General features: G+C 40.4%; 1 pseudogene; it reads left to right on the forward strand.

Moving 5' to 3' along the window:
* The first annotated feature begins 19,459 nt into the window (after positions 1-19,459).
* Positions 19,460-53,667, forward strand: LOC149302395 (sentrin-specific protease 6-like; annotated as a pseudogene).
* The last annotated feature ends 18,422 nt before the right edge of the window (positions 53,668-72,089 follow it).

The following is a 72,089-nucleotide window of genomic DNA, read 5'->3' on the forward strand; positions in this document are numbered from 1 at the left end:
TATGCACATCAGTAAACAATGCTTTGAAGCATATGGACATTATGATATGTGAAAGACATGTCTGTGATGTACCTGACAATTGAAAAAGCAAACGTAAGTCTTCAAACTCAAAAGGGGATGGATTGTAGTTTTTGTTCCTCAACACCCTTGCTAACAGGTGGGCCCAACCTGGGCCCTTAGTAAAGCCTTGCAGTGCTGCATGCAGGATCACCCCACCATATAAGTGAATGTATAAGTGAATAATATTGAGGGAGTTCCTCTTTTTTAACCAATGTCGTTTGTGATTGAACACTCACCCAAAGGCAACTTTGGAATATTGTCCAGCAGAAATTGAAAGAAGAGAACCTCAGAGATTGGTTTGATGCCTGGGAAGGACTGACATCCCTTTCTGATATGATCTGCTCACTGACCTGTATCACACAGCTGTTTGTTCCTACATACCAAAAGAGTTAGACTGATATTTCCAAAATGTTAAGTCACAGTTCAGTCACATACAGACAGTGTATAGCTGACAATGAACTGTCATATCTGGGAACCTTCAATACCGTATTTGCTCTGATTATAAGACGACACCCCAAAATTTGAATATTAATTTAGGAAAAAAAGAAAAAAAAATACTAGTAAATATTAATTCACATGTAAACTATTTTTTCATATTTAATAAATAAAAACTATGATTGAGAAAAATTTATGTCTTGTTTTTATTCCCTTTTATTTGTCAACCTGCCCCTCAGTTATGCACTTCTGCCCCCAGTTATGCACATCTGCCCCCCAGATATGCCTTATATCCCCCTATATGCCACTCTGCTCCCCCAGACTTGCCCATCGTGCTCCATACTCCCAGGTGGCAATCTCTGCTGCTGCCCAGCACTTCCGCCAGGGCTTCTATGACTGAGCACCAGAAGGTCATGTCACGCCAGCGCTCCGTCTTATGTTTGAGCGCATATGATAAACATCAATCCTCCCAATGGCTACTAAGTGAAGATTTCACATATCCTATAGTGATGTGGCCAACATATGGGGTACGACCAGGTGATACCTCAATAAGCTAAATCAATCAAGAACATGAAAGTGTTATTTTAGGTTGGGGTAGAAACCTTTGGAGTTTGGAGCAACCATGCTTTAAGTGGTCAAGTGGTCTAACACCTTAGAGTTCACATATTATACTAAGTGCATTTACTTTGTTCACTCATTTCATTCCAGCTACCAATGGTCATTGAAATCCTTTCTAGCCATTTTTTAATCCCTCATTGCAAAAAACTACTTTAAGAAACTCAGACTGAGAGGATAGGGGGCAGGGCTCTGGAGTGAGACAGAAAGGCTAAAGTATAATCCAGTGTGAAGATAGACTGGAGGTGTCCTGTAATACACAGGGCCGGCCCAAGGCAAAATGCCGCCTAGGGCGAATTTTAAAATGCCGCCCCCCCTTATCTACCCTTCCTCTCCCTCTGTCCCTGCCGCCCCCCCATTATCTACCCTTCCCCCCCCTTATCTACCCTTCCTCTCCCTCCGTCCCTGCCACCCCCCCATTATCTACCCTCCCCCCCCTTATCTACCCTTCCTCTCCCTCCGTCCCTGCCACCCCCCCCCATTATCTACCCTTCCTCTCCCCCCCCCACCCCCTTGTACTTACCTTTCAGCAGTCCTGCGGCTAGTCTCCCTGTTCGGTCTCGGTGCCGGCTTGTAATGCTGAGCGCCAAAAATGAGGTAATCTTCCGGCACTCAGCATTACAAGCCGGCACCGAGACCGAACAGGGAGACTCGCCGCAGAGGAGAGAGAGAGGGGCACCGAGCGGGTACTGACAGCTTGGTAAGCGAAAACCACTCGGCGCCCCTTTCTCTCTCTTTCGCTTTAAAAAAAAAAAAAAAAAAAAAAAAAAAAAAAGGGGCTTGGGGCGGCAAAGTGCCGCCCCTTCAAAGGTGCCGCCTGGAGCGGTTGCCCCACTCGGCTCCATTGTCGGGCTGGCCCTGGTAATACATGTTGAAATAATAGATCCCAGTAATATTACAGTGCATAAAAGTTAAGAGAACAAAGGAAAGGATTTATACATGAGATGTCAGGAGAGCCCTGAATTCACTATACACAATGAAGTACCATCCCTTGCAAGCCCCCCCCCACCACTACAGGAAGACCTGGGGTGGTCAGTGATTTTCTTGAAATCTTGCTAATCTAGCTATGCATTTTACAGGGTCAACCAAGTTCTTCTTACTGCAGAAACTCATTGGGTTGGACCTTCATCATTCAAAATTAAGTTGATGATTTAAAACCACAATTCTACTGCAAACTCATGCAAATGTATTTAATAAACTTCCATTACTGGTATCTTCCATAGCTTATAGATAAACCAACTTATAGGCAATCAAATCGATGGAAAAAAAAATAATATATGTATTTTTTCCATATGATAATGTAACTTCATCGATAAAACAACATTCCAAATCGTGGTTAAATAAACAAAGACAAATATTTACTGGGTCAAAATAAGTTTCATGAGAGGATTATATAGGACCGGGATCACTGCTTCCCAGTAACGGTTATAGTATGCGTGCAAAAAATTCCATATCTTGTTTAGAGTCACATAAGCATCATCTAGTCTGGTGACTTTCATCTAGTGATGGCATATTTATATCCTGCACTCTTAGTTACTGAAGGAAACCAGAGTTTGTACTGAACATTTCATCCTCTCTTTCAAACAAAATGGTTTCCAGACTCCAAACAGATAATATTTTGTACAAATGACACTCACGTGCGTATGACTTGTACGCTTCCATCTGCCTGTTTCACAGCACGTATGTAGATGTGCTTTGTGTAGAAGAAGACCGTCACAGGCAGCCAGTTTGTAAGTGACAGTGATACTATTACAGTGATATAATAATATGACATTATATACCCATGTCCTGTCCTGTGTGCTGTTGCGTGAGGGTAACCTGCATAGTTATAGGTTTATATACTGTATTCTAAAAGGTTACATACATAATAAAGCAGGTATCTGAAAAATGAAATCTTTAATTGCTTACTAGCGGTCGTTTCGTTTTTGCCACTATAGACAATGCAAAGTTTAACCTAACCTTGTAGGATTTTTTTTAGATTGTATACATATACACTCTGTAGGATAAACATTTACACATTGAATGATGTGCACACTATGTATCCGTGACAGAAAAAAAATGGGTGCTGCCTGTTTCCTCCTGTTATAGGATCTTAATGACTGGAAATTCTTTTGTTTATGTCTGTGCTCTGATGTTACTCACATTTTTTAGCATTAATGGGATAATCATACAATATTAAAGCAGAATTTTTTTTTTACTTTACATTTTAACCAGATGTTAATATTTTTGGGCTCTGTGTCTTTGTCTGTTTAAATGTATAGCCCTGTGTGTACTTTCATCGAATAGCCAACCTCTCCCCAATTTTTTGTTATAAATGTGACTGCAATGTTAGGGGGGTTATCTGTCTTGTATCACCATCCCATGCAAACACTTTAACACAAAACATTTAGAGTTCTATTTGCTAAGGGAGAATAACTTAATTAAGAACTTCAGCATTGGTTCTGGAACCAACACTTTAATCCACTCCAGAGTAGAGAATATTGATTTGATTTGTAATCAATGTTGGGGTTTTTCAGTCACAATCCACTGAAAAGAGAATTGGAAACATGGTGGCTAATTGAGACCTGGCCACACCGTTTTCATGGCACAAGAAGCCTTAGCAAGTATAGACAGACATATGTCCTGGTTCTGAGTCTGGGAAGCAGATCAACTTCTCCATTGCTTACCCAGTGCCTGAGCCCAGACCTAAAACACCATGTTAGCAGGAGTGATCAGTTAGAATATGATGTCTACAAGGGGAAATTAGGGTCTCGTTAACTCATTGAAGCTAGAAGTATAAAAGTACAGTAAGGATCTCTAGAAAAAGGGAAATAAGAAGAGGGGATGCGAGGGGAGATGGGTGCCTAATGGGAGTGCCCAAGCAGGTGTTTAATGTTAACTGTTCTGGTAATCTCTAGCCTGTTGAGCCAGAAAATGAGTTACCAAAGTGTCTTTCAGTTATAGTATTGTGCAATGCTATGTTCTAGTACTAATTCTGGCAAAGCCATGTAAGGATAATTACTTCAATTACAATAATTAAAACAATTACAATAATGTGCTCGTCTTTTGGCAGGAACATAAATGAAACTTAGGGTATTTTTGGACACAACTATGAAAACCCTGGGTAGGTTGATGATTTTGGAGAGGCATCAGATTAACATTTATTCACTTTGCCCTCGGGTAAAGGTGAGGATTCCGTGTTCTCCCCTATGTCAAAGAGGACATTCAGAGCTCAAATACTATCATCCTCTGTGGTGATGTGGAAAGGTAGAGGATGTGTAGTTCATCCTATTAATCCTTACTTACCAACTAAATGACTCATTTGCCTCCCCTCCCAAAAATCCAAGAGAAGGCTAAGTAATTGAACACAGCCAACGGCTCTTTAATGTTGAGTAAAATTGCAGACTATTGTGGCATTACACTCACTCAGTATTCCTGTAATTGCACATTTTCTTTTTGGCTCTAAACATATGTTTGAACAGCATTAATTCTCCAGCAGTATTGTATTAAAATACAAATAAAAGCATTAGTACTGCACTAAATTAGAGGAATACCAAACTGAGCTAGGAGCCGGAGTAATTATTTTGCTAATTGGGTCTGGATCTGGATCTTCACCTCTCTGTCTTCATTCTTCTTTTTAAAGTATCGCACAATTATCCACTTGAGCTCTGCCACCATCAGTGATTTAAGGTGTGATTAAGGTTCCATATTATCCTGAGTTTTTCCCAATTAGGAAAAAGTTTGAAGGCACCTGTTGGGTGAACTCCCTTCAACATAAAGAGTAGCATGTTCATGCCAGTCTATTCACAACGCTGGCATATTATTTGTATGTACGCCAAAGTGTTCCCATTTGGGCCAGGTTTCATAAGATAAGAAATCAATGTGTAATTGTCTAGGTGTCCTTTCAGCTATCTTGGCAAATGTACCTGCTACATGTTAACGTAAGAATAATTAGCACACAAGTATTTACATGTTTGGAAGTAAGATGAATAGACTTAAAAATGGTAGCGCGTCTGCTCAGGCACACTGTGTTCTGTGAAACAATTGCATTGTACATACTGGTCCATACAGAGCCTGACCTCAACCCCTTTGAACACCTTTGGGATGAACTTGGAACGGAGATTGCGAGTCAGGCCTTCTTCTCCAATATCAGTGCCTGTCCTCACAAATGTTCCACTGGATGAATGGGCAAAAATTCCCACAGAAACACTCCAAAATCTAGTAAAAAGCCTTCCCAGAAGAGGGGAAGCTGTTACAGCTGCAAAGGGGGGACCAACTACATATTAATGTCTACGTATTTAGAATGCAATGTCATCAAGCAAGTACCTGTTGGTGTATTGATCAGGTGTCCCAATACTTTTGTACATATAGTTTACTTTAAAACTAACATCACAAGGTAAGAAATAACCAACATATAGAAAAAGCAAGAGTGAAAAAAATAGTTCTTAAGCCAGGAAGGCAATATTGAGCAGCTGGCAGGATGTGTGTCCATGTGAAATAATATGAAGAGATGTAGCTAGGGTTGCCACCTTTTGCTGAGCCATTTCCTGGACACTCTTTGAGAGTTTGGATATGGGGGTTTGACTGTGACATCATGGGCATGGTTTTACCAGTGACAGAAGAGCACAACATGAATGAAATATAGTTCAGATATAGTTACCACATTGGCGACTTCTTCCAAAAAGCACATACATTTCATATGTTGCTGATCAGAGTGTATAGGGAATGTAAAGGGAGCTGTGCATGGGATGTATAATTAAGTAGCTCAGTTCATTATGTAAGTTTATACATCCCACACACACTGCAGGTCAGCACATGTGCTGGTCATCAACAAGGGAAATTTACATCTGTTCTGAGAAAGAAAGAAAAAAGAGCAGGGGCTGGATATGAGATCAGTTCTAGTGTAGACCATGCTATATCCTGCCATGACCCCAACATGATGTCGCAGGATACCAGTGCACGCTTTCCTGTAATTAGGTGTGGCTTTCCATGGGCCCTAAGCAAGTACATTTAAATACAGTGAAAATAATAATCATGCATAAAGTTTGCATGAAAAAAGATGGGGTATAGTGGCAACATTCCCTGATTACACTAATAACACATACAGTTTATGTTCTAGAAGGCCACATCTGTCCCTTACATATTACCTTATATTGTAATTTTTTTATGCTATTGGCTTAAGGGATTTAGAGGTACAAATTTCTATTTAAAAAAAAAATATATGTAGTGTATAAGTATATTAACAAAATAAATTTTTTGTCAAGCGCTGTTACACCAAATCTATCACCAGCAATGGTGGCTTCTGCTAATGGGAGAGTCCAGGCTGTTGATAGACTGTCCCCATACCAGACCAGAGTTGCGCCTCTAGCTTCCTCCTCTGCATCCAGTGTGACTGCTTTTGTTACCAACTTTATGCATCCCCGAATGGAGATGACGGGGAACGTGGTCGGATGACGTCACGCATGGAGGCAGGGCATCCACCAAGCAGCAAGTATAAAACCCAGCACTGAGCAGTGCTCAGTTATTGTGCCGAGTACTGCTGTTTCGGTTGTTATTACTATCTTACTGAATTCCTGTGTACCAAACCTGGCTATTCCCTTGGACTCCGCTAACCTCCTTTCTCTGTGCATTGACTCTGGCTATTGTGTGTCCTGCATCCCGGACTCTACGGTAACTTGCCTTCATCACCCCTCACATAGTCAGTCCAATCTCCTATTGGGAGATGTCCCTGCCGCAGCAAGAAAGTGAGGGTGTACAGGTACATTCTAACCTGTCACATTTTTGGGCACATACCTATACATCAACTCTGAGCCCAATCATATCCTTTTGGGGGTTCCATAAAACCAATGTCTGCGCTATGAAGCATCATAATCTGCTGATTTGGTAGTATTAACTCTGCTTGGCTCATGATAAACTTACATGTCATTTCTTGTCAACCCAACATGTGTGGTCACCTTAGGTCATTCAGTCATAGCCATACCTGGGAGCCTTTCCTTTGTGGGACGTGGCCTGGACTGCCCACTTATGTCAGTGGGTGGTCCTGTTACGTAGGTGGGCTGTTCCGCTGCCATCAGTGGGCGTTTCCGATGACGTTGGGGGCATTCCTGCTAATGACAGTGGGCATACCCATGGCATCACGGGAAACACCCTCATTTAAAGGGGAAATGACCCCTTTCCCACGACCTGGAGGATTCGGGTGTTGACACAGAGAACCGGAGAAGTGGTGCCCAGGTATGGTGATAGCCCCCTGCTTCTGACATATTATTGTGAATATGTGTTTCTGGCAAAACTGAATATTGTAAAGCATCTGTGGGAAAATAGATTTCTGAAATTAAATAGTTTTATCATGTGTACACAAAATAACATGTTCAGTGTTGGGACACATCAACTCCCACCTTCCCCCAGAACACAGATTGTTGCATTAAAGTGATTATAGGCTTATAAAAATATTTTTTAATATGTGTCCTTTGTTAAACATGATGTCAGTCTGGCCCAGTTATGTTAATACAAACTTGGGAATTATCTTCAAACTTATGCTACTTTGTAGCCTTTGGGACACATGTAATACAGATACTGCATCTTTTCAAAAAGATCAAACGGAACAAGCTTTGCAGATGGTTTTAGGTCATTATTGTCTATATTACATCAACGTGTTTAGCGCCACCATGTGGATGTAATGAAAAATTCACAAGAATAAAAACTGTCTTGACTGTATAATAGCTGGATTTGAATGAAGGGTCTCAGTACTTCCAAGGCTCAACTAGGGACAATATATTTCATTCTGCTAATGATACATGACAGGAAGTATGGGATATTTGTGTAGCCAAAAAATGGTTGCCACACACACATTTTAGAACCTACATTTGTGAGGGGGGGTTTATACCATCGCATACCAAACTGATCCCATGCATAAGGGTGTGATACCAAAGAAGTGATTACTCTGCATGAGAGAACAAACATCCCCAGATGCAGGTTTTGCCCTTCATAGACCTTATTAACCCCTTAACGTCCATTGCCGGGTCAGGCACGTCATGCAAAACGGTCACTTAACGACCTATGACGTGCCTGACACGTCATCAGACTTAAACAAGCTTAGAAAGTGATCAATGATCACTTTCTAAGCTTAAACGGTGTTGCTGTAATGCCTCGATGTCGAGGCATTCAGCAACACCGAGATCGGCATGATGGGCCATGTCTGGCCCCTCCCCGGGGCGTCAACAGCCGCCATACATTGTATGGCGGCGGACGCCCGTTTTAAAAGCGTTTAGGAGGCGATCAACGATCACCTCCTAAACTTCAATGGTGTCGCTGGAATGCCTCGATCAGGAGGCATCCAGTGACACCAAACACTTACCTCTTGATGGACTGTGACCGCTCCGGAGAGCGGTCACAGCCGCAGCTGCACGCAGTCTTCACCATCCGCAAGATGGCGGCGGCCCGGGAAAAAAAATAATAAAGTTGAAAAAGTTCGCTAGACGGTCTCCTGACCTTCTAGAGAACTCTGGCTCCACTTGCTGGTTGAATACAGGTACTGCATTCAACCATACAAGTCAATGGAGGCCAGCTTTCTAATCACTATGTGATTAGTAAAATATTTAAAAAAAAAAGAAAAAAAATTAAAAAAAAAAAAAAGAAAAAAAGAAAAAGCTTAAAAAAAACATGGTAACATTTAAAAATTATTATGCTTTAGAGGAACTATCCAGTTCCAGCAAAATGTAAAAAAAAAGTCCAAAAAGAGTAAAATAAATAAAATAAAAAAATAAAGTTTATTATTATGAGCAAGTGCTAAAATTAGCGCTGTATCTTCCCAAAAATCCTGACGTGGAAAAATTTAAATAAAAGCATTTCAAATACCCAAGGGGTGTCTAATTTAAAAAAATGAATGGTTTGATGGGGTAAATTGGAGTGGCCGGGCTCAAAGATAGGGCATAGGCACAGACTGACCAAAATGGGGGGAAAAAAAAGCGCACTTCCAAAATGTGGCATTTTAACCTCAAACACCAGACAAACCCATACATGTGGGGTATGAATGAACTCGGGAGATGTTCCTGAACACATATTAGGGTGTTGTTTGATAGTGACGTATACCTGGAGCTATAAATTTATACCCAAAGTACAATTTGTGTGAAAAAAAAAATAAAAAAAAATACTACCACAAAGTGTGGCAAAGGCTGGTGGTAGAATCTGATGCATGGAAAGGGTTAAATACTACCATTTTAAGTACCTTGGGGTGTCTAGTTTTCAAAAATATATGGTTTTATGAGGTAAATTGTAGTGGCCAGGCTCAAAGATAGGGCATAGGCACAGACTGACCAAAATAGGGGAAAAAAAGCGCACTTCCAAAATGTGGTCTTTTAACCCCAAACAGCAGTCAAACCCATGCATGGGTGGTATCACTGTACTCGAGAGATGTTATTGAACACATATTAGGGTGTTGTTTGATAGTGACGTATACCTGGAGCTATAAATGTATACCCAAAGTACAATTTGTGTAAAAAAAAATACCAAAAAAATACACAAAGTGTGGCAAAGGCTGGTGGTAGAATCTCATGCATGGAAAGGGTTAAAATACTAGCATTTGAAATACCTTGGGGTGTCTAGTTTTCAAAAATATATGATTTGATGGGGTAAATTGCATTGGCCGGCTTCAAAAATACCCGAAATGGCACATGGGGGGAAGAATTACCAGATTTGGAAAAAATGGTTTTGAAATAGCAAAACGCTACCTGTACTTAATGCTCCATAACGTGCAGAAAAAAGCAAAAAAACATAAAAACATTGGGTATTTCTAAACTCAGGACAAATAGTAGAATATATTTAGTAGGTTTTTTCATTAGCTTTTTTGGATGAGTAAAAGATTTTTGGGGTAAAAGTCAGAAAATGTGGGTTTTTTTTAACATTTTTCATCATATTTTATTATTTTTTTTATGGGAAATTAGATAATATGATTAAAACAATGGTATCTGAAGAAAGCCCTTCTTGTCCTGAAAAAAACAACATATAATTTGTGTGGGTTCACTAAATGAGTGAAGAGAAAATTACATCTAAACACGAACACCGCAAAAGTATTAAAACAGCCTCGGTCCCAATGGTACAATAGGTAAAACACAGCCTGGTCCTTAAGGGGTTAATAAGGGGTGGCTGGCTGCTTTTTTGGAATAGTTAACAAAACACTTGCAGGCTCACAATGAGTGGGAATGGTAGTCATGTATAAATAGCAGAACAGCACTCCAATATTTCTGGTGCTTGAACTGGGCTCCACCAGCACCCCAAAATATCACAAATAAAGTCGCTCAGCACTCCAGCAGTTCAGTGAGGTATATTTAATTCAGCAACACGGGCACATGCACACATGGTTAATGATTGTTGTAATTAACCTGTTTTTTTTGCTATATGAACTCACTGCATTCACATGTTTGCCATGTCTAGATAAAGACCGTAAGGTCGAAACATTGCCTGTGTTTCTGAAATAAATATACCTCATTGAACTACTGGAGTGCTGAGCGACTTTATTTGTAAAAATGGTAGTTCAGACATCACCAGACAAATCATTTGTGTGTATGGGGTTGATGGTTTTCTTATATAGAACAGATTGCCCTTGAATTTTAAATATGGGCTGAGGCTATGGCTTTCATTGGTCTTAAAATTATGGATTTTTTCCCTTATTAAATTCAAGGAAAAGAGTTAAGGTTCTGCAAAGTTAGGATAAGCCATAGGATCAGTTACTAAGCTTGCCATACCCTCTCTTGTTTACATTCAGTCTACTTTTTATTGAAATCATATGCTTACATTGTAATAATCATAAATGAATATATTTATATATATATATTGTGACCGTGTGAACCCCAGGGAGATGATTAGCATGGCATCTGAGTGCAGCTGCTATGCAGATTATACATATGGGTCCCTGGGGTGGAGCAATTGGAGAGCAGGGTGGGCCAATGCTCCATTCCCCCATTCTGTGGAAACTCCATGCCGGGTTTTCCAGGAGGCAAGAAATCTGCAGGATCCGGTCCGGGATTTCTATGAGGCTGGCGTCAGGCACAGGTGCTGGGCATTAAAAACCCCTGGAGCCTGATACTCAGGGAGACTGTTGGGGGAAGAGGAAGTTCCCTGTGCTCCCAGGGCAAGGAGAGGCCCTGAAGAAGACTATCCCTGAGCCAAGTGAGGCAATACCTGCCTGGACATTTTGTGTGCTGTCTGGGGGAGGTTTTCCAGAGCCTGGCGTAGCTGGGTCTGGTTGGGAGGTTGAGGTAGTGGGTGATTAGGCTGGTCAGTTTAGACCAGCATAGTTAAGTTAGAGAGGGCTCCAATTGGGAGCTAGGTTTTCTTTTTATGATTTGGTTTTTGGGGTTTAAGTGGTTAAAATAAAGCGCTGTTTTGTTTAAAGCTGCTGTTCCTGACTCTGATTGCCCTAGAGGACTGTGCTTAGGACCCCTAAAAGTGACATGTATGGCCCTCATGCTATAGGGGTTGTCACAATATATATATATATATTAAAAACAAAATATAAAATCAAGTTTAATCTATTATATATGTTTCTTGCTGCTAATGATCCAAAAAAAGATGACACACACACTGGAGCATTACTTTAGTATAAAAGATGGAAAAGATTCTTTTGGACAGAAAAATGGCACAGTTAGGCTAGGTTTCCACTTGGGTTTTTGTCCTGCGTTTTTTTTCTTGATGAAAAACGCCAAGAAAACTGCCACTGCATTTTCCGGCGTTTTTTTCTGGAGTTTTTTCTGGCGTTTTAGCCTTTCTGTGGAAATTGCTTTTTTTGACCTTAGGCAGTTTTTCCAGCCTTTACAAGTTAGAAGTTTCACCCAGCTAAAAGGGATTAGGATAAATGGCAAGTATCTGCCCCCTCCCGATGTCATTTACTTGGTAGAGTTCTACTTAAAATCCCCGGCGGACCCTTTTTTCACTTTTCTGTGGTTTGTAAGGCCTGCTTTATTCCGAATGTCTGCTCCTCTAGGAAGATTGTTTGCTGTTGCTTTTGGCACGCAGGATCCAGTTGATGCGTTGGGTATGTTTGTTTGTAATGGCATGTTTGTTCCAAATGGTGTAAAATTCAATATGAACTTTGTTTTGTGTGAATACTGTTTGTTTCCAGCCTATTTCTCGTAGGACACACAGATACTGGGTCCATCCTCTGCATTGTAACTGTGGAAAAAACGCCATAAAAAACGCCAAGGCAATAAAACCACATGGCTTTTTCATGGCATTTTTTCTCTCCCATAGACTTCTATTGGAGAAAAACGCCAAGATTTCCTTGCAAAAAACGCCAGAGTGTCAACATGCTGCGATTTTGAAAAACTGCCACAGAGCCCAAAAAAGCAGAAAAACGCCAAAGAGGACTGAAAAAACGCCAAACAAAAAAACGCCAAGTGGATATGGCATTCTGCGATTTCCTATTGAAGAACAGCTATTGGCGTTTTTATGGGCGTTTTTAGCTAAAAAAAACCAAGTGGAAACCTAGCCTCATACTCATATTTTTAGGATTTGACAAAAAATGCTCCCAGTCCTCATTGTCCACCAGTTATTCATGCTAATTAGTTTGTGATTTCTATCTTTTTACATTTTTTTAAAGGTAGCCTGTGGGGCACCTTTACCTTATGTGTATACCTGGCAACATCCCATTCCCTCCTCGGGGGTCGATGTTTTAGCAAGGGGTGTGGATAGCCACGCATGTAAGGGGGAGTGGCATGCAAGGGCCAAGCATGCCACCTATACAGGTTAGGGCTATTTATCTGCTTGGGCTAGAATGAACTAATAAAGCCTTATGTTTATTTAACGTGCTGAGCCAAGGAGCCTTCATACATTTGGGTCTGAGATGGGTGAGTCAACAAAATGTAAGGGTTCTCTGTGGCCACGGTTACTGGCACCGAAATCCAACACGTTCACGGCTTGGCACATTTGTTTGGTAACCTGATAATGCTGTCATATATTTTTGTTATAACTTGTTGCAATTTTGACAGAAATTTGGGCTTGCAATGACAATATAAATCCCCTCCTCCATGTGTCCCAGTTCTTACCACTAGAACAATAAACATTTAAAGATAGTTAATACAGGGTGGAATACTTTGCATATAGCTATCAACAGTCCTAAACTTGCTGGAATTGCTCTGCCAACTGGGTTTTATGCCTTGACTGTCTGCTGTCCTGGCTAGTGTCCCATTTTTTGGGACTGCTAGCAGACTTGCATGCATAGGACACAAATAAGGCATTAATGACCTAATTGTATCACACCTATGCCAACATATTGTGGGTGCACCCACATGTAATACAACTCATGATAGAGCCTCGCATCACCTGGGCCTTAGAAGCTGGAAAGTATGCTTGGGATGAAGAAGCTTTTTTTCTCAGGTGTGTTGCAGAGAAGTACACAGCAAGGAATTTTATTTTATATAAAAAAACAAAAACAGTAAGTCTGAGGTGTAACATCTGCCATCACCCAGCAGCACACACCAGGGCTGGACTGGGAATGGAATGTACCCCTGTAAATATTTGGACACCATATCTGGTCGAGCTCATGTGTCCACGTGCCACACCAGGGGTGTAACTAGAAACCACAGGGCCCTGGTGCAAAATTGCCGTGGGGCACCCCAACTTCACCAGCAGCATGTGCCACCATTGCCCCAAACATGTCTGTACCATTTTTGTCCTTAAACAGCCTGCTATGCCCATTCTGCCCCTTCACAGTCTGCCTGTGCCACCGCTGCCCCTTAAATAGCAGACCTTTAACTGGCTAGGAGCAGTTCTATCAGGTGTAGTATATGTGAAAGAGAGAGAGATTTAAAAGTCAGTATGAGTGAACTACATTGACAGTTTCTCTTTGTTAGGGTTTAATCACTAAAGGAATAGTTGATAGGAGCCTTGTGTATGAACACTTGCAAGTTTCTTCAGGAGAAAGGACTGAGCTGGCCTTGCGTAAAGTATAATTCTATGGGTTCGCAGAGTTTGAAGAAATCTCACTAATTGTACTATGCATTATACCCAACAATCCAACCTCACTGGGTTTTATTCTTCATGATGTGGAGTGGAGTCAAGCAGTTGACACCACAACTCTCCCGCAGACTCATTCATGGGTGAATAGACCCTTTTACCTCTCTTTCTTGTAATCACAAATACAGTACCTCCATGGAAAGCTATCTATAACAAATAGTATACAACAGACAGCTGAAACACTCCCTGTTTTTAGTCATAAGGATTTGGCCATAGGTTGATCTTGTTTCAGGTGGAATTTAAACAATTCTACTAAAAATATAAACTTACCACAGCAACAGCCACTGTCTTCCAGAATTTCCCAGGCATTGTGTGTATGGTTTTAGAATCGGCAAAATCTCTGTGCTTAGAGAACGTGTCCCTTAAAATGAGAAGCACAAATGGGTTTGAAAGTAGTGAAATTCTGTCTCTCAAAGGGCACTTTGACAAAATATTAGAGTGGGAGGTAATCTCCGTGACTGAGCCATGCACATTAGTACCACACAAGTGCCATGTGAATGGAGCAGATAAACATCAGTTGTATCAGTGGGAGAAAAGGCTGCATTGTAGACATTGTTGGCTGAAAAAGAAGAAATTCTAATTCTACAGTCATTTTGCAATTCATTTTATAAAGGAATGCAGTGATGTGACACAAACATGATACATTTCATCATTTTCTTGCCTCTGTGGCTAGGGAGCCTGAAGTATACTACTCAGTATAGAAAAATGTAACATTTGTTTCAAAATGTTTTGACTATGAAATAAAGAAATCTACAGTTATTGTTGATACATGCACAGCAATGAATGGAATTTCATATGAGGGGTATACAGTGGTGAGAAAAAGTAAGTAAACCCTTTACCAGCATCTATGTATAAATTTGCCTTAAACTATGATATGATCTTCATCTAAGTTACAATAAAGAACAAATGCAATCTGACATTATTGTAATGTTCTTGTTCATATTGAATATTCAACCATTCACAGTGTGGGTCGGAAAAAAGTATGTGAATCCCTAGGCTAATCACACAAAAAACACAAGCTAATTGTTGATTTGCATAAAAGTTAAAAAGTGTTACAAAGTAATGTCAAAGAGTTTACAAATTCATCAGGCAACAGTTAGACAAATTGTTTATAATTGGAGACAATTTAGTACTGTGGCTACCCTCCCTAGAAGTGGTCACCCAGCCAAGATCACCCCAAGGGCACAACAAAGAATGCTCAAAGAGGTGGAACAAGAACGTTAGAATAATAGCTAAACATCACTGAACAAGTATGGAGTCCATGGAACAACTGCTCTTAAATAAAAAAACTATTGCTGCGCCCCTGAACACTACTATGAAACTGTTTTGTGGACTGATGAGACTGAGGTTGAATTGTTTGTAAAGAACATGCAGCACTACATATGGCATAAAAAGGGCACCACATACCAACATGAACACATCATCCCAATGGTGAAGTACAGTGGAGGAAACATCATGATTTGGGACTGCTTTGCTGCCTTCACAGCTTGCCAGTGAGGGGACAATTAAATTCCAAGTTTATAAAGGTATCATACTGGATAATGTCAGGATGGCTGTCCACCAGCTAAAATAATGCAGAAAACCAGGTACTGTATTTCCCCGTGTATAAGACGCACCTTTTTAAGAAAAACGTGGGGTCTAAAAACTGGGTGCATCTTATACAGTGGTGGTAGATTTTTTAACTTATTTTTTTTGCTGCTTACCTCTGTGTTGCTCAGCAGCGTCTCTTGTTCCGTTGAGGCGACACAGGAACCCAGTGGAGTCACGTGAATGTACATCACATCACGTGACTCTGTTCCTGTTCGAGCAACGCAGAGGGAAACAGCGCCCCCCACAGAAGTCTGCGAGCAGCACCAGAGTATCGGCAGTTCAGGTAAGGGTGGGGGAATAAATGAATGAATATATGTGTGTGTGATAGCATGGATGCGTGTGTAGGGGGCACAGGGAGGCTGAAAGTGATTTGCATGTACTGGCTGCCTGAGCAGGATAAGTGCGATTGCTAACAATTGCTAGCAGCTAACATCAATCACACTCATATCATGCCCAGGCAGCCAGTACAATAACTGTAATATATATTTTTTCCACATTTCGGGCTCCAAAATTAAGGTGCGTCTTATACATGGGAGCGTCTTATTCATGGTGAAATAAGGTACCGTAATTAATTAGATTTTTCTTGCCATCGTATGTAGGCCTTGGCCACAGATGTGCCACTCAACTTCAGCTTATTGCCAGACATGCTGCATGTAGAGGTAAAACTCAAGTGCATAGATCAAATAGTTTGAACTTGGCACGACATTACAGTCTATTATCGCAAGCATGGCTGCAATACTTTATACATCAAAGTTTTGTCACCATGGTAATTACTTACACTTAAAGTGCAGAACCTTGAAATTAACAGCAGGCAACTTTCACACCACAAGTTTCAGCTAGTTCAATTGCAATATACAATAAGACATTTGCAAAAGGAACATAATCTCCAATCACCTTAACGATTTTCCATTTTCTTGTAGATCACCTCACCCCACATATAGGTAGACGACCCCCTCCTATAAGAGAATACATTACCAAGAAGTGTGGTGGAAGGTATCTCTGACCTCGGTTTTCATATTGTTATCCAGCGTGTCAATAAATCCCCAGGCTCCAGGTCTGAAAGAACGTATTAACCTTCTGTTCCATGTCCAGACTGGCCTCCAACCAGGGCCGGCCCGACAATGGAGCCGAGTGGGGCAGCCGCTCCAGGCAGCACTTTTGAAGGAGCGGTACTTCGCCGCTCCAAGCCCTTTTTTTTTTTCTTTCTTTCTAAAGCGAAAGAGAGAGAAAGGGGCGCTGAGTGGTTTTCGCTTACCAAGCTGTCAGTACCCGCTCGGCGCCCCTCTCTCTTTCCTCTGCGGCGAGTCTTCCTGTTCAGTCTCGGTGCCGGCTTGTAATGCTGAGTGCTGGAAGATTTCCGGCGCTCAGCATTACAAGCCGGCACCGAGACTGAACAGGAAGATTCGCCGCAGGACTGCTGAAAGGTAAGTACAAGGGGGGGGAGGAAGGGTAGATAATATGGGGGGGGGTAGATAATGGGGGGGGGCGGCAGGGACAGAGGGAGAGGAAGGGTAAAAAAGGGGGGGGCGGCATTTTAAAATTCGCCCCAGGCGGCATTTTGCCTTGGGCCGGCCCTGCCTCCAACAAATCCATTTTAAACCAGACTTTTGATTCTCGCTTTACTTCCCTTAAACATCTTTATATACAGTCTACGCACTACTTGAATTGGTCTAACCTCTACTTTTGGAAACCCTACAAAACAACCTCCATACCTGGATGAGCGCTCCTGTTTTTTCCACCACATCTGGAATAAATAAAATCCTATTTTAAGTAGAAAATTTATTTCTGGGCTAGTTTCCAATCTTCTAAAGTTCAGGTGGATAGAAAATGACTAATCTTCTCGCTCCTCTCTGATTTGTGTCCTCTTCTGTCTCTCTTTTCTCCTTGCTCCTTTGGGAGCAAGATGAAGTACTTGATGTTGGTGCTTATTTACCGTTTATGTTTTAAGTATCCAAAACTTTGTATACTTTGAAAAATGTTTACAATATTGTGAATCATCTGCATCAAATGGCCAAAGGGGGGACACTAGAAAAAATAATTATATGACAGTGACCCTGTTGATAGCTATTTATGTAACAGAAAAAAAGCATTTAGAAAAAATAAATGTGTATTATATTTAAAAAATGTAAAGCTTACTATACCTGTAAAAGAAAAAAAATCAACCCCTCTATGGTCCTATTTTTGTGCCACTTTTGGTTGCTTGAGCTTAGGAGTATCGTAAGATCCCTTGGAAGTCTTTCATTATCCATTTTTTCAGTCCTCTTTGGCATTTTTCTGCTTTTTGGGGCTCTGTGGCAGTTTTTCTAAATCGCAGCATGTTGACACTCTGGCGTTTTTTGCAAGGAAATCTTGGCATTTTCTCCAATAGAAGTCTATGGGAGAGAAAAAATGCCATGAAAAAGCCATGTGGGTTTTGCCTTGGCGTTTTTAATGGTGTTTTTTTCCACAGTTACAATGCAGAGGATGGACCCAATATCTGTGTGTCCTACGAAGTTCATATTGAATTTTACACCATTTGGAACAAACATGCCATTACAAACAAACATACCCGACGCATCAACTGCCTGCCAAAAGCAACAGCAAACAATTGTCACCATCATTTGGGGCCAATCTTCCTAGAGGAGCAGACATTCGGAATAAAGCATGCCTTACAAACCACAGAGACAAAAGGGTCCGCAGGGGCGTTTAAGTAGAACTCTACCAAGGAAATGACTTCAGTAGGCGGCAGATACTTGCCATTTATCCTAATCCCTTTTAGCTGGGTGACAATTCTAACGTGTAAAGGCTGGCAAAACTGCCTAAGGTAAAAAAAGGCAATTTCCACAGAAAGGCTAAAACGCCAGAAAAAACGCCAAAACGCAGGTAAATGCAGTGGCAGTTTTCTTGGCATTTTTCCTGGCGTTTTTATCAAGAAAATAACGCAGGACAATGACCCAAGTGGAAACCTAGCCAAAAAAGAAAATAAAACAATATATCAATTTAGTTTCATTTGGTGATAATAGATAGATATAGATGATTCTGCCATGACTGTGAGGTTGCAAATCTCAATATCCCACGCAGTTTTTCTTATTAGCTCACTGCACATATAAACAAGAGCAGAAAGAAATGCAAAAAAAAAGGGGAAAAAAGCAAATAAATGTCCCAATTCTTATTTGTATAAATGGCCAATATATCATGAGAAAAATGCCATTAAGCTAAACGTATCCTTCATTCTTCCCAGCAGAAGCTCCAATAATTATTGCCCGTTAATTACGTCAGGAAAACGGGCACACTAGATGGCGGCTTCATCTGCCGCCAAATTCTGTGTTTCTAAGCATCCTGAAACGAGATGCAGACGTTACAGTCCACAGGAAACCCGCCGCGTTCTTGCTCGTCCGCTATGTGTTCGGCTCTACACACGGACCGAGGTACACTGCTAGGCGAGCACTGACAGCACCGTGAGCAGGCGCAGGGCCTCCGGGGGGCAGGTGGCGCTGCAGTGCCCGGGCAGTGCGCTTGTAGTGAGAGCAGCGCTAGGTATACGAAGCAGAGAATAAACCGCTTGTTGTTTCCAGTGTGTGAATCCCAGCTCCCCCCTCCCGGCCTGTGAGCCCAGGCTCCTCCCTAGCTCCGGCCTCCTGTTTCCAATCCCGGCTCAGGCCTGTCTAATCCCACAGTCTCCCAGTAGCCGTCCCTTCTCCGGCCTGCTCTCCTGACAGGAGCCGTAGCTGGGCTTATCCCCTGCCCGAGGCCGGGGTTCCTGGCGTATGTTGGTCATGGAGTGAGTTGGAAGATGGCGGGCAGCGGAGATAGCCGCTTTCTGGAAGGTGAGACCCAGGCCGTGTCTACAATTCTCCCAGTGTTTATTCGTTCCCTGCCGTGCTTCACCAGCCATGATTACTATGCTACGTGCGGCTCGGCAAATGCAGTCTTTGTGTTCCTGCGAAAAGCTTAGTCTTTCATGAGGTGCCCCCCTCACAGAGTCTGCTTGATAGGTCGGGTGTTGCCCCCCTCACAGTCTGCTTGATGGGTCCGGTGTTGCCCCCCTGGCAGAGTCTGCTTGATGGGTCCGGTGTTGCCCCCCTGGCAGAGTCTGCTTGATGGGTCCGGTGTTGCCCCCCTGGCAGAGTCTGCTTGATGGGTCCGGTGTTGCCCCCCCCCCTCCTCACAGAGTCTGCTTGATGGGTCCGGTGTTGCCCCCCTGGCAGAGTCTGCTTGATGGGTCCGGTGTTGCCCCCCTGGCAGAGTCTGCTTGATGGGTCCGGTGTTGCCCCCCTGGCAGAGTCTGCTTGATGGGTCTGGTGTGTCCCCCTCCTCCTCCTCAGAGTCTACTTGATGAGTCCGGTGTTGCCCCCCTGGCAGAGTCTGCTTGATGGGTCCGGTGTTGCCCCCCTGGCAGAGTCTGCTTGATGGGTCTGGTGTTGCCCCCCTGGCAGAGTCTGCTTGATGGGTCCGGTGTTGCCCCCCTGGCAGAGTCTGCTTGATGGGTCCGGTGTTGCCCCTCCCCCCCTCACAGAGTCTGCTTGATGGGTCCGGTGTTGCCCCCCCCCTCACAGAGTCTGGTGTTGCCCCCCCCCTCACAGAGTCTGCTGGATCCCAATGCTTTTTTTGGAACCGCCCATTGGTTTGCAGAGCTTTTCTCTTAGTGTTATTATGTTATTTCATGACCCTTTGCTCCTCTTGAGGTAAACAATCCTCTCATGGGGGCATTGCTTAAGGGATTCCCCTGGTATGTAGGCACTCTGTGGCACAGGCCTCACCCCGAGAGCTGCTTCACGTTTCCCTCACTAGGTACAATCTTTGCCCCTCATGGGGGTTTCTCAGTGGACACGGGCTTTGCCTTTGGTACAGTTTATAGTAGGAACATGTAATGGGTTCCTCGCCGCGCACAGGCTTTGTCTGCTGAGTTTTGTACGGTCGGTTAGGGCTGGGTCAAAGGGGCCACCAAAATTACCAGCTACTCACCTGTTTCCTAGCGTCATCATGTGAGCTGCAGGGGGTTGTAGAGAACTAGTCTGACCCAACCTCTGCCCTCCTGATGACTTATAAAGGGACAACCTCGTACAAGAGTCACTGAGTTGACCCCTAAGAAAGTACGGGCAGCTGCTGTTTTTAAATGCATGTTTCGTACTGAAGCCGTGGATGTACACAAGCATGTTACTAGTCCTATGTGTGTGCCCAGTCACGTGCATTTCACCCCTCCCATGCATTTGCCCCTCTCTCTGCCTGCAGCTCCTAAACTTGCATGAGAACACATCACCCGCTCCCTGTGCTTATATCATTATTATTAAGATTTTTTATAGCGCCGTCAGATTCTGCAACAAAGGGTAGACGGGACATAGCGAGTAATATATAACAAGATTACATACAGAAACGAGGTGAGGAGGCCCTGCTCAAATAAGCTTCCAATCTCATGTGAAATACTCTCCGCCAGGGTGCTCCATTGCTTGCTTGCGCAGAAAGCAATCCAGAGCTGCAACTTCTCCTTACAGTATGTAACTCTTAACCGTTTGAAGAATGCCTGCTAGGTATGTACAAGGAAATTGATATGCAGGAATCAGTGAGGCAAGCACTGTGTAATGTCATGCATGTGTTTTATGTATATGTACTGTAGGTATATTTTAGTGCTAATAGATTTAAAATAAAGATGAGGTCCAATAAGTGCATTCATCTTTACCCATTTCTAAAGGCTTTTTGTTTGGGATATAATGTGTGGATGCAATAGGGGAGGATGTCAATGTTCCATGTGGCTTACAAAATATGTGCAAGAAGACGAATGCCGCCATATTCGTTGAAGAAAGTATCCAGTCACCAAAGGTTTTGAGGCCTCTGCGCTCTCCAGTAGAAAATCTAGAAAAGGGACCCATGAGTTCTCAAAAGCTTGAGGGGAGCATGAAGATCACACACACACGTACGTCAGAGAGAAAAAAAACAACTTTATTGTATCCTTATACATTGTTTCCCTTTAAAAGGCATAACATATTGGACTTTTAAAGGGAAACATTGTTGCAGAAGTCCTGTTTCACTGACCCAGCTCTCTCATGTTGTTGGTTTGCACCTGCACAACATCATCGCTAGTTTGTCTCTTTGTAGACTGTTGGGAGACAAACTCATAATTATTTGTGAAAGTGCATGAATGAACCTCTCTTCCCTGTTAAAGCAGTGTTCGTTGATTTCTTGATCCTCACAGGCTGGTTGGGTAATTTTAGGCAAACTGCTTACTGCAACATTGGCAGACACAAGACGTTCATTATAACAGCAGATGGGTCTAGCTGTAGTAATTTGCTTCATAATATGCACATTTCATGTTTTTCTTTTAAGATGTTTAAACCAGAACAATTACATTAACCCTAATGTGTGGGACTATGTTCCTTTGAGGTACCGTGACTCAGAACCCATGCCACGCAAGTCTTAGTGCCACTTGGCCTGTTCCATGATTGTATTTTTCATCAGCAGAGCCTTCGCTATGCAGTAGCTGGTGGCAGTAGACTTTGTAGTTTGCAGCTATAGCTAGTAGGCCACACTAAAACCTTTTTTTGTCATGGCTTGCTCATTCCATCTGGTTGTGGTTCTAGAAGATATCCAGATGGTTTGTAAATGGTATCAACTGAAAATGTATATTTTATAAAAAGTTTGAGTAAATACGTGAAATTTTGTCTGTACTTACCACAGAACAGCGAAGAGAAGGCATCCACAGTACTATTTCGGAAACCTCTTTCCAATTCATATAGAAGATAAAGTTCTGTCCCCTTAAAGGCACTCCCCTGTTCCACCTCACTTCTTTAATGCAGTTCATTTTACATGGACTCAGCAGGTTACATGACCTCAACTTTGTATGCACGTCACTTGGGTTCTTGGGGTTTGTGCCATAACAACAAGAGGCTTGTGCGGTCATGATGCCGGTTTCCTGCCCGGATTCCATGTATGTAACTACATGCAAATCAATGCATGCATTCTATTTTCACTGCCCTCCACCTGCTTACCATGTATGTGTTGTAGTGTTCGGCTTCTACTTCCATTACTGCCTTCATTAGAGACACAAGGGGAGGAAGAATTTTCCTCATTCTGCAAGTGCAGTAAAAATAGAACACACGTTTATCCTGGAACCGCTTTCAAAACCAGTAACTGCTAAATCAACCTTTTTCAGTGGCCCTGTGTTATATATATATATATGTAATATATATTAGTGTAATGTCTTCATTCCCAATTCTTAATAAACTGCTGTATATTCTCATTTCAGCTTTGGAAAGAGCTCAGGCAAAGAAAGATGCAGGCTTTAGAAACAGTTGGACTTTTGACAATTCAGAAGACAGCGAAGGTGATGTTGAGAAAGAGTAAGTAGAATGTCTGCGTGTTCTTACTCTTAATAAATAAGACCAAGAGCTCTTGATGTGATGGAGGCAAAATTACACTTTTAGGGTAGTATGCTGTGTGTTCATATGTTTAATATTTTTAGTGTAGTGATATTTTTTGGTGAGGAGTATTGCTGGAAGGTAAGTCGTATTAAAAAAAGTTTTTTTAGGGCGCCATCAACCTGAAATTGTTGGTAGATGGATAACGTGTAATAGACTTATATTATGGGACACAGTCATTATGTCATTTTTAGAAAAGATTTCCCAAGAGTGTAAAAAGAAAGAGAAATAAAAAAAAGTATGAAGATAACTCATTCTGTATATATTTATTTAGTTTAATTTGTAAATGCCTTTACTTATGCCTGAGCTACAATATGTAATATTTAGAGAATGGGATACCTTACGGGTGCTAATGGGGGAGAAAATGAAAAGGTTCTGGCAGCTGTAATAAGGAACATGGCAGCTGGAAATAAAACTGTAACAATTGCTCAGTGTGTTGGTTTTGCTAATGAGCAGTTTCACAGACACACTATTTGCAATTTACTGCGCAATTTTCATGCAATCTTGTCACGCGGGGTATTGCTTGGGCTGCATTCATGTATTCATGGAAGCGAGACGACGTACAGACGCTCGTTCTGTACATATTTCACCCTTCAAGGCCTCTGATTTTATGTTGGTGTATCCTGTGAATATGCATCATTTGTTGAAAGGGCAATAATGTCCTTTACAGAACGCTTTCCCTCAGCTCATTGAACAATTTTTCAATCAAATGCTGCTACCCCTTACTGCCGGACAGCACTTCGAGGTCTCTCCGTATACACACAGGCGTTGGGGCATGATCATGCTGTGGGTTGAGCTCTGCCTTTTTGTGCGAAAGCATGCTTACCTGCTCAAGAGACATCAGCAGCCACGGAAGGCTGGAAAGAAAGAAACCTGTGATTCATCGAACTATCCAAAATGTACCTTTGTTTAAAACCTGACAGCATTGGATCCCTGTCTCGGAGCCGTAGTTAATGGACGTACTTGGGCCAGCATTGTGTACTGACCTGGCCCCCCAAAAGCAAAATGTTTCTATTTGCAGAAGAGAGTATTTCCATTCTTCTGCTTCGGTTCTCAGGAACCCTCAGCATGGATGGATTCTGCAAAATCCCCCCCTGATGTGCATTTGCGTCCCCACCTCCTAGGCTCGCAGGAGATGTGTTCTGTGATACGAAGGTATTTCTTTGTGTATTTTGAAACATTTTGTTCACCTTTTTCCCCCCTCTCCTGTTCTAATCCACAGTGAGGCGAATCTGCTCAATGTAGAGCAAAGTGATGGGGTCGATGCTCAGATTTCTGAGCAAAAGGCAAGTGGTAAAGTCTTCTTATGTGTAAGTATGAGGTGTCTTGCTGAGCATTGCCAGTAATCATACAAAACGGTGTGCACATTTTTAACAGCATGAAAATCCCTTGTTTTGCAAGAAATACAGCGTGTTTTACTCCAGCTTCTATAAAGAGCTGAATCAATGTGGAGCATTATAGTGGTCTGGCTCCACCGGTATCAATTGCGTGCAACCCCCCCCTTTATTTCTGGCATTTTGTGTTTAGACTACCTTGTAAGTTATGCCATATAATAAAGAATGTTTGGCTGCTGGAAAAATATAAAATGCGCAGCTATTTTAGACCTTTTTTTCTTTTACTCCATTTTTCCGTATATAAGAACATTCATTAATTAAATCTTATGTTTACATATCTAAATGAATTTATGCAGCTTAAATATAAAAATAAAGCGAACAGTAGTGATGGTAGTGCAAGGTTTAGAAGATAACAGTTCAAAAAACACACGTGGAATGACCCCCTATTCTACAAAGTGACAAAGTGCAAACATATATTCTGGCACTTTCGCACCAGAAAAGTGTGGAGCGCTAAAATTATTTATTTTTTTAACTCACCCTTTATAAGTAGTCGCTGAGTGGTAACATGCAATGAAAAAAACCCAGAAACATCAACATGTTGGGAACCAGCAGTGTGTCTGTATATAGAAATAGATAGTATATATATATCCTACAGAGTGCGTACTCACAATTTAAACGGAGCCTTTAAAAAAAGCGCTCCTGAAAAACACACGACTGTGCCCTTAAGGCGACACTTCACCTAAACGTCTTTCTGTGGTTTCTTTCTCCGAGCCATAAAATTACCTGGCTCTGAGTTGTGGCTTGTGCCTAATATAGGGTAGGCAGACCCTTCTTTGAAGCAGGTAGCAGCTGCAGCACACCAAATGTTTGGAAATCCCAGGATGCAGTAAAATCACATTTATTTTGTAAACTTATGTTAAAATCAACCCAACAAAGTATACAAAGAATAAAATAGTGCGTACTTTAAAAGTCCTGGTAGTCCTCCAAATACGCGTTTCACCTTCTGGCTTTATCAATCTGAAAAAAAAATAAACAAAAAAAAAATATTTTAGCGCTCCACGCTTTTCTGGTGCGAAAGCACCAGAATATATGTTAAATATAAAAATGTAATAAGCTCACGCTCTTTGGTGTAAGTATTCAAGTGACCTTCGAAGGTAAGAAAAAAAAATAAAAAATGTTCTCACCGGCTTTTTGCATCTATGGACCATTTGGAAAGCTGCATGATGTATTTTGGAACTGTTATTCAAATGATCAGGGACACAAAGTAACAGACAGTAATTGGGCATTACAACCACACACAGCTGCTAGTAATGCTGAGGTCTAGCTCAAACTCGCCTTGTGGTATTATTATATTTTCCTTGTTTCTTTCAACCCTTCATTTTAGGAAGCCTTAGTTTATTTTGTAGGCTCTTGCCAAGTTAATGAGCTGTTTGGTGTCTTTCTTTGCAGTCCAGACAGCTTCGGCCTGGAACAGCCCGGGGTCTTGGAGATGTTAGAACGTATGAGAAAAGGGGCAGAGGGCTGCACTTAAAGCCTTTAAAAGGGAATGCAATCGGCCTCAACATGTTGGGAACCAGCAAGAAACTTGGGTACAGTATTTATATACTTATTTAAAGAGTACGTTTCTTATATGAAGTGCCTTATAGGAAGCTATACTCCTTGCCTTTAAAGTTGGCATAAATAATATTCCAGGGACTTATCTCTTGGAATATTACAATATATGAATCATGAATGGAGAAATACTTACTTGGTATGAGTACGTTTGATTTCTGACCAGGCCCGGACTGGCCATCGGGCACACCGGGCATTTTCCCGGTGGGCCGGGCGGCCCAGGGCCGGATTGACGTAGTGGCTGATGGAGCTGCAGCTCCAGGCACCTACCTTAAAATAGGCTCAGTCAGGACCGGACTGACTGGGCCTATGCGGCCGCAATAACACAGGGCATAAGGGGCACCTGCCCCTTAAGCCCGCAGCAACTGCGACCGTGTCCGCCTCTCTAGGAGGCCGGGCAACCCCCACCAGGGCCGGCCTTAGGGGTTGTTTTTTTTGTTTACTTTATTTAACATCCTTCATGTTAAATAAAGTTTGTTTAACTTTATTTAACATGAAGGATGTTAAATAAAGTAAAAAAAAAAACAAAAAACCCGATGTTTTAATTTAAGCCCTGTGCGGCTACGCACCCCTAAGGCCGGCCCTCGTGGGGGCTGCCCGGCCTCCTAGAGTGGCGGACCCGGTCGCAGTTGCTGCTTACGCCGGCAACAAGGTAAGTAGGGTAAGGGAGGGGGGAGAGGGATTAGATAGAAAGGGGGAGATAGAGGGGGTATGTATTGAGAACTGGGGAAGCGGGAACATAGTTAGAAGGGGCAGATAAGGGGATGAGGAGAGGGGGTAGTGTGAATGCGTACAAGAATGAATGAGTAAATGTGTGGATGAAGTGTGTGAGTGCGTATGAGAATTAATGAATTCATGTGTGGATGAATTGCTTGAATGATTTGTGAGACTGCATTAATGAATGTGTGTTAATGATTTGTGTGAATGAGTGAGTAAGTGTTTGTGTCTATCATGAATGTTTAAGTGATTTGGGGAAATGCAAAGATGGTACATGAAGGGTGGGCTTTAAAAATAAATAAATAAATAAAAATGGGCTGCTCAGTCTTAAATGCCCGGGCCTATTTTTTTGTCCCAGTCCGGGCCTGTTTCTGACCCCATCGTTTCTGTAAATGAGTAGACTGATGTTGTGATAATATGTAACTTAAAGCACATGCAGTGGGTGAAGACTAAAAAGCTATAGATTCTTTTATGAAGCACAATAAAGATCTTGCAATTATTATTTCTTACAATTTAAGACTATAGAGCTTCTTAACAAGTGCGAGAAGAGACCGGGGTTTGGTGCAATTCTGCCTCAAAGCTGTGCCGTGAGACTGGTCAAAGGAACGTTTTAGTCTCTTGTTTTGCAGTGCATATTTTCCATGGCCGCCACTGCATTTTACTGCGTGCAAATCGCTCCAAGAAAAACAGGAGTAGATGGCCCGTCTAGCTGTCAAATTCTATGTTTCCTTAACTGGTTCTTCTAATGAATGACTCCTTAACATACCTTCCCCAATGACCAAAAAAAAAGTGTCTGCCCTTTGCCTAGTGGTTGAATTACTGTATTTATATGTTAGGAGTCTTTTTTTTCTCTCCCGCTAACTTTTTTTTTTTATTCAGCTCCAATTTTACACAGGGTTGGCATTAGGAGATAATTGAACATTGTGACATGTAGCTTGTATTCTCTTTGCTTGTACAAAAACACAGATCTGCGTGCATCCAGGAAGACCGCACCAGATGCAGACTACTAAATCATTTATGCAATTTTATCTTTTTCCTCCCTCTTAGAGAAAATGTACAGAATATATCAGGTCAAGGAACTATGGTACAGGGAAGACTTTTTCATCACACCAACATCCAGCGATCATCTGTAAAAACTGCTGCCCAAAGGTAATATATTCTTCTTGAGAATTCCTCTAGTGCTGTGGTAGTTATCTATTATATGAATCCTAAAAAGAATTAAGCTTCTCACGGCTTTAAATACACTTACCAGGGCATCGTCCGTCCAAACTAAGGAGATCCAGAAACTCAAACTTAAAAATACTGGGGAAAAAAGAAAAATGAAAGAAGCTAAAAAGTAAATAAAACATGTTCCTACAAGTATGTATAAGGGACAAAAACAAAAATATATATAATCCAGAGCCCCTTGTCCTCGGCAGACTCAAATAGTAGTATGTTACCTCGGTCCTATGGAGTCCCAAGGATAAAGCACTCACAGGATTTTCACCTCAAATAAAGATGTAGTTTATTGCTACACCAACATTTGTCTCAAGTCTCCAAGACTGAAACGTTGATGCAGTGATAAACTACACCTTTAATTGAAGTGAAAATACTGTGAGTACTTCATCTATTGGAGATATATATAATCTGACAGACCGCACGGTATATCCTGGTTCTGTATGCTCTTCCAAAGGAAGTCCTGTAGTATCAGCATGAGATGGATTATTAGACCCTCAATAAAATGAATAAGGTAAAATGACTTGATTCCCTGTTGTGGAACAATAGTCTCTTTGGTGTTGCTGTTCTCGTTCTGTTCACATGTAGATGGAGTAAATTCAGTTTGCTTCACTGACCTCTCTGAGAAATTGTATAGAAAGTTGCATGACAGTAACGGATGATCTCCAAATGACAGTGGCACACACCAAATGCATGTTCTAAACACCGCTTGCGAAATCTGAGCATATTTATACACCTATACTGATGAAGCAGCGATTTGCAATAGCTTTTGGGTGTCTTATGCATTCTTCTTTTTCCTATTTCAAGCGGTCTGGACAGAAGGGAAAGGTAAGGCAATGGTTCTTAAAAGGCAGCATCGCTTTCTTGTGTTGTAATACGCACAAACATTTTTGTTCTACGCAGTCATTTGTTGTGTGTCTTGCATAGTGCATGTGTGGTTTTTAAATATTACTTTATTATGGAATAAAAGGTATTATATATATATATATATATATATATTATTTATTTTTTTTTCTCTCATCTTAAGGAAGGAATACCCACCTCACGTTCAAAAGGTAGAAAATGATCCTAGCAGATTGGCACCGTCTCAGACATTAGGTGAGTTACTCTATTTGGCCGTGCCTGGGAAAGGATCTATAAAACAAAAATATGTTGCAACCCTAAATGGGGACTAATTGTCTTAAATGTGCAATGTTGCCTCGAGTGGGCATTTCATTTTATAATCTGGCATATTGAGAGTTGTTAAATAGTGTTTATCCTCAACTGCAGGGGCACCCAGCTTTTGTGGAGCTATAAAATCACACAATATAATGCCAAGTTTTGGCAGGACATAGGGGTGATTGTGGTTCCTCAAAAGTTGTATTTGTGTTGATTCTCTTATATTTTTAGGACTGCAGTACTGTACTGTGTCTTTCTCCATGTCATTCTAAATCTGATTAGGGAAAATGTTATGTTTCCTGAACCTTTGTTACACAGATAGTATGCAAGATAGGAAGAACGACTCTGATTTGGAAACTGAGCCTGCAATAACAAGGAAGGTTCAATTGAAGCGCCGCACCAGTTTACTCGAGACGGATGTATCAATGCTTCACACATCGCAAATATGCCAGCGAGAGGTGCGTCTCGGTAACCTGATAATTTACTATGCAAGTGTATGTTATTTGTCTGGTCGCTTAACCCTTATATTTATTGTGTGCATGTTAGCTTAGCTTTGGAAGTAGCCTATTAGATTAGTTTCATGCCTAAGTAAGTAACTGGGTGAATACTAAAGGCTGATGGGAGTGAGCACTACCAGAAGAGGGTGCTGAAAAGATGCGAGTCCTGCACTTCCTAACCCATTTCATTTTAATGAGCTTATGCTCCATATAGTTAGCATAATTTTAATTGTATTTAGGAGGAACAAGACATTGGGAAGCCCCCTAGTGTCATGTATAGCACTACTAAGGAATCCACATTAAAGTACATACCATTGTTTAACCTGTATGGGGGGAAAAGGGACTTTAGGAGAAGCTGCATCCCCAGAGCTCTTTCTCTGTGATTTCGCAGCACTTTTTGGTTTCTTGCAGCAATTGAAACAAATGGGAGCACTTTTTGGTGTGTGAGCCAACACTAGAACTGCCAGCAGGCAGCGTGTTTAGTCAAATGCATCTGCTTCAAGCCTAGTAGCTGGCGGGGGTGGAAAAAGAGGCGAATGCATGAGGTGGTTCTATAGAATCCCTCCATGCGTTTACAAGGGGAACAAAACCATTTCGTGGGGACGCCAATCTGCCATAAGGATTAAAGTTTATTTTCCCAAAAGACAAACCAGTGTTTAATTTTGAGTTCCAGTGTTTTCAAATGTTCTCTCATGCAGAGGGGAATTCCACAGTGCCATTTTCTGAATGGTCTGAATACTCTTCCACGTTTTAAAGCGTCTCTGGTGGATTGTGTTTCACACAGTATTACATTTCCCCACGGTGTCTGTTTTTGCATTTTGTTGAAGAACCTGATTGTGCTTAAACATTTGTGTTGCCTAACCCCAGGGCATGGAACACAACGACCTTCCCGAATACTGCGTAGCTTGTGTAAAGGAGAATAAAAATAAGACAAAATGCCAAAGTTGTGGAGAGATACAAAGACTTTGCAAACCAGCCGCATCCCTGACCGAATCCCCTCCTCTGTCTCGGCCTTCAATACATCAAAATACCCCGGGAGAGAAGTCTGTGAACATAGGATTAAACACAAAAAACTTTTATGGCTCTAGTGCTTACAGCAACTCTGATATTGGCGTGATATTGAAGCAGGACTCTCCCAGGTATAAGCAGTATCCAGCAAATGGGAAAATCCCATCCACCAATGAGGGCAGTGCAACCAAAGGTACAAAAGTGACGAGGCCAAGGAATACAAGATCATCTGAACCCAACGACCCGAGTAAGTAGGACTGTTTATTATGCTAATGAAACCTTTTCAGAGAAAAAAAATGAGATGCTTAATGGAGATGTGTACAGAGAGAGATGTATCATATCATATATTAATGTTTAGTCCTCACAATTTATCGAACTATTTATATTTGTCTTTACTGCATCCACACAGATTAACTTTTCTCCATGTATATGTTTTTAAGTCGTGTTGTCTAGTGATGACGAGGAAGATAATGCCAGCACGGGAAGTGCAAACAGAATGGAGAGCGTCTCTCCGCGGCCCGCCGATCCTGCCTGCTCCTCTCCGGCTCCCTCTTCTGGCAAAGTGGAGGCAGCGCTGAAAGAGAACAGCTTCATATTAGAGCAAAAATTGTGTAGCAGCCCCCTTACCATTGCACTGCCCAGAAAGGCAAAGATGAAAGACCAGGTATGACTTACATGTGTTTCATTCTCTTTGATTAATCAGTAAATGGTTTGGGGTTTTTTTCCATAGCATCCGCTTTCTTTTGCCCGTGGAGACATGGGTGCTAACATTTTTTGTAAGATGTCAGAATTAATTTCATGAATACATTGTGTGACGTGGAAATTGCAAATTGTGGGTGCACAATGTATATGTAAAAAAAATTACCTCCTGCACCTATAGCCATTGAAGGAATAAATATCCATCAGACTGATCAGAGCCACCTTTAAGCAGCTTTTCATAGTTATTGTGTAGATTGATGCTTTGCTTATTCCATATTTCAGAAAATTAAGGAAAAACATCTTGAAACATGAATTTACTATTTGAATCTTCATTTTCATTTATTGAATAGTAGGATCTTTCTTGTTTTTCAGTTCGGAAATCCTGTCCCAGACACCCCTGTTAAACGACGCAAATGTTCATCATCATTAGAAGCTCAGTGTGAAACCAAGCCGGCGACTTTCACAAATAACATTTGTGAAAGTGTCATCCTGCGCTGCCGCAACGTACGAATAGGAACTTTCTGCCGAATGGTAGTGGAGCCTGTAGTGGTATGTAGTAGTTTTAATTTGCTTAAACTGATTTCATGTGTGTGGGTGTTCAGGCTTTTCAAACACATGTAGGATAAAGGGACTTAAATGCTAAACACCACTGGAATCTGTTTTGTGTAAATCCTTTTCATGGGAAAGCTTTTACAACAAAAATAGTTGTTGAGAACCTGACCATGAACGGAAGTAATCAAGCTCACGCCAACTTTCAGGAGCCATTCCTATCTTTATCAGGGCTCATTAAGCGAATATTGACGGCGGACGAGCATTGGCTGCATATCTTTTTAGAGGCACAGATCTCAACGGTGGCTCAGATACTTAAATATATAAGCAATAGAAAATGCATGTAGTTCTGCTTGTGCTGTATGTGCGGCCAGCTATCTGCCGCCATGTTGTGTTTAACCCCTTCGAGACAAAGGCTGATTTTACTTTTTGTACCCTTTGTGACAATGGCCTTTTTAACATTTCTGCGCTGCTTGTGTTTAGCTGTAATTTTCTTCTTTCCCGTTTACTGAACCCACACACATTAGATATTGTTTTTTTCAGGACAAGAAGGGCTTTCTTTAGATGACATTGTTTTGATTGTATCATATTATTTACTATTAAAAAAATTATAAAATATGGTGAAAAATTTAGAAAAAAATGACTGTTTCTAACTTTTAGTTGAAAAATCTTTTACTCATCTATAAAAGGTAATGAAAAAACCTGCTAAATAGATTCTACTATTTGTCCTGAGTTTAGAAATACCCAATGTTTTTATGTTTTTTTGCTTTTTTCTACCCATTATGGGGCAATAAGTACAGGTAGCGTTTTGCTATTTCAAAGCCATTTTTTCCAAATCTGGTAATTCTTCCCCCCCTGTGCCATTTCGGGTATCTTTGAACCCGGCCAATGCAATTTACCCCATCAAGTCATATATTTTTGAAAACTAGACAGCCCAGGGTATTCCAAATGCTAGTGTTTTAACTCTTTCCATGCACCATATCTACCACCAGTCTTTGTCAAACTTTATGGTAGTCATTTTTTTGCATTTGTTTTGTCATACACATTTTACTTCAGGTATGAATTAAAATGTTCTAGTTTATGTCACTATCACAAAACACCCCAATATGTGTTCAGCAACATCTCCTGAGCGCAGCGATACCCCACATGAATGATTTTGCCTGGCTGTTTGGGGGCAAAAGGGCCACATTTGGGGCATGCGCATTTTTCAATGTTGAACTTTGGCATTTGGGGATCCACTGCCCATGCCCTATTTGGTACATCTTTGAGCCGGGCCATTTCAGTGTGCCCAATAAACCCATATATTTTTGAAAACTAGACACCCCAGGGTATTTCAAATGCTAGTATTTTAACTCTTTCCATGCACCATATCTACCACCAGTCTTTGTCAAACTTTGTGGTAGTCATTTTTTTGCATTTGGTTTTCCACACACATTTTAATTCAGGTATGAATTAAAATGTTCTCGTATATGTCACTATCACAAAACACCCCAATATGTGTTCAGCAACATCTCCTGAGTACAGCGATACCTCACATGAATGATTTTGCCTGGCTGTTTTGGGGCAAAAGGGCCACATTTGGGGCATGCGCTTTTTTCAATGTTGAACTTTGGCATTTGGGATCCACTGCCCATGCCCTATTTGGTACATCTTTGAGCCAGGCCATTTCAGTGTGCCCAACAAAACCATATATTTTTCAAAACTAGACACCACAGGGTATTTTAAATGCTGGTATTTTAACTCTTTGCATGCACATATTTTACCACCAGCATTTTTTCAAAGTTTGCAGTAATATTTTTGTGTGTGTATTTTTCCCACACACACCTACTTTATGTATGAATTTACAGCTCCTGGTATATGCCGCTGTCACACGACACCCCATAATGTGTTCAGCAACATCTCCTGAGTGCAGTGATACCCCACATGCATGGGTGTGTCATTTTTTGGGGGAACTAAAAGGCCACATTTGGTACGTGTGCATTTTTCTAATTGGAAATTAGATGTGTGGCCATCCTTCCCCCCGTGTTAATTGGGACGTTGTTGAACCCGGCCCATTCAATTTACCCCATCAAATCATACATTTTTTAAAAGTAGACACCCCACGGGCATTTAATATGCCAGTATTTTAACTCTTTCCATGCGAGAATTGTTTTAAGCTAATATGCTAATTTTAGGACTTGCTCACAAAAATATATTTTTTATATATATATATTTTTTTTTTATTTTTTTTTAAAAAAAATTTAACATTTTTTTTCAACTTGGAGGTTCCCCTGATAGTGACATCAGTGGGAAATGATTTTTACATTTTACTGTTTTTTTACTATTTTTTTCTAATTATTATTAATTTTATTTTATTTTTTAATTTATTTTTACTAATCACACTGTGATTAGAAAGCTGGGCTCCATTGACTTGCATGGTGAATGCAGTACCTGTATTCAACCTGCAAGTGGAGCCAAAGTTCTCTAGATGGTCTGGACTATCTAGCGAACTTTTAAAATTTGTGGTTCCTGTTACAGGACGGCGGCCATCTTCCTTGATGGCGAAGATTGCCGGCAGCTGCGGCTGTGACCGCTCTCCGGAGCGGTCACAGCCCATCAAAAGGTTAGTGTTTGGTGTCGCTGGATGCCTCCTGATCGAGGCATTCCAGCGACACCATTTAAGTTTAGGAGGCGATCGTCGATCGCCTCCTAAACGCTTTTAAAACGGGCGTCCGCCGCCATACAAAGTATGGCGGATGTTGACGCCCCGTGGAGGGGCCAGAGATGGCCCCTTCGTGCCGATCGCGGCGTTGCTGAATGCCTCGAGGTCGAGGCATTCAGCAACGCTTTTTGGGTGCAGAAAGCGATAGTAGATCGCTTTCTGCACCCGTTTAAAGACGTGCCGGTCCTGGCACGTCAATTGTCGTAAAGCACATGCTTTTCCGTGCCGTGCCAGGACCGGCAATTGTCATTAAGGGGTTAAATAATAAAGAAGCCTTTTACAGAGGCACTTCACACCTCTAAAGAGTATTGAACACACATGTGGCCAAACAGTCCTCGCTAGAGGTTGAAGGGAGTTTATGGGGAAAACTTTGTGTTGGGTCCTCCTAATAATCTGATCTCATTCACTAGGATATGTAGAATGTGTATTCCATAAGGGTAAAACCACTTTTATAACCATACTACAAGTTAAGATGGACTTTGATTGATCTGAAAAAGGAAGAAGACATAACCTTTTTTAGCTTTAAAAAATATGTTCCCGTATAACCTTGCGCTGGATCTTTGTGCTTCTCTACTTTAATATTTTAAATCATAACATGACATTTTGATTTTCCATTTTTTTTTTTTTTGCCCGTAGTTTTGCCTTGACTTCATTCAGATACGGCTTGAAGGTAAGAAGTGTTTGTTTTTTTGAGACTTATCGAGTGTCGGTGTTTAGATCTCGGTGTTGAGAGATTAAATGCAATATGCTCTGCCTACGCGTGCACAGATGGTCAGCAATACTGCCTACGTGGCAGGGAAGATAAATAAGCAGCATTTGTGGAACACATGCAATATTGATTTTAAAAATAAATTGGCTCCTTTTACTTGATAGAAACTTTTGGGTTTTCAGGTAGCACACCGGCCTTGTTGTTAGCCTTGAAGGCCACCAGTTGGATAGAAATAACTTGGACCAAATGGAGCCTTTAATGTCTGCCTCGTCTCCTCCATGCCATCCTTCTTTGAAGTGTTGTGCTTTCTGTGTTCTCTTTATACACGTAATGCTGCATAGCTGAAATGTTGGATTGTTAATGTTGAAAACAAAATAGTTGCTAATGCTGTCCTTATTTTCTAGTAATACCCAGAAAGGCTGAAAGAGGATTCCAAGAAATACGGTTAAAGGCATCAGAGCTCATAAAGTGTGAATGGTGCTGTACTCGGAAACTCCCGGTAGTGTTTTTACAAACTGTACCGGCTGCTTGTCAAAGCCTGCAATCCCAGCTCAGTATGAGCAAAGATGACGACACTGGCTGGTATGACTGTAGATCTCCAAGTAAGTAATGTTTAAATATCTTTCGTTTGATAGCATATGGTAAACACACTGCATTTCGGCTGGCAACCACAGGAAAATGTTTTTTTGTTTTTTTTATGCCTGCCGCAGGGCCTGAAATGGCACCTATTGTTTTTACCCTCACAAATGTATTTGTTTAACCCCTTCAGGTCCGGGACGTACCTGGTACTTCCTGGTCACTGGTAGACCGGGACGTACCAGGTACGTCATCCCCAAAAACCGCCCCCACATCGCCACAATCGTGGTGATCGCGGGGGCGCTGCTGCTGCTGTCTGCCCAGGACTCCTGGGCAGACAGCACAGCCTCTCTAAGCCCGCCCCAAGCCCACGATCACTCCCACGGTGTGATTCTGTGGGCTGAATCCGCGATTGCAGAAAAACCTGCAATCGCGTTTTCAGGTAAGGGGGTGGTGTGTTGATTGGGTCCCCACACAAGTGTGGGGACCTGACACAACACCCCCCTGCTGCCTGATTGCTCCATGAGAGCTTCAGTGCAGCGTTAACCCCTTTTTTCCCGTTTTTTTATGGGGCTCTGCTGCTGGTGGTCTGCCTGGAAGCCCAGGCAGACCAGCAGCAGCAAAAACGAGCCCCCCCACAAGCCCTTTGATCAGTCCTGTAGGACTGATCAAAGAGACTCCTCCCCTGCAATCTCCAGTCTATGGGAGATTGTGTCCCAGCTGCCAGAGGCAGCTTCAAGGACAGGGAGACAGGGTTCTTTGGTCTCCACATGAGTGTGGAGACCAGCCCCCACCCCCTCCCTTGCTCAATTAACCCCTTCAATGCTGCGATTGTGTATGACCCCCATCGCAGCATTGCAGGGGTTAATATTAGTCTCCACAAGCTTGTGGGGACTAAATATCAGTCAATGCTGTGCTTCAATTGAGCATCAGCATTAAAAGAGTTAAAAAAACTAAAAATAATAATAAATAAAAAAAAAAACAGCACTGACCTGAAAGTCCAGGGTGCTTCCAGGTCAAATGCTGGGCTGATGATGATCAGATCACTCCTGGCCAATAGGAGTGATCGGAGCATTGTGGCAGCCCATGGATGACCCTGCCCTACAAAGAGAGGGGTCATCTAGGGTAATTATGAAAAAACACAAATTATTAATAGTAATAAAAAAAAAAAAACATTATTACCTGATCACTTGTCGGTGACATTTTAAGTCGCTGATTATTGATCGGTCTCCCTGATTGATGTCAGCGGCCTAAACCTGTCACTTACAAGTAATCTGATTAAAAAAAAAATAAATAAATATTCCAAGTTTAAAAATTTAAATGCGCATGTTCCAGTTTTGCCCTCAAAAATAGCTTCCTCAAAAAATGCATGAACCATGCATGTGAGGCCTTGTTGGAATCATGGGATGTTGGTGAACAAAATGTGGTGTTTTCTTCCACTGTTGCACTTATGGTGTGCAAGAAATTCAGTGCAACATTGAAATGTATGCGTTAAAAACGCAATAAAATACATTTTCCGTGAACTTTGGTAGACATCAATGAAGAAATGGCTGCCTGAAGACTGTCAAAACTACCCTAGTTGAACACCTTGACTTGTCTGCTGTTCATAAATATATACTTTTATGGGGTAATTTACAGTGGGGGCTTCCAAAATGTCCCAAATGGGATATGGGCCCAGTAAACCAATTTCTGAAAATTCCAAATTTGAAAACTAAATTGTGCATGTTCCCGGTTTGCCCTCATAGCTTCCTCAAAAAATGCAGGAACCATGCATGTGAGGCCTTGTTGGAACCGGGGGATGTTGGTGAACACCATTTGAAATCTAAAGCAACATTGCAACATATGCAAAAAAAACCCCAAAAATATAAAAATACCTCAAAATTTGGCAGCAATTAGCGATAAAATCCCTGTTTGAAAAGTGTCAAAATGACCCTAGTTGTACACCTTGACTTATCTACTGTTCATAAACATATAATTTTGGGGGGATAATCAATATCTGTGACAACTATTGCAGTTATTAGACTACCATGCCAAATTTGAAAAAAATTACATTTCAAAAACGTGATGCATGCCTTGCAATATTTGCCCTATACTGGTCAAAATAGATGAAAATCTTGGCTTTATTGGGCAGTTTCCAAATCAGGACAACTTAATGAATATATTTGGGATAATTTTTTCCCATTGGTTCAATGTGTGTACAATTTGTATGTATACAAAACTGTAAAAAAAAATTTTTTTTCATTTTTCCCCACTTTTTCCAGTTTATTTCAAACAAAACAATGTACTACCCAGCTTAATATGGTTTCAAATGAAAGCCCTACTTGTGCTGAAAAAAGCAATATATGATTTGTGTGGGTGCACCAATTGATAAGAGAGAAATTACAAAGACATAGCAAAAACACAAAAACGGCTCCGGTCCTTTAGCGACACCTTACTATCAAAATCCCGGTCCTGAAGGGGTTAAATAGAAAGTATTTTGTACAGAAATCGCCCCTGGAAATAGCCAGAATGGAGCTGGACCCTAGAAGGTTTATTTTTGTTTTAATGGGTGGGTGGGGGGTTTAGTTTGCCCCTTTTGGATCTCCCCTTGAAGTCTTCAATGGTTCCTCTCTTTGTGGGGTGATCAAGCTTAGGGAAAGGAAGGGGTCAGATATCCCTTCGGGCAGTGTGGCCTCAGAAGATGAACTTGGGCTCTACTAATCCTTTGTGGCCCTTATGGACCATTCACTTATTTCCTCATTTCATTTTGAAGTACTGTACCTTGGATAATAATAAACATGCGATTGTCACCCTTGTTGATTTCCGTGAGAGCGCTACAGCATATGTACAGGAAGTATACTTAAGTATGCTTTCTTTTTTCTGGTGGAGACGGCTAGGAGGAGAAGAAAAGTCACTCATTTGTAACTTCACTAACTAAAGGGTATAAATGCTGATTATCATGCAAGAAAAAAACATTATGATCTGCCCAAAATTTTTTGAGACGTAAAAAAAACAACTAAAGGAAGTAAAAATGCCGAAGAAATTGATTAAAGATGATGTACGCCATTTACGTTTACGCTATGGGATATGCGAAAAAGGATCATTTATTATCGTAATGCGTTTCCATATGTAAGCTTATACTAAATGCTTTCTAATATCTGCTATTTTTTCTCGCAGATGTAGATGAACAGTACATCGTTTTAATCTTTGAGGACGTCCCTAACTTACAAGCAACTCTTGCGTTTGAAAATATTCTGTTTGAGATCGGCAATAGAAATTGCATGTCAAAGTTCTTCATCAAGGTTTCATTTGATGAAGCCAATGGAAGACTGGTTGCCTTCACAAAACACACCGAAGACGTTCCGTCACGTGGCTCGCTGCAGAAGGGAGGTGTAGGCAAATCCGTAAGTTTATTTAAATACTTAAAGGGATTTAAGAAAATAGGATATTATTTGAAAGGGTCTTAGAACAAGAAACGACAAATTAGAGGGTCAGGGGTCTTCATATAATGTAAACAAGCTTTACTCTACTAGGCCGTTAATAAGTAGACCAACCTCCCATCAGAAGTGGTAAAGGCTAATACAGGGAGTGACTTTAAACACGCATATAACAGGCATAAAGCTATCCTGACTCTAAGACAAGACCAAGAACTGGTTAAGGGCTTAGTCTTTACATCAGGGATAATGAGCAGACTAGATGGGCCGAATGGTCTAGTCCACGCGTTCACAACTGAACATATTTGAAACCAGTTGTCGTCTTAAGGTGCTCCATTATCTGTCTTCTGAATTTAGCCCTTTGGTAAACAAATGCAGCATTAGAAATTAAACTTCGTATCGCTATTGAGTGTGCCTTTCCCAGAATTTTTTTTTCGAGTGCAGTCGGTTGAGATAATAATGCATAACGTTCATTATTTCTTATGGATTTTCAGGTAGTGTGGGTTCCTTACAAAAACCCTTGTAGCTCTTTATCTAGGCGCTTGGGGTGATATGGGAAAAATGTTCTTGTTCAGTCCAAAATAAACCCAGATATATGACCTATTAACCAAAACGTACATGCAAATTAAAAGTTATTGTATTTTTTATTTATTTTTCACAATTTGGGCTGCCCTTATGCAGTTTTGCAGTTTCTAATTTTTATTTATTTAAAGTATGTATTAAGGGGACTCTGCTTAAAGGAGAAGATGCATACAAACAGAGGCATGGCTCCTACAAATGCCCGGTAGCGTGCCCATTGAAGTCACTAGGACCTGAGCAATCAAATGTATGCGAGCAAAAATGTGATGTTCATCTTGCATGCATAGAACTGGCTGCTGCTACATCTACTGACTTCATGTATAACTGCCGTACGTAGAAAGCTCCTGAGCCAAAGGAGCAATAAGATCATTTTTTTGTCACCTATGTAACTGAAGAACATCCACGCCGATTTACATGGGATAAAATGTATTGCATAATATGTACAACGTAACAGGGCATGTACTATATGATCCAGTTAGGAATTGAATGATGGAAATACTCAGGGCCGGCCGAAGACTTAACGCCGCCTGGGGCGAAGTTTAAAATGCCGCCCCCTGCCGACGCCGGGGGGGGGGGGGGGGCGGCATTATCTACCCCCCCTCCCACCGGTACTTACCCTTAAACAGTCCTGCGGCGAGTCTCCCTGTGCTGCCACGGTGCCGGCTTGTAATGCTGAGCGCCCGAAATTCACGTCACTTCCGGCGCTCTGCATTACAAGCCGGCACAGAGACCGAACAGGGAAACTCGCCGCAGAGGAGAGAGAGAGGGGCGCCGAGCGGGTAAGCGAAAACCACTCGTTGCCCCTCTCTCTCTCTCCTCCGCTTCAAAAAAAACCGCCTACAATTGCCCCAGTCGGCTCCATTGTAGGGCCGGCCCTGGAAATACTTCATGTGGGATGCTCTTCAAAGGTTTCTCAAGAACATTTTATTTGAAGGGAATTGATTAGTAAAGTTCTTTGTGTGCTAAAATGTAGGTTGCGTCTGAAACCCGGATGAAGCTGCGCAGCGCTCCGTCTCCACTGCATTTTTTTACTGATGACGAGGAGAAGGAGTCTGGCGACACGCATACGGTCTTTGTTGGGCCGATAGAAAAGTAAGTTCTTGTTCTATACACACATTAATGGTATTTGTAACTTGGCGACCATTTTTGCATAATGAGCAGTCTATATCTGCTTGGAAGTCTGACCCCACCAATCCCCAAAACTCTAAAGCATGTGTAGCTTTTGTTAAGGGTTAGAATGTATGTAGGTCTTACACTTTGACGTGTTGCTTTATCATCCATTACCTGTGTTCGTGGGAGACATCCCTGTCCTATGCATACATTAACATCTGTGAGTTTTTGTAGATCTTTAAACATTTAGTAGCGTTTTTCTGTAGCTCCAGTGTCCTTTTTTGACATCGAGCTTTTATGCTTATTTGCAGGCTCACATTTTGGAGCAATTGTGCTGCGTTTGTATCAGCACCTCTTCTCTCCCCAACTATGCCATACTTTATCAGGCCATTGTGCTGTAAGATTCCATGTCATGCTCCACATTTAATCCAGATGTCTGTTGCACTGCTTGATAATTTTTACTTTGGTTGAGAAACACGTTTCAAAACCGTAACTATATGAACCCTTCTCTGTTTATTAAATGGCCAGTAAGTTTTTAACTGTTTGATTTGCCTGTCTTTTTTTTTCCCCCCTCTTTCATGAAAAGATTGTTTGTTTATCCACCTCCACCTGCCAAAGGTGGAATCTCCGTCACCAACGAAGATCTTCATTGTCTGAACGAAGGAGAGTTTTTAAATGATGTAATTATTGATTTCTACTTGAAGTAAGTTTAGTTCGCCCAAGTGTTTTGTTGTAATATGTCATGTAGTCATTATAGACCTTTTATAAAGACATTAAAATATATCACTCGGAAGTGATCATTTTCTAAATGATTCATGTTCTTTTATTGTTATGTCACCTCTGCATTTAGTTTTTATTTGCATCTGTTTTTATTTTCAGACACCTGCAAAACTGATTTATTTATTAAATTATATTGCCAAATATTTTAGTTGTTTGTTTTTTTTAACTGCTTATTCTATTAATTTATGGGAAACCCAAAACAATTCCACCAATTATTACAATAACAAAAATGCCAGATCTTTTTTAGAATTTGCCATGCAGACATTTAGTCCCTGAATTACTGTATATGTCTTATATTGAGGATAGATTTCTAATTCATTTCCCCCTCTCCTCGCTTCTAGTGAAGCATATATGCTTTTCATGCATGCACTGCAGCGTTTCTGTTGAAGTCAGTGAAGTCAAAGCTACTATACTTGCTAGCGGAACAGCAGACACTTACATGTATAATAGCGTGTTCCGTACAAAATCACTCTATTACGGAGCCCAGTGATTTCTTTTTAAGCTTTCACAATTTCTGTGTTCAAAAATAGCTTGACGTACAATACAAGCAAGCTACATAACCTTGTAATTCATTCACAAGCAAGTCCCTTGACTGAGCCTATAGATCTAATCACTGCTTTGATATCTGCTGCATTTCTTGATTCACATTATGAAACTAACTAGAGCTATTTTTTGCTTTCTAAACATTTCTGATATTAGAAAGCAGATACACAAACATCGAATGGGTTATACACTTTTAGTGTACTGCCTTTGTATGATAAAGTCTGGCTATTGAGATCCTTGCTTGAGATCTGTTACTAACTTGAATTCTTTTTGTCCAGGTATTTAGTACTAGAGAAACTAAGAAAAGATGCAGATAGAATCCATGTTTTCAGTTCTTTTTTCTATAAGCGTCTCAATCAGAGAGAGAGACGTAATCTCCAGGACACTGCAAACCTAACGTAAGTGTTTGGACTCTTCATTTAATCTACATCATTAAAGTAAAGTAGGAGGATAATAAGGGGCTGTGTTTGAGGGAAAACAAAAAAAAACCCAAAAGGAATTGAGCCTTTACCTTCAAGTAATGGGCTGATCTCTGAAACAAGTCCTTGTATTGTTACAAACTCCAAAAAGCCTCACTGCATTTGTAGATTTGCCCAACTACAGCCAAAAGCTCCCCAAATGGACTGTGTGTGATCCAGCTATCATGTGCATGCTTTTGTATTCATTGTGCGCTATATACACACACACACACACACACACACACACACACAGCTAACATAGTATCAAGAGGAAAATGCTGATTAATAGGGTGCGTTCTATGTTATTTTTTCAAAGGGGGGGGCTTTTTTCCCTTTAAAAATCCAGTGAAGTAAACTCATCAAGTCTCCCTTCGCCTAGCAATGTAAAATTTTTTCTTTAATTTCGTTTTCCAGCTTACAGCAAAGAAGACACGGAAGAGTGAAAACATGGACACGTCATGTGGATATCTTTCAGAAGGACTTCATTTTTGTTCCACTGAACGAAGCGTATGTAAAATCTTAAAATGTAAATCACACGTTACTTGGCCTGTTCCATTCCATGTGTTATACAACAATAACGGCGAAAACCATGTGCCATCTGAAGCTTATTTAATTGACCATCAGATAAGTGTTTATCATTATTATGCCCCAGTGTTTACAGAGCAAAGATGTACAGTAATCCTATAGTAATGCTTGTCCTTTACAGATGTTTACAGCCTTGTCTCATTCTCTCTTAACACGAGTATTTCTTTTATGATCTCTTAGGATGAGAATACAATTAACCCCTTTGTACTCATTTGGGGTGTTTTTTTTTGTTCAGTGATCTATCCCCTTTTTAATTTTTTTCAACATGCACCTGTACAAATTACACGCTTAGGAGAGAATGGACATTTTACACAATATATTTTGCCTCTTTGTTTAGTATGAAACATATGGAGTAATAAATGAAAGGTAAAAATGAAGCCCCTTTTTTTTTTTTTCTATTAAATATGTATGAAAAATTGTGCAGGTTAGAAAAATACCCATAAAAGCTTTCACCCTACTAAACTTGCTGAAACTTACCTCCCATAGGCGGTAAAGATCAATGTATAGACTGCATTAAGTGTAGTTCATGTACTGTGGAGGACAATCTCTCACTTCTTCCTATTACCATATTTCCTTATTTTTTGTGAGCCAGTCCCTACGCTGGGAGCTACTTAAATAAATGACATTCCATTTTGCCACAATGCATTTAATATGATCTGGAAGCCATGATGGCATGGATTGGATACAGAGGAGTTAAGAAAAACTTTACATTGAAATTCAGAGCCATACGTGTCAGACGATTCTTTTTTTATTGACTGAAACACATTTTGTATGGCTCTGTATGCAGTCCTTGTGTGGTTTTCATACTTAATAGGGAACTTAAATTGATATAAACCGTGAGTAAGAGTAGGTGTGTATGTGTGTATGTGTGTATATATATATATATATATATATATATATATATATATATATAATGTGTGTGTATATATATATATATATAGATATATGTATTTTATTGGCTTACAACAAATATGTTCAAGCTAAGTGGGGAAAAAATATGTTAACACTGGTTATTCTTGTAGGCAGTATCAAGATACAGTATTTAAAAGATACAAACTAACATTTTTTTTTTTCTTTATTGTCTCCGACAATATTTTCCAGCGCCCATTGGTTTTTAGCGGTCATATGTTTTCCGGGATTAGAAAAACCAGAATATTACAACAACCCTTACTACCAAGAAACCCAGACGACCCGGGCACCGGTTTCCACGTCAGACAGAGAGAACAGCGGGAAGTCGCTTTCTCAGAGTAATCCAGAGACTTGTGTACAAGGCGCTGCTTCAAAATACACCCCCAAAAAAACACCGAGCAAAAAGCACGCTCTCGTCTCCCGCGACACCAGCATTGGGACTGTTGAAAGCGACGCTGTCGTACCCAGACGCAGTCCAAGCGTGGGAAGGCACGGCCTGCGAAAAATTGACCAGGGCTTTCCGGAAGCAGATGAGTCCCAGACGTTTATTAATGCGGAGGTTGACTTAAATACAAAAGATATAAATGGGCTCGCTGGTGAATGTAAAACCCAGCTGAAAGATTTAGGTAAGTGTGCCTGGTTTGTGAGCTCAGCGGTCCAGTGTAAATTGGGAGGCAATATTTAGCCCATTCCTTGGCACTTTCTTCTGTGGCACATATATTGCTTAGGGTTCTAACAAGAGGTACTGGTAAAAAGTGCAATAAAGGAGGGCTGTGTCCAACATGGCAAGCAGCTTTTTTCTTTCAGAGCCCTAATTTTTATAAATGTGCCTGCTCACCGAGGAGTACATTGTACGCACACACCTACGATTCTGATTTTTCGAACTGAATCCAACTGCCTGTTTGCACGTATCTTGTAGTCTTTCTAATCTGACACGGTTTATGCACTATAAAGTGTTTTTTTCACAATAGTGGTGAACTTGACATTTCTGTGTTTTTTGTTTTGTTTTGTTTTTTAACCAAAGGTATACATTACATGATCAGTGGTTGAAAACAAAAAAATGGCTGGTTCGATGCACCCCATGATTGTAGCACTGCTTTATCACTGACGTTCACACCATTGTTCCACCTTAGATCAGGAATTCTATTCTTCGCGCTTAAGGTTTAATCACATCATCACGAGACATAAGCATTTTAAAGTTCCTACGGCAATAACCTAGCAGTATTTGCTTTTTTGGCAAACCTAGAAGCGATGGCAGATAAGAACCATTTAGCGCGTCTAGTCTGCTCCTCATTCCCTAAAAATGGGGCAAAACTAATATGAATTATTTGAGAAGTTTGGGAGTAAATGCAGTATTAAAAGTTCAGGTGGAACAGCACCTTTAAGCAGGACTGCTTCTTCAAATCTAAATGGTGTTCATTGGTATTTTTCCCCTCTTCAGATGGTTTGCACAGGATACAAATAAGTTATAGTGATTCACACGATGACTCAAAGAAAACAGAAGAAGAGTTCATAGATTTTTCCGATGATCAAGATAACCTGGTAAGCCCGACTTTAACATTTGTTTTTTGTGCTATACCCTGCAACACTCCACATGTCACGGTCAGCAATATGTGACATATTTATCTTTTAAGATGGTAAGCTCCTTAAAAGTTGGCCATTTTCTTCGTTAAACCAGTATGTTTTATGTGCATTTGTTATTGTTAAAATCGGATTTTCTCTGCTGTGAATAAAATAAGAAATACAGAAAATGTGGAATTCTACAAAAAGGGTGTTACGACATTAGATTCATAGGTACCTCGGGGGGGCTTATGAAGACAATCTTGTGGAATTTAACCGGATAATATGTTGTTCGTAGAACCCTTTCAGTCCCACCTAATAATTCTTTGCAGGATTGCATCACATTAATTAAGCAGATTTTTCTTCATCTAAACAGCTCCTACTAGACATTTATTGCCCTGAAGGTATATACTGGGGCTGCAAAAAGACCTACAATTCTGCATATCCTCGCCTGTAGACAAGCTTAATTAATCTTTGAATGAAATACCTGTGCTCAAGGTGGGATATCCAAACATTTTAGGTTGTCTGTGGCCCCTGGGGACTGGAGTTGTGCTGCGCACATTCATTTCACAAATTCTTGACCATCACATATGAAGGGCTGTATGTATGATGTAAAATTGTAGGAGCCAACACTTTTCACGTGTTGCTGTCAAGCACTTGTAATGGATGTGTGCCCTGGACAAAATGGCCCCTTTTCCTATCCTGGCTTTGTGTATAGATTCCTGCAGCCTTTACTGTCCTTTTTAATAAAAAAAAAAAATGTGATTTGTTACCAAATCATATTCAGATTAGGCTGATCAAATTGCAGGTGGTATGGACAGTAATGGCACCTGCTTAATCTAGAACTACGTCCTGGAAGCATTTAGATAGGGGGTAGTTATTTTGCACCATGCTTTTAAGTGAAGCAGTACACAACACGACATTGTTACGTTGTGTGCTTTAGATGTAGAAATGCCCATGCCTGGAGTGAAGTATCATCTGGCAACATTATTACAGCTCTTTTGTGTCTGATTATTTTCTAAGGATGAAAGTAGCGATGATGGAGGCCTTGCAGATGACAATTACACTTCAGAAGCAGGGAAGTGGCATCTTAAACCCACATTCTGCAAACAGTAAGTATGTTTCACTTCTATTGCATTATTCTGAGCTCTGTGTGGTGTAATGAGTTGAACAGGGATCCTGCATATTCGCTTGATTTGAAATTGTTTTTGAATGAAGCTGTAGAACGGCAGTCCTCAAGTACCCGCAATAGGAGGCTTTTCTGCTATACCCTTATGTGAGAACACTTTCCTTCTACTTAAAAGGGGCAGGGTAATATCCATCATACCATATTAAAGTACTCTGATTAATATGCATTGTTACAAACCAAAATGAAAGCGCTTGCCTGACACAGAAGAGACTACCCCACAGGAGCAGCGGCCCTCCTCCATGATCTGACTGTTTGCCGCTGACAGGTTGCTTTGAAGCAGTCAATCAGTGGCAGTAAGCTCATTCATCAACACGGCTGCATGAATGAGCGATTCCAAATGCTCAGACAGCTATATAATGTGCATTTGGGAGTCTGTTAGAGTCTGATTAAAGAGCAGTTGTCATTCCTGGTTATCCCTGTCCTGAATTCTGTTACCTGTACGTAGTGTATTAAACATAATTTCGTTCCTGTTAACAATACCACTGCTATTTTTTCTTGTGTTTCTGAGCAATGTGGTGCTGTATGTCAAGTTGGATACAGCATAAACTCTTTCATCCTTTAACAGAGCGTATTTCTTCAATGTCTGTGCATTTTATTACATTTAGTGATTTTTCTATGTAGTGCCTTTATACTCTACACACTGAACTGTGCTGCAAACAGGACATAACATGTAGTGCATAACAACAATTTGCTCAACCAAGCTTACAATCTACCCCCCTATAGTATGTATTACACGTTACAGCATCACATGCCACGCTATCTGTGCTGCAAATTAACGCACTGATGCTTTAATGATCCTTTTTTTGGGGGGGGTTAAGAGATGAGGGGTAGGTGAGCAGACCAGTCATGGATGCCCCGTGCCTAGGTACCCACATGCTTGCAAACCATGAACCTGAGCAAGCACAAAATGTCCTTTGTATCCACATAACATGAGAAAGTCATTACTTGTGAAAAAGCTATGGCAGTGTACTTACCTTGGCTTCTACTTCTGCCTTTTTTCCTTCTGATGCTACCATCTTATTTGTTTTCGATTGAGCTTCCCGAAGGAGAACACAATTCCTGCAGCATAGCAGCTGTCACACCACGTATACTGTTGTTGCCAGATGGTGTTTATTAATATTTATCGGAATGATTGTGAAATGCAAAAACACTTTGTGCAGCAGGTAAAAATGGCAAACAATGGCGATATTAAAATGAAAGAAGGCCTTTCTGCAAGAGACAATTTTTTAAAGTTAGAATATCATCTGTTGTACTGCCCTTGCTCTCTTACCTATTAAAAGCCATTGAGGCTGGTATCCTGAGTGCAGATTTCATGTTTTAAATAGGAATGGCAATTTCCTTGTGTCTGTCTTAAAGGGGCAGTTTACCGTCCCCGTAAGCCCAATTAAGGAAGAACGCATATTAAGGTGCTGAGTGCTTTAATATTCATTCTTCCAAAATGAAAAATACAAGCGCTGCTGCCCTCCTGATCTGTGGTGAGACGATTCATGCCAGTGATTGTCTGCTTGAAGCGGATGGCAAGCAGTCCCATTCAGTGTGAGCACGTTCCGCGCATGTGTCCGGAACAGACCCCCGCCTGGAACGTTTCCTGTATAAGCGCTGACTGGCGGTAAGTATATCACGTGTCAGGAGATCACGGACCTCCCTGCACGACTACTCAAAATATGTACACCATTAAATTCATTTTTTTTTTTAGCTCATCATTCCTACTCTGTAGGGGTGGGTGGTATACTGCTCTGCATTGCCAAAGCTGCTGTGTACATGTGGTGGTCCCCAGTGAATAATATAAAGAAATCTGTAACAAGTGTAATTATGGGGGATTAGTACACATAGTTACATAATTAGATTGAGAAAAAGACATATGTTCCATCAAGTTCAACCGTTTCACAAACCTATATTAGTTCAATAACAAGAAGGCAAGAAAATCAAGTACTGTCATCTAAAGAGGAAAAAATCCTTCTCGACTCCAAGACAGTCGGACTCACCTTGGACTAACATTACCTTATATACTTGTGATAACTCTGTATGCATTTAAAATCGATAAACATCTACATTTTTTTAATATATTGATTGGATTGTCCAAAAGACTTCAGATGGCAGTCGATTCTACAATTTAACCTCAATTTAACATTTAAGAAAACTTCTTTGTTTAGCTCCTCCAATCTTAAATGATGCCAACTTGTTTGAAAGGTAAAGATCTCCAAAAAAAATCTCTGTATTGACCTTGAACATACATAAGTTTCTCAAGAGAAATCAATCCCAATTTGGGCAGCCTTTCTTCAAAGCTGAACTTTTCCATTCCTTTAATCATTTTTGTAGTCCTTCTCTGATCCCTTTACAATTCCACTATGCCATTTTCTTACTAGTGCCCACTGCATATTCTAGATGCGGTCTTACCAATTATTTATAAAGAGGCAAAATGATGTTCTCTTAAACCTATCCCCCTTTTATGACTTGCTTGCCTTATTAACAACTGCCTGCACAGCTGCCCACTCTATTGTCAACAAGAACACCCAAATCCTTTTCCATAGCGGATTTACCCAACACACAACCGTTTAGCGTACAATTAGCATTTTTGGTTTTCATATACAAGTGCATAATTCTACGTTTATATCAAAACGCATCTGCCAATTAACTGCCTATTCTTCCATTTTGTCTAAATCCCAGAGAAATGGCATCCTGCTCAGACATAACTTTGTGTCATCTGCAAAAACTCAGACGCTGCTTCCAGTACCTTCCTCCAAGTCATTAATAAGTTAAAAACAATCGGCCCAAGGACAGAACACTGAGGCATGCCACTTAAGGTGCCCCTGTAATCTCGTTTTCCACCAGCTCCTTATCCAAGCAAAAATACTTTTTCCAATCCAATATGCCATAGTTGGCTCGGTAAACTTTTAAGTGGCCCGGCATCAGAAACCTTCACAAAATCTAGGTATATCACATGGGTCTATACCATCTCTCTATGAAATGGTAATGTGACATGACCTATTACCTATAAATCCATGTTGACTATACGTACCAATATTGTTACCTGAGACAAAGTCCTGGATTGCATCTCTTAATGTTAATGAACAGTTTTCCCACTATAGATTTTAGGCTTACCGGTCGATAGTTTCCCGGACTCTGAACGGGACCTCTTCTTGAACAAAGGCTTCACATTGGCCAGTCTAATGGCACATTTTCAGTCAAAATTGAATCCTTAAGCATAAAATATAAATGTTTTTTTCGATTACAAAGTTCTTTAAGTACCTGAGAATGAATCCCATCTGGTCCAGGAGCTTCATGGACCTTCGGCATGTCTAATCGCTCTGGGATTTTGGTATTTGTCATAAATATGAGATAGGAGACAGTATGGTCTCTTTTATTTGTGCAATCCCTGACACTGATTGGGGGGGGTAAACTGGAGAGAAAAAATATATTGAGTGCTTCTGCTTTTATCGTAGCTTTTGTAGCCACTGTGTCTCCTTTAGGTTTTCAAGTGTCATACATTTTCTGTTTCATCTTTTTGCTGTTAATATACTTTTTTTTTTTTTGTTTTTGCTTTTTTACAAATCCTAATTTTTTTCTTTCTTTTAGACATGATTCCTCTGCCCCGTTTCTTAAAGACTTTAGAAAACTTTGATTTGTTTCTTACCTCTCTGTTGCAGTGATTAACACTCTTCCGCTGAGTCAATCAGTTATCTTTCATCGTGCCCAAAAATCTCATCCCCTTGGAAGAAGTACAGGTTCTGTTTCTCCATAATTAACCCCCCCCCCTTTAATCATAGTTCTCCATTGTATATATTTCCCCGCAAATAAGGCAGTAATACCAGTTTGACATACAGACGGACCCCTCCACGTCTTCTGTGTGGCCAATCTTTTCTCAACAACACGTAGCCTTCCAAATCGGTTAACCAATCGCAAGTAACTGAAATATATGTCGGAAGTAATTGAAAAAAGCATATCCTGATTGAAATCTATGAAGTTCGCTTTTCAGATCATACTGTAATTATCGTTAACCAATATTAAATCAATTGTCTAGTATGAAGAGCATTTTAATTAAGCAATCGCTTTATATACCTTAACATCTTCAACGCTCAAGGATTAAGTGATTTAATTTAAATACCAATTGAGACTATTTCTATGGGACATAATTACACGTTACTTTACGGTACTTATTTCTACCAATTCTTTATATGTTTTTATACTCTGGTATATGCTATTTAATGCCTTGGTGTATGGATTACTCCATATCTTACTGTTCTATTTGGAAAGAAATGATTTGGTCGGGTCCTACCACACAATAACAAGTATGTTGCCAAAAAGATGGCATTTGGTACCAACTTTGATGCAGATCTGGATGGACAGGACTTTGCTTCTTTACGTACCATTTAGACAGCACAAGAGATTGCCAGAAAGGCCAGGTGTGAGGGGAATACAGTGCCAACCATTTAGAATTTGCTGTGTGATAACACAAGTGCACTGAAATGAGTGAAAAAGCAAGAAATGACTGCAAAACAAATTCTCAAACCCATCACTCAGTTTTTGTTATTTTTAGAAATGGTTACAGTGTGCCATTTTGCTTATTTTTTTTCTTATAGCATCTCGCTCTATAGAGTACTTGTTATTAACCTTGCATTTATTCCAGAAAAAAATAGTTCATTCATTTTGAGAGAAGGCTTTAGTTAGAACATATTTTATTCAGTCAGAAAATTTAATGACATTGGTAAAACTTTCTGTCTGTGTCTAAAGTATTTAATTTACATGGAAGCGTTATATGAATGTGTAGATTGCTCTTGTTCTTTCAGTAACGTTTTCCCCTTTTCATCCATCAGACCGTGCATTTTGCTGATGGACTCTCTGAGAGGTCCTTCTCGTTCTACAGTAGTCAAGACATTACGGGAGTAAGTGATGATTTATTACAGTTGGGGGTTTTTCTTTGAGTATTTATCTCCAGGGATACATCACAAAAAGGACGTATCCCCTACATCATTTTGCACCAGAAAAAATAAGTTGCCAATAAATGTAAAAGCGATTGGCAGTAATATGGGCTCCTGCAAAGTGTCAAAATGGCCATAGTAAATTATTTTTTTCATTAACATATGGTTAATGGGGTGGTTTTGATATCTGTAAGCACTATCGAACATAGTCCCACCAGGTTTAAGGGGAAAAAAAAAACCTGTAGTTTTAAAAAAGCGATTCACAACTTCACAACCTGGGCAAATAGGGTGTGCTGCAAATTTATATATTTGGACCTACCGGCCTAGGCCAGAATACGTCCCTGATTGTCTCTATCTGTGTATAATTTCTGTACATGTAAAACTGAAAAAAACAAATGTTATCTTTTTTTTGCATTTTTTATTTCATATTTGTGAATATGATTTCAAAAGAAACCCCAACTTGTGCTGAAAAAAATATATATAATTTGTGTGGGTTCACTAACTGAGAGGGATATTATGGTTAAACACCGAGACAAAGGAAAAAAAAAAAACCATGAAAATTGCTGTTGTCTTGTCCTTAAGGAGCAAACCTTTTCTATACTAAAGAGGTTAATGAATAATCACATTAATCATGTCCACTGTGTTTCTTTTTGTTAGATACCTTGAGGTGGAGTGGGAAGTCAGGAAAGGAAGCAAAAGAAGTTTTTCCAAAGAATTCATGAAAGGTTCCAACCCCAGAGTGCCTCAACAAAACAATTTCAGTGACTGTGGAGTCTACGTACTGCAGTATGTCGAGAGCTTTTTCGAAGTAAGAAATTCAAAATGCAGTCTAATTTTCTTCTGGTGTTATTGAAGCGGCCTGATGAAGTAGCTCTTTTTGTTTGGGTTTTCCTGTTCATTCCATTATACATCATTTTTATTGGTACTTATACCAATAAAATGGCTATAAAGGGCAGATATGGGTATCGGCAGATATGGGTATCGGCAGATATGGGTATCGGCAGATATGGGTATCGGCAGATATGGGTATCGGCAGATATGGGTATCGGCAGATATGGGTATCGGCAGATATGGGTATCGGCAGATATGGGTATCGGCAGATATGGGTATCGGCAGATATGGGTATCGGCAGATATCGGACACACAAAGTAATGCCTTTACCATTTAGCTATTCTGAAAGGGGAGGGATATTGTCGTTTTAGATCAGGGACAGGATATAAACAACTAAGTGTATGGGGGTTTTCTAATGAATAATTCTTCAAAAAGGGGGTCCCTTATAATACAGAACTTTCAAATGATATTTGGTATTTTAGTTCAGTGTTCTTATAAGTTAAGTTAAATTAAAGAGCAGACGGCAGCTAAGGGTTCATTCCGCTGCTCATAGGATGGAAGTTTTATTCAAAGCGCGCTGTGAAGCAGGGAGGGAGCGCAACAAGAGTGCGCCGCAGCAATAAATTTTTGTCCAAGCTTGGTTAGGTATGGTATCCCAGTTCCCCAGTGTTCTGTGTGTGTGTGTATATGTATATCTAGCAATAATGTATTTTATATTTCGTCCTCTAGAATCCTATTCAGAGTTTTGATTTGCCCATGAATTTGACCGATTGGTTTCCGGAACAAAGAATGAAAACAAAGCGTGAAGAGATTCGGAACGTTATCCTTGCTCTCCATGAACTTCAAAACAAAGACAAGAAAGGGCAAAGGGACCTTAGCACAACGCAGTCTGCACCGCAGGAGGCAGCAGAGCAGTTTGTCAGCTGTGGCTCGAACTGAAAGCCTCGTCTCTTGCATGCTTCTTTGCGATCACAAAATAAAAGTGACATCTTTTACAGATTGCCGCACCTTGGCTGATGACTTGATTCATTCACTCTTAGTGAATGGCAGTGCTAGAGCAAAGCTTGTGGAAAGGATTGGTCCCCTTGGAGTAAAAAAAAAAAAAAAAAAATGCTCTTTTCATATGGTAACGAGGCCGTTTATTTTCTCTATTTATATTTTTTTTCTTTTTTTCATCATTAGGAGAGCTTATGTATTTCCCTTAACAGTACCGAAGCAACAAATTCTAAATAAAATAAGCTAATATTTATAGGATCACACTATGTGTATTCTTGCTTAGTATGTTTTCTGTCCAGCACATTTTAATGTTTGTTTTTGTTTGCCTTTATTCCGTCCTTTATTCAACTGATTGCATAAGTGATTCCCCCCCCCCCCCGGCATCACATGCCCTCTCCATCCACGAAATAACTTTAGCATAAAATCTATTCCTAACATAGGGAGGTGGCAGTTTTAATTATATATTAAGTTATAAGAACAAATAAGTGCGTATAGATTTTCATCAGACTAACATTTAGTTTTTACGACAAGCTTGCAAGAGGATCGACCTCACTTTATCAACTATCCAAAGCACAAGTGGGAGGTGTGTTCTAGAAACTAAATGTTCAGTATTGATTCTATTGATACCAGTGGGCTAACACAGCTATATTGACTTGGTAAGTGTGAAGATCATTTCTATGGAGTTCACAAGCTTAGGTGCATATTCCCATGTGCCGTGGCCCCCCGATTTAGTCCCCAAGGCCCAGAAGAGTCCGCGGTTTCTGGATCATCACAAAATCCCGGGCTGCTCCTTTATCGGCACATTTGGATCTATCAGAAAGACAAAGCTGGTTCTTCACATGGAGTCTGTGAAAGCCGAAACTTTTTTGGGGCCTGGCGTCCAGGACCACTGCTCAAGTGATTTACTATTAATAACAAAACGTCTTTCTGGACACAAGAGTCTACATTTGCCTGCAATTCTATAATGGACTAATATTCCGGGGAAATACAAATTCTGTACAAGGGTGTGCATATTTTTTTTTTTTTCTTCTTTTATGTCTCCAGTAATGAAATCGTTAACGCTATAAAGCGAAACATTTATTTTTGGACTTACAGGCCTGCAGGGTATGTGGCAAAGATGACAATGTCATGTATTAGTTTCGAAGTGCTTCAGCAGCGATTCATTTTATTTCTAATTTAAGTATTTATTTTTGTGCCTCGCTAGGTAAACGATAGGAAAAAACGAGCGGATGTAGCTATTGTCAGAATATCTTCAGTGTCCTCCAGGTGCTGACAGCACATCCATAATATGCAGTTGAGTTTGAAAGCATCTACACTTGGATGAAGCTAGGACCAAAGTGGATTGAGGTCTGTGACGTGTACAAAACACTCATGAAGTTCTGGACTAGATTTTTTTTTTCCTTCATGCCTACCACCACATTGCTTGTCTTGCGTTTATGAATTTGATTTCTAAGTAGCCCTTGCTTTATTGCAAGAACCGTAGAGGCATGGGGAAAAGCCCCAAACGTTGACAATGTTTTTTAGTTGAACTTCAAACCAAATGTCTTGTGGATGAGTGAGATGCTGATTTTGATTGACAAAATATTTTTGGTTTTCTTTTTGTGATTGTATTTTCCCCAATGCAGAGCAGAATGTTTCTCCGAGTGCCTTGTATCTGCCGTGTTAGCTACCAAACACAAACCACTGCCAGGTATGTCCTATTCTTAGACAAGAAGGAAACCCTAACCGCGCCAAAAGCAGGGCAAATATTTCTTATGTATATCTTTTGATCGGTAATGTATGTTAATTATCTTGGGTTACTGTAGATTAATGTTTGCCTTTGGGCACCTGGATGGACATTTCCAACATTTTACTCTCAATCCTCCGCATGTGGATCTGTTACATTTCAGTTGCGTTCACAAAACTTGTAGCAGCGCTTTGTGTTTTACACCCCCCCCCCCCCGTAAACCATGACGTTTCACTGTTTTGACAGGAATTGCTGGACATACGGAATTCCACAAAATGAATGTGTTGGGTCGAAAAAAAAACTTTTTAAGTGCGAGGGAAATCTACAAAATCTTGATTGTACCTCTTTGCCGGGAACATCTGGGCAACATAGGGTTTGTTCAGATGATGCTGGTACCTGTGAAGGTCACACACATCTGGGAATACACTCCAGGGCTCTGTCTAAATAGAGTCATGCTGCTAGTTCCACATTTACTACAAACTGCGTGGGGTGCATATAGTCTCCTCTACGTCTAAACGAGTCGATGCGTAGCGCAAATCACAAACATCTGTCCAGAAGAGTAGAAATCCGATTTAATAACTGTATCCTTTGCACTAGGGTGAATTGCTAATGGTTTGCTCTAGGTCCTACCGATACCTCTATCTTATATAGGTTTGTAATCATTTGTCTTTGTCATCATATTAGTTTTAGGTGTACAAAAAAGTGCACAGTATTTCAGATGGAAATATAAATGTGTTTTTTGGGGTTTTTTGTTTTTTTTTGCTGAATCTGTGATTTAGTTCTGTCATAGGCTGATTCTTTAGAGAGCATATTTATTATTTTTGAATAAAAACAATCCTTTTAAAAATGTGTGTATCAAGTTTCTTAATAGCAATTACGGACCAGGACTGCATTTACATAGTGATATTTAACATTTTAGTTACGTTCATTTGTTTTAGTTTTCCTTCTCTTCTTTTAATTTTTTTATTCAGTTTTATTAATTTGCATAAAATCTGAGCTTGAGTGGCTTAAGACCAAAAGCAATATAACGAAAGTATATTCATCAGGCCTGCACTGGCCATCTAGCACAGCAGGCAAATGCATGGCGGGACGCTGGCCGAAAGAGCCACTCCATGTGGCCAACATTTGCCCTGCCACATGCTTTTTAAATATAAAAACAGTGTGTGGCCACGCATACCCAGCAGTCACCCACGCTTGCTTCATCTTGATAACCTCAAGTGACCTCCCTATTTACTCTTCACATTGCTATACATTGAGCTAATTTGTCCCATGGCTCTTGCTTCTAGGGCTGCTGATCACAATCCCTGTTTAACCCATTGAGAAATCCCTGTGATGAACTCCAGAGAACAGTTTTGTTTATATTGAATACATCTATCAAATAGAAAGCTGCATAGGTTTGGCGGGGGGGGGGGGTGTCAATACTAAAATACATTATTGTATACCGAATATTCTTTCCCATAGGAAGAGTGCTCACGCACTATAGAATGTAGTACATTTAACTGTAGTAAGGTTCTAGAATTTCAGAGAGTGGGTTTTTTTGTGATTAAATATGTTTAATGAAACTTAAACCCAGTCTATTTTGCTGCATGGTAATTGGTACAGACCTTCTTTAGTTGTCAGAGCAAGAAAATAAGGCTTCTGTCTCTTAACTCCTCCCCCCGTTTCCTGTACTGGAAGCAGAAGCATTCATATGTACACTTCCTGCACATGCTCAGTAGCACTCCCATTGAAGCAGCGTAGCAGCAGCCTATCACGTTCTAAAGCATTATGCTAGAGTTGAATTACCAAATTGCAATGCCAGTTCGTGTTATGTGATTGGTTGCTTCTACTAACTGAATTCAATGGGAGTTCTGCTGGGTATGAACGTTTCCTGCCTTCACTAGAGGCATGTGTGGGAGGAGCTCAATGAGATGTCGTCTTTTCTAACTAATTTTTATATTATAAATGTATTTATATCTGGAGCTTAGACCATAATGTAAGGAAGTTTTACTGTATTGAGAGGGTGGTAAATAAAAAACATCAGGAGAAATGGGCAGACTAGATGGGCCAAATGGTTGCTGTCTGCTGTTTCTCTTTGAAGTTTTGTTCAAATTATAAGCCATGCGCATAATGCATTCAAATTTACAAACAGAAACCCAATAGCGTTTTTATTTTCTGGAAGGGCTATCACTTCTACGCAGTTCTTCTGCAAGATCCTAGCTTCTTGAAGATGCGTGCCTTTGTGTACAGGCAAGGCTATCAAATGTCTGACTAATTAGATGTTCCTGTTGTATTGGCTTTCACGGAGAGATAGAATAACAGTTAATAATTCTAAAAAAAAAAAGTTTTGGATTACTCGACATAAAAAATGTATGCATCTCTAGTCAACATTTGCACAGCGGTTTCTGGACAGAAGTGATATTTAAGAATCCCCTCGAGATACTCTGCTGTTCTGATGTAGCAGATCTACCGTCGCATTTGTCACAGGAGGGTAAATTTATTAGGAATAAAGAACAATTGTTTTTATTCTTTTTTGTTAAACTGTGAGGGTTTTAAATAATTTTATTCTTTTCCAACAGAGCCTGCTAAGGCTACATGACAGAAAAGATAACCAAAAAAATCACCTTATCTTAAAGATCAGGGTATGTAAATTACAGCTTGTTAAGACAGTTGGGTCGTCCAACCTATAATATAAGTAATTGGCAGCTAGTTCCCCAGCGGGTAACCTGCACAATTCTGATAGCTGTGTTTTGATCTATTACAATTGTACTTTTGATATTCAATATCTAAAAAATATATATATATACATATATATATATATTTGCATAAATAGGTAACGTTGTTTCATATCATCCCTAACTCGAATTCTTACATTTATATGTAATATATGCATCATTTTTGTTTTCCTTTTTGACTTTTGTACATCCAGGAAGGTGATGACCTCATTTTTAAGGATTTAACCTACGTGGGGCTGCCACCTTTACATGTTTTTAAATGCTGCCTATCCCTAACGTGATTACAGTGGAGTCCAAGAAGCAGGGCACAGCTTAGCGATAGTCCGGTGAAAGTATCATAGTGCCACAAAGATGATTGTTGTCTTTGATGGTATCAGGTGCAATAATATATATATATATATATATAAATATGGATTTTAATGTTGGTAACATCTATCAGTAAGAACCTATATGTCAAAGCCATAACCATATACAAATGTATTATCCCAGAAGTGACCTACGTTACGTTGCTGAAAGAAAAAAAAAACCATGAAGGGAAGAAGTAGGATTGTCACGTTGGTGATTTTTGTTCCAGGATGCAATCACTACCTAGAACGTCTTTCCCTGCATTTTGAGGCATGTATAAGCTTGATTAAGTAACTGATTTGATTCTGCCGGGGCGTCTGTAGGTTTTCAGTGGCCGCAAGCAAAAGATTATTGGGCGACTGGGGCATCTTAAAGTACAGTTGATATAGTGTAAATGCAATAACACAACACTATGAATATTATGTTATAGTATACCCCGGTGACACTGGTTTATTGGAGGTGGAAATCATTTTTGGAGGAAGGTGTAACCGTTTGTAAGATGTTTAAAGGGACACTCCTGCAATCATATGAACTTTAATGTATATGATAGCTGCGTGATTCCCAAAAAACTGGAGGGTGGTGTTTGGTGACGAACAGGTCTCTTAAGTCTGGTTAAAATGCCCATTGCATTAACACTGCCACCACCATTGCCTGGCTCATATCTACGGGCAACGTACTGGCAGGGCTGGCCCCACAATGGAGCCGAGTGGGGCAACCGCTCCAGGCGGCACCTTTGAAGGGGCGGCACTTTGCCGCCCCAAGCCCCTTTTTTTTTTTTTTTTTTTTAAAGCGAAAGAGAGAGAGAGAAAGGGGCTGTCAATACCCGCTCGGCGCCCCTCTCTCTCTCCTCTGCGGCGAGTCTCCCTGTTCGGTCTCGGTGCCGGCTTGTAATGGTGAGTGCCGGAAGATTACCTCATTTCTGGCGCTCAGCATTACAAGCCGGCACCGAGACCGAACAGGGAGACTCGCCGCAGGGCCGGCCCTGCGTACTGGGCAGATATTGGCACAATTGCAAACATACCATATGATCCTGTGTATAAGATGTATCCTTTACAATATAAACAAATCATAATGGGTATGGTGGGAAACCCCTCCACTAAGATTAGGTAATAGCAGACATTACTACACTGATTTACGTTCACCAGACAAGTCAGAAGGCTTGTCTTTCCCGCAGAATTCTTGTAGTGCTACCACCACTGCAAGGGATTCTGGGTAGGCATATGCCAATAAGGCTAACAACCATTGCCTCCCCCCGCTCCTCTATATCCACTTCATACACAGATTCCTTTTTAGAGCAAATGTCTGGGAACGAGGTACAATAGCCAGATCACCACTCATGGAAAACTGTTCAGTCCTTCATGACGCTCATCAGCATGAGGTTGTCATGCTGGCTTTTTGAGGAACGGGGCTGGACCCCAGGGTTCATACAAATTGTATTCAGTAAAAAGTGATCGTTGTTAGCCTTGTTTGCATATGCCTGCCCAGAATCCTTTGCAGTGGTGATGATAGAACTACGAGATTTCTGTTGGAAAAGCAAGTCTTCTGGCTTGCATTGGGAATATAAACAAAACTATTGTAGTCCATGTATTGATTTCTGAACATCGTTTCTACTTATTTAATTAAAAAAGGGGGTCACTATATAACAAGTATATAACTTGGAATGTAATTGATCATATGTTCCACATCTGCATGAAATATGGCTCAGACTGAATATGGCCCATCATTTTATCTTCAGTTCTTATAAGATTTTTGTCTTTTACTGTGATACTTACTCATAGAGAAACGACAGTCTAGCTCATTGGCAAACAATTCTGCTGCTTATGCTCTAATTCCGCTTAGATCCTTGTTTAATATCCAAATATGTTTACTGGGCTCGACAAATCAATGTAGAATCTCGTGACCATTATAGTCAGGAGACAACGCTGCTGCGTAGAGATCAATATAATATATAAATTATATAAATATATATCTCAACGGCAATAATATTTTATCCCCAGGGATGGATTTCTGAATGCAGCAATTAAAGTATACTGACAGGAATTATACATTTTACAATCCCATCCCAATCATTTATTTATTTGTGCTGTGAGTTATACGAATATATTCAGTCTAGTTATTGAATACCATGCATTATAATGTATTTATCATTCATAGCATCCATTTATCATACCTTCATATTATAGAAGGTTTTCCGACAGAAAAACTATATATTAAGAAATTTGAGTTCCTATCACTTGATGTATTTTATAGAAATCACTCCTTGTGAGATTTTTTTTTTTTAAACTTTTCTTACCCAAAGGTTAATGACCTGAGGACTTTTAAAGTGTTTTTAAATGAACCGAGAATGGTTTTCACCGAGGCAAGAAATAGAGATTGATAATACAATAGAAGCAAGTGAACTATCCAAGAGGTCGCGGAACTGTTTGCAGAGCTAAATAAATACCTAGAGACCCTGTCACAATGAGCAGCTGCCTAATAAAGATATCCGTTATTATACCAACACTGTGCTCCGGTAGGTTTAGGGGGTCAAGTGTTGGATCAGCGGGGGTTTGGATTATGCATAGTAATACAACAGTGGTTATTAATAAGCAAAGCACATTGCTCATTTGATGGAATATAACATTTTTATTCCAAACCAAGAGACGAAATGTCAGTGGGTCAATGTGTACTTTTAGATGAATCACTAAGTAATTAGAACTGGGATTTAAATTATGGTTTTTCTGATTTTAACATATTCTTTCTGGGTTTCTAACGATCTCTACTCATTATATATTTAAGATGTTTGAAGGTTAGATGATATAGAACATGAGACCAGTAGCAGCTGGTGACAGTTTGGGTTGGTGCACCTTAAGTTTGCAGGGCCAGACATCTTAGACTATTTAGACTTCAAAGCACCCCTACCAATGCTTCCTCTCATTTTTAGTAGTTAGTGTGTTCAATTTTTTTTCATGGTACAAAAGTATGCATGGGCAAATGTAAACCTTCACTATGATTAAGTCTAGGGGCGAAACCTGTCGGATCCGCAATTGATTTTATGGATTTCTGTATAAAGATCGGATCTTCTGTGAATTTGTCTCAAAACATATATACGAGAATGAGGTGCGCTGGTAAAACACTCGCTCCTTAATTTGACGGTGGGGAATGCCGTTGGCAGTCACACTGAGACATTAACTAAGTCTGCTGTACAGTACTCGTGAGTGTTGACTGATCCTATAAAATGCATGCAGGTTAATGAAAGTGCATTGGCTTTTTTAATATAATACATATATGCAATCTATGAGGTATATAGTTACGATTTTATTCCATATGTTAGAGTTTGAACTACTTTCTCATTAAACAAAACATCAAGGAAGGTTCTGACCAATGTCCAATGACCAATCAACTTGTGTATGTATTTATGTGTAAGGTGTTAGAGTGGGCATGTGTGTGTTAATGTATGTGTAAATGTAGGGCTGCCCCTGACCATCATCATACCCCTCCACATAATCATTTTCATACCCTTCCCTTAGCGCAGCCCTTTTTAATTATACAAGTGCACAACAAAAATGGATGTGGGCTCAAAAGGTTAGCAACATATCTCTCCCCTCACCTCCCCATCCTCAACCTCTTGAGTTTGTCAGTCTGAGTGTGGAAGACCACATTGCAAACTTCCAGATCCAAAGGCCAAGGAAGGGGAGAAATATGTCACTAACCTTTTGTGCGCACATAAATTAATGTTATGCAAAGCTTAGAGGGAACATTGACCACTACTGCTTTTGACTCCTGTAGACCTAATATAGCAGAAACACATGATGGCAAGAAAAATTTAAAAGAGGGAATACAATATTTTCTATGTTCATGTTAAACTTTGTGCTTTTTTCCATTTTTTTAGGACTACATTTCAGCGTCAAGATGAAGTAGTCCATTTTATGGCATGCATTTGTTGTAGGAGTTAGTTTGGTCTTCTGCAGCAGTGTAATTAATGGGCTGCCTGCACGTACCCAGTAGAGGATGAGGGTACAACGAGCGTACTTGCGAATTAATGGTAGCAAGTAGTGTAATAAAGTATACTCCTTACCTTAAGACACTTTCTAACTGATGGTTTTTGATTGACAAACACATTTAAAAATGTTTTGTTATTACCATTCCAAGATGGTAGTCCATAGTTTTTCATGGTAGGTCACCTGAATATTGGAACTGCAGGGAAGTGGCTTGTGGTTGAAGCCTTTGGATATTAGAAAAAGCCATTAACAAATCCCTCCTTGTGCGAAGGACATACATTAAAGGAATCACCTTCCCTTGTGATAATCTGTGTAGAATACATTAGAAGACCGGTGTCTTCTGTTCACTACGCACCTGGTCCCTGCAGCAACTTATTGTCCAAGGTTGTAACAATACCTTGAAAGTTTTTTTTTAACAGATGACCTTTTTCTGTTTGTAAAACTCCAAATAGTACACATAGTGTGTACGAAGATCTGCAATTTCAGGAATGATACTGCTGAATTACTACATTCATTATGAAGCTCAAATTGTCTATCTACGCATAACGTTATTAATACATCCCATGGGGCTTTTTCTACAGGAAGCAGAGGAACGGTGATGTTTATTTTAATTTGCTATTTATATATTTTTCTATTCTATTTTCGGTAGCGTGAGCAATGATTTCCTTGTCTCCGGGCAAATATATGGTTAAACACCATGGAATATATGTTTCACCTTTGGTAAATTGTTCTAAAAATGACATGCAAAAGACTAAATGATAGGCTTTGCACAATTTTGTGGATAGAAACCATTACAAGGTAATATAAATGATTGAATATGATTTTAACTGAATCTAGCACTGAAAACGATCACCAATAAGCAAAGACTTCACAAAATAATGGGGCGTTTTGTATATATTTTTTTTATTAATTGCAACTACAAGCAAGTTGAATGAGTATATGATGATCTTTTAAACGTTGACATTTTAGGATAAGACATGCGAAAGTTATTCTAAGGGGCATTTTTTTTTTTTTTTTAATATTTCCCAAACATTGTGACGGTACTCGCTTCCTGCTGCGGGCAAACCACAATTCTCCGAGGATTTGTCTTCCAGAGAGTTTCTGCTGTGAATGAGAAGAAACCAGATGTGAAAGTGAAAACGATGCAGATTACAATGCAAACATAAAAAGCAAAACACAATTAATGAGCGAATAAAACAGAAGCTGTCATTCTGTTCGGCATCTGCCGGTGTGTGTTTCATATGAAGAACTAGGCATTTATCCTTAAGAGCAGACTGTGAGGTCTCACCGACAACTCACCTTCATTATACAATACGGGAGTATATGCTAAGCTTTGAGTATAATGTAAAATCTCAATATAATGCATTTCCGCCATTTAAAGACACATAAAAGCATGTTAAGCTGTCCATCCGTGATCACTGGACCAGATAAAACCAAGTGTTAACCTAGAGCCATAGTCCACTAGTATAAGTAGTTTGCCCAGTGAAGTCTTTCTGGGGTACAGTTATAACAAAAGGGATAGCTTTATAGTGAACTATTGTCGATGATAGCATAAGAAACCTACTAAGTATACTAAATCAAATTACACATACACAGCAACAGAAAATTACCCACAAGGGCTCCAAAAAGTATTCTGGAGAATTGTATACATAATGTAGTTTTAGCTATTGCTTGGGGTTTAGGTAACATACATAGTTGTAGGAAAGAGAGTTAAGCTGTTAAGCACTGAGAGTATACGTGCATAATAAATATATGTTTTCATTTGCCCGTAGCATTGGACACAAGTCATTTATAGATTGTAGTAGCGGTACTCTTCTTCTTCTGTACCAGTATGTCTTAAAGTGTACACGTATATTTATTTATCATATACGTAACTTGGAACTGGGTGAGTGGTTTTGTGAGGGGGCATATGGGCAGAGGAAGGAGAGTGGGAGAGGAAGTGGGTGGGTAGTTGGCATGACAAGATGGCACTTTGCAGCTAGGAAAGAAGAAAATGACCAGACCAATGGTCAAACCCAGAGAGTCCCCAGGTATGATCTGAAATTATGTAACGCATACTGCCAGTGGACTCTGGAGCAATGAAAACGTATTCATTGGAGTAATGAATCAAGCTTCCCCATGTGGAGGTCTGATGGACGAATCTGTGTTGATGCCAGGAGAACGCTATCTAATGGAATGCATTGTGCCTTCTGTAAAGTTTGGTGGAGAAGGGACTGTTTCTTCAGGGTTTGGGGTAGGCCCCTTACTTCCAGTGAAGGGTAATGTTAATGCTACAGCATACAAAACATTTTAGACGATTGAACGCTTCCAGCTTTGTGGGAACAGCGTGTGGAAGGTCCTTTTCTATTCCAGCATGACTGTGCGCCCAGTGATAAAGCAAGGTTCATAAAGACATGTTTGGATGAGTTTGGTGTGAAAGAACTTGATCGGCCCACACAGAGCCCCGACCTCAACCAAATTGAGCAATGTTGGGATGAACTGAAATGGAGATTGCGAAGCAGACATTCTCATCCATCATCAGTGCCTGACCTCACAAATGCTCTACAGGATGAATGGGCAAAAATTCCCAAAGAGACACTCCAAAATCTTGTGAACAGCTTCCCAGAAGAGTGGAAGCTGTTACAGCTACAAAGGAGGGACTAACTTCATATTAATGTCTATGTGTTGGTGTAATGGTGAGGTGTCCCAATACTTTAGTTCATATAGTGTGTGTGTGTATATGTGTATGTATATATATATATATATATATATTGTTCTTTTGGTACCATTGTTACACGTTTTCATTTCATTTTAATCAAATACCTTACAAAACTCCATAATTTGACATTTAAGCACAAGAATTCTTATTGCCTGTTACGTCTGATTGCTAGCTATAGAACTGCTATAGAATTATTTCACCGCATAAAGGAAATGTATTGAGTGAAATCACTATAATTGCTGCACTCAGGGTATAATCAAAAAGCTCAGATAAACATGACCAGTAGCTAATAAAACCTGTGTAGGTCATGCTACAAAGCCTCCTTAAAAAAAGATAAGTTGTACTTAAAAAGTATTGAATTGATGAAAGGGATTGGAGAGGTCTTGGGTGTCATCTATCAACAGCTTAAAAGTTGCTCTTGAAATCAGGACTTCATGGATCTTTTTCAATAAGAACATTTTTAGACAAAAAGATCATAATAGGAAGAGCTTAGACTGTCATACAATGGCAAAGGTGTACTGATCAGTTATTTATTCATTTGTTTATAATTCTGAGAAAATGAACATGAAAATCAGGAAGGGGCTCCAAGGAAACAAACAAAAACAAAGGAGAAAGTTTAGACTTTTCGTTTGAAACTCGTTGTTCTTTAATCACTCTCTCTCACAATCTCTCACACGCCCTACCTTCTACAACATCCACTTCAGCGTCTCTACTTCTTGTTCTTCTCCACTCCTTGTCTTCTCCATCTCTTGCATTATCCAGACCTCTTTAGAATGTTTCCACAAAAGAGCTGGCCAAAAAAAATTTATCTGAATCATTTTTGGGTTATGTGCACAAGTCTTCTAATTATGTCAGCCCAAAATGCTTACCTTTCTTCCTGAGTTAGATTTACATATACACGCTCGTGGCCTGATTCCCAAGCTAAAAAAAAATCCAAGACTGTGTGAGTGGAGCATAGACTTAAATAACCAAAAATGAGTGGGGTATGCACCTTGTAGGTGGGTGATGGTAAGCCTCTTCCTTCTTTCCCTTAAAAAGCTACACTGTAAGCACATGCCCATACCTGGAAACCTCCCATGTAAAGTGTGTGAGTAGCTTATAGGGTTCCTAGGGGGAGGGTACCTGGAGCTCTCTGTGGGGGAGTGGTCTCACAAACAGGCAGAACTAACCATTTAGTGGGCAGTGCTTGCCCCAATCACCCTTTAGTAGATGGTGGGTGAGAAGTGGATGCGGCAATCACCACTCCTCTGTCCGAAGGAAAAAGAAGCTGACCTGGAGAGTTCCCAGGAATGCAGATACCAATTGCACCCCTTAATTAGCCCTGACTGTTTCAACCCCCAATTATCACTTCCTGTACTTAATGTATACTTAATATATAATTCATTGTGTAAGGCAACTTTGAAGTCATTTTAGTATATATATGCAGGGCCAGTTAAGCTCTTGCTGTAACAGAAGTTCAATAGGGTTGTACCTTGATAATGTATAGTGAAACACAACTCTCCTATCAACTCTCCCTTTAGTGAATAAACCCCTTTGTGTTGAACTGTTGAAAGACTACTTACATACTCAGGCTGGAAAAAATGACTCCATCAAGTTGAACCATTTTAAGTACTCGTATCGTGGACCCAGAAGAAAAAAAAGAACGGAGACTTTTATCCAATATTTTCCTAAAAGGGGACTACGAAAGCTTTATTCTACTTCAACATTACCTATGGCGAAGTTAATTGCTATAACCTTGAATGCCTGCGTTTACCCGCAAAACATCCAATTTTTTCTTGAAAGTATTAAGTGAATCCACCAATATTCCATCTAATTTTTCTTAGGTGGCGTGCGCAGAAAATTTCCCAGGGCCAAAATTATGTGCGCACAATATCCGCACCGCATAAAGTATAAAAAAAAAATATATATTTTTTTTATTGGGAAAAACTGTTGTGCGCACAACTTTTGGACGTGTGCGCTCTCTAAAAATGCTATGTGCGCGCGCACAAGCACACAGCTTAGAGGGAACACTGGAATCCACCCAAACCACCTCACTTTATACTGAGCTTTATACTCCACATATACTTTTACTACATATACTTTATACTCCACATCTCAGCTGCCATGACTGTAAGAAAAAAAACCTCTCCTTAGTCCCATTGTACAGCACTGCGGAATACGATATATAAATCAACGAATATTAATAGCAAGAAATGCCTTTTCCTCTAACCTTAAAACATGCCCTCGGGTTGTCTGTAAAGTTCTATGAGACCCCAGATCCCCATGAATATACTTGTATATGTATGTGGTAATCATACCCCTTTAAAGTTTGCTTTATTGCCCGTCTGTGAACACTTTCCAGTTCCATGATGTCTTTAATTATTAAGCGGGGCCCAAAATTACACCGTATACCCAAGATGTGACCAATGATATATCGCATACTTATTCCCATTGTAATACAGGATAGTTGCTTGCTTTTGAAGAAAATGCCTGAGATTGCTTACGGGTGGAAAAGTCAGTTATCGACAAGTTCTTGGATTTCACTGTAAAAAAATGTTACTTAACTGTCCAAAAAGGAGGATTGTGGTTCACATTGCTTGTAAAATGATGTCATAATTGTCCCTATTTCCCTGTTTATACAAACCGGTATCGGGAATCATGAGGGGATAAAACAATTAGTTCTGTTTTTTAAGTTGGCAATTCTCTTAGTATTACTTTAAAATACTTTAATTAAGCAAGCCTCTACGAGCCACCCATTTTCATGATACCTATCATTGATCAAAGCTGATTTAGTTACAGGCTAATCTCTCTAGATGGCGACTATTAAAAATTCTGGTAGCTTCCCTTGGGAAGCGCAATTAACCTGCTTAATTGGTCATAATCTGTAAAACATTGAGAGACTTGTTTGGAGAGAGATAGCTATTAAACTAGCTTTTTAATCAGAAAATGCATTGATTTTCTTCCTACCTCGACGCTTAATTAGTAATTACACAGCAATAAATGGTGTGCTGAGAAATAATGTTACAATAGGGCAGTCTATTTGACATTTCAATCTTGTCAAATGATAATCTTTAAATCTTTGAATGAAAATATGGCAGCATTGTCTTGAAAGTTAACGCTTTTGTTTTACTCTGAGATATGTCAACGGCATAATTAGTGACATCACTAATAAAAATCATAAAAGACAGCACTAGAAATATGATATTAATACACAAAACATGCCTCTCAACATGCGGTGTAAATATAAACACAAAACAAAATTTGTATCATCAGCGAACACTTTGCTTCTGAAGACATCTTATGTCTTGGAAGTTTGTGAAGTCCTAAAATTATTAAACTGGTCCAGTAGTTATGTATTGTTAAACAATTATGAAAAGTACCTAAAATTCCAACACTTCCCTGTGAGATGAAATCTCTTATTGTTATCTAATCTACAGAAACGGCACGCTTCTTACAATTAGCGGAAATGAAATATTACTGTATCTCTCTTCACTGTCTAACACAGCTACAAGATCCAAGGAAGGTCTGTGTTGTGTCTGCTTAGAAGTTAGCCGCTTAGGTAGGTAGGTGGCAGTTGCATGCATACATACATACATACATACATACATACATACATACATACATACACAAATATTTCCAAAACATGTATAAATTAACAACTGTGAAATACGCATCCGAGTATATCTGTTTAAAATGTATATAGTATGTACATAAGGACTTTCCCCTGCACCCAGATTGCACAGACAGATTATTTACCCATCACCCAGATGGCACAGACACAAGAATATACCCAGCACCCAGGATATGCCCAAATTGCACCCACAGGATTTACCCCGCACACAGATTACACCCACAGAGGTCTCCTCTCAATTAAGGCTCTCTCAGCCGGGCTCGCTGTATCCTTTATTCATTCTATACTCTTTAGGCCCAAAACGGTAACAGTAATGGATAGACTGTCAAAATACACACATAGTCTACCCTTACAGTTGTCTGCCTATAAACAAGATGTGTGCCCATACACACATACATACAAACGCACATTAACGCTCACAAATATCCTGGCTTACAATTGTCCTTGCATCCACACACTTGCTTGCCCTCACACATCCACACATACTTGCTCTAACATAAAAGTTTTCAAAATGCAAACACACACTCTCTCTCTGCCCTTTCTTACCATATCTCTCATTATCTATCCTCTTTCACGTTATTTCTTTCCTTTCTGCCCCTCCCTCTCTTTTCTCATTGCCCCCTTTTTCTCTCACCCTTTTCCCTATCTCCCCTTTGTGTTTATCTCAGCTCCTCTTTATATCTCCCTTTTTTCCTACCTTTCCCATTTTCTCATTATCTTAGCTCCCCTTTTCTCTTTTCCAGCTTACCTCTCCTCCTCTATACCTCCCTTTTCTCTTTGTCTGTCAATTTTCTCAGATTTCTTTTTATTTCTCTTCCTCTTTGTCTTGCCTTTTTTCCCTATCTCTACCCTTTCTGTATATCTCTCATCCTTGAATTTCCACTTCCAATGCTAACACCCGTATGTAACACAAATTCAAAATCCCCACCAACCATTTTTAACTTTATCGCATGATCGTCACCATCCTTAAAATTGATTTTTTTTTCTTCTTAATCCTAGATTTTACACCTCTATATGGAAAGTAAGCCTATAGCCGGTATTGTTTGATCAATGCATATGTTTTAGAATGCCTACAGCTTACCTTCTTTGTCTCAGGATCTGTGGGAATATTCCTCCTCATTAACTTTTCTCTTCCCTATCGTTAACTTGCTGATTGGTTGTCTGGGTGCTTTAGGAGAAAGGAGATAACTTTCAAATGACTCTAACCTTTAGAGATTTCTAGAAAAATGCCCATGTGATGGATACATAGGCAAGGTGTCCCTGGCAGGGCTTGTGGACTTAATCAATGTCCATGGAGCATTTAGCGAACCCCAAAGTAGTTCAGGTTTATTTTTGTACATATAATTGATGTACTCATTTGGAAGGTCAACAAAGCATTACATATTTTGTGAAGTATCATTTGTTCATTTTATTTTCAGAACCTATCCCAGTCCCAACAGCAGCTGCTTCTCCAGGTCTCCAGGCAGAAATCTATCAATACAATAAAGCAAGAGGCAGTTCTGGTTTCATGTTCTAAAAATCACAATGGTGCGTTTTTTACAAATGTGTGTTTAGCGGCTACTTTCATAAACGGCTTTCATAGCGGTTTAATGCAGTGCATCACAGGAGCAATTCAGACGAATTAATTCTTTAGCGCTGAATAGATACCATTCGTCAGGGTTTGTTCATACGTGTGTCAGGGTGTGTGTATGAGCATAAGTATGATGTATCTGTGCGGGTGTTTTGGTATTCTTTGATGGAGGGTAAGCTAAGATCTGCAATCAGAATTCCTGCCATTGGGATCCTTTGCCTCAGACTCCTCATTCCGGGACAAGGCATTGTCCTGGATTGAGGCTACCCGGGACCCGGGACTTGAGGCTGCCCGGGCAATCCGGGACATGTGGTCACCCTAGCCCCAAACTGGCAGTATGACTGCCAGTGGGCCCCGAAGGTTAGTGGGCCCTGGGCAAATGCCCACTTTGCCCGCTGAATAAAGCTTCTCACTCCTGGTGAAGCTCCGCTACTTTGGGTCAGTACGGGGAAAAATCCGGGTCACAGGAGCGGCACACCATACTCCTCACCCTCTTCTCCATTAAAAATAGCCTGTGTCCCGCAATGTTGGCAGCATCGCCCACTGATGTCAGCGCGACCCCCCGCAATGTCAGCAGGCCGCCAACTTACATCAGCAGGACCTCCTACCCACATCTCACAAGTGGGGGTCCAGGTAATGGGAGGCAGAAAATATTGTACAGTTCATTACTTCTAATTGAGAAATCATTCATTTAAACGCAGATGCTCCCGGAGAGCCGTGGGCATAAGCCAGTGCTTTCATTACATTTTCATTGTTTCAGAAGCATGCACGAGCTCCTTATTGTCTACGCAGATTAAACACTGAGCCACGTTCGATGTGCTGGTCATGTTTTACAGTAGACATTGACCGGCAGCCTCTCTCGTGGTTACTGTTTCGGTGGAGTGGCCTAAAACACTTTAAGACGGTAGTAGAAATCTTGCCCTGAAACACAGACATATGATATCGATGCTCCAAGACACAGGGATCTCAATGCGAACAGCATGGAGGAGAGATGACATGTGACAGAAACATTTAAATACTTAAAGGGATTTAACAATGTACAAGAGGGAAGTTTGTTTCAAAGGTGGAGAAATGTTAGAACAAGAGGTCATCGTCTATAAGGTTAGATGTAACGTAAGGGAGTTTTACTTTACTGGGGCGGTGGTATGTACGTGGAGCGGCCTCCCAGCAGAAGTTAATGTAACAAGAATATAAGCATGCATGGGATAGGTATATGGCTATCCTGAATCCAAGACGAGACCAACGACGGATTAATGTCTCAGACTAACTAAAACCAGACAGACTAGGTGGACAGAATGGTTCTTATCTGCTGTCAAGTTGTATGTTTCAGTAAATGAATAGCACAGTAAATGCTGTAACTGATCACAGATCGAGTATCTGTTCAGCTCAAGGCGCGTAATCATACACTGGGATAAAAAGACACAGGCTGTTATATATATAATAATATTATTATACAGAATAAGGATTCTTACAATGAGGTGAAATGTAAAATATATATGGATAGATCTATAGATATATATCTAATGGGGTAAGGGCAGGCAGCGGCAGCGGCGGTTGGGGGGGGGGGGTAAGGTGTGACTGTTCCACCGCCCCCCCCTGCCCCTGTCCAGGTGCTGAGCGCTCCCAGTCACCGCCTTCCCCTCCCAGTCTCGCTGTGGGTCCGCCCGCTGACGTCAGCACAGTGTCTATGTCCCGGCACTTGGGCGGTGAGCTGGGTGAACC

This window comes from Sceloporus occidentalis, unplaced genomic scaffold, assembly GCF_023333645.1.
Source record: "Sceloporus occidentalis isolate IW3139 unplaced genomic scaffold, rSceOcc1.0.p SCAF_19, whole genome shotgun sequence".
Classification (NCBI taxonomy): Eukaryota; Metazoa; Chordata; class Lepidosauria; order Squamata; family Phrynosomatidae; genus Sceloporus; species Sceloporus occidentalis.